Below are 72,089 nucleotides of genomic sequence, written 5' to 3'. Positions count from 1 at the left end.
TCTCGAAAGGAATCGGTTTAACCTTGCAAAACCTCTTCTCCCACCAAAACCGTCGACTATACCATTTCGTTTCTAATCAAATTAGTCCTATGGGTCCAAGTAGGTGCAAAGATATTCTTTTTTTATGAATGAGAGAGATGAAGGTAAGGGATCCTTGGCCTAAACTTTTGAAAGAATTGAAAGAGGACGAGTGAGGTGAGCATTGGCCGAGAAGAGTGACTTGGCTTCTTCCATCTTCTTTCATCCATATCTCAATCTTTGTGACCAAGTAAGATGTGTGGGGGTCAAGTTAGAATTTGAACATCTTGGAACTCTACTCCTTTGCTTGGGGACAAAGCTTATGGTGTGTAAATAGGGCTTACTTTTTTTGGTTGAATGGTGTAAGTTCATGATGATACCTGGTTGATGTTTAGGTGCACTATTCCTCTTGTGAATGAGTAAGAAAGTGCAGCTCTTGTCCCTACATTAGGTCTGAATTTACAGATTTGATTCTTGAGTGGGGATTGTGTTTGTTGCAGAAGTTTCATGCAAGTTTGACTAGGACATCAATGGTATGCATTGAAGAGTATCCAATTGCACCAAATGAGGTGTTTGTGTTGAGTACTGCACGACTTTGACATGTCTCAATTGTGCATGACATGTGCTGGCCTTTTTTTTTTTTTTTTTTTTTTTTTTTTGTAGCCTAGTTTTGATTATGCTTGACCTAATACAAAAGAAAAGATGCTTGGTTTCAGAAACAATTTCTTGAGAGAAGTGAGATTGAGTCGATTAGCAAATACCTAGTCCATATGCCATCATGTTGTGTATTTGTCCTCTAGTGTTATACCATTTCATAATTTGTCTCATGAATAATGGTGGAAGGCAAGGGTTGGCATCCAAGGTCCTCTAAGACGCGGCATGGTCTGGCCATGGTCAAAAACTCAAGTCTAGATGTTGCATTCCTAGAGCCAAGAGTGTTGGGCAAGTTGCCAAGCTTGGTCTCCAAGTTTGGGCAACTTTGGCCCCAAGTTTGTATGTTGGGCTTGGCTTTGTTTTGGGCTTAGGGTTGGGCTTTGTTATTGGGCCCATTTTTGGAGTATTTTCCAAAGATCCTATCCTAGATAATGGAAGTAAATACTCAAAAAGACCTTTCCATATAGTCACTAGTGCCAAAATCTCAATGTCTTTTTGGTCCCTTTGCATGATTTGGTGGGGGTGTTACACTTGTGGCGCCGATGGAAGTGTTATCTTCTACCATGGCATGAGCTGTCCCTGCAATGGACTAAACAAAGGAAAAATCAAAGGAATCTTTAAATCAGAAATGGGTGGGTTTGTAGGTGGGGCTAGTTTCATGTCGGCAGCGACGGATTGAGAAAATGGTGAGGGGAGAGTAGAGAAAATAGAGGTGGGTTTGAAATGGAAACAGGGGAGCGGGAGCAGGAAAAGAAGGGAAAAGAAGAATGGCTCGTGAGTCAAAAGATTTTGAAAATTTTTGAAGTGTCAATCAAATATTTGCAACAAGATATTTTTGAAGTTGGCTTTGAACGGTATGGTCGTACCAACCTTGTCCTGACTAGAACTGTCAAGTTACCATCTTGTCTACTGTCTAGTTTATTCTAAACTTGGTACGGTGTTCAGTCCCAACGGAAATACCACAAAGAGTCTCGGACGTTGCTACTGAACATTATTAGAATGGATAGAACGTACAATGTCAAGTCTGGACCAATGCTTGGGTCTATCATAAAATGATTTGCAAGAAATGCAAAGTCATCGCAAATTACATAATTGCAAGGAAAATAATAAACCAGTTGGTAATAAAATCATTTACAATAAAATCATTTGCAAGGAAAGTCTGGATGTTGCTACAAAATATTATTATTTGCGTGGAATTGGGATTGATGCCACGTATGGTACTGAAGTTTGGACGTTGCTACTGAATAAAACATGAATATTACAAAAAGCAACGAAACTGTGTTGTTGCTAATTCCTTGGGAAATAACCTTTTGCAAGGAAATATCTTTACAATTCGCATACTATTGTTTGCAAGAATAAATGTAGTCGTCGCAAATAACTTTATGATATTTCTCACATAAAATTTTGTTGCAATTACAATGAGTTTATTTGCAACAAGAAGTTTATTTAGAAATAATCATATTTAGGTTCAATTATAAAATTATTTTCAATGAGTTATTTGCCAACTATACATTTTTGTTATTTGCCAACGAAAATTAACTCCTTGAAAATAATTTCATAGTTGCAACAAAAGACCAATTGCAAATAAATTCGTACGAAATGAAGTTTCTTTTGCAAGGAAGCCAGAGATTGTAGCAAAAATCCATTATTTACAACAAAAGTATGATCCTTGCAGAATTCTCCCTTGCAATAGCTCAGTCTCTTGAGTGATCTTTATGGACCCTTAAGTACAAGATTAATGATCTTGTCTTTGTGTATTGTATTTATAAAGTTCTAAGTGCAAGATTAATAAGTGTTATACATTGAGATGTTTTGGACTCTCTTGCACAGCTGAACTCTGCTACATAATGAGAAGTATACAAATACTCAAAGAGATGGAAACAAAAAGAAGTAAATTCTGATAAGTACATTATCAAAAGACCACTATATATGCACAACACTCTTCGACTCTTATACTGGATCAACATAAACTGCATCACCGACTTTGGGGTGGATTCATGCACCTCATTTGATCTATTAGGAGTATGAGTTTAAGTAAGAAAAGCCCACTTCGAATTAACAAGTATTTTTTTTTTTTATGTACCTCGAGCCCGAATTTTTTTTTAGGTTAAGTTGAGATCCAAAACTTAGTGAAAAAAAAAAAATCCATGCATTAACCCCATTCAAGATCCAAGACGTGGGCCAATTATTTTCAGGTTAAAGAGCCCTAGCCCGTGAAAATAATTTTAGAGTCCACGTTTTGCACGTTCGCGTCTGTTTAGTCACTGCATGCATGCCACCCTCTCATCTCTAGGGTTTTCTTTTGGTCATCCATTCCTCTATATATACACGTACGGTTAGCCCTCAGTCTCATGCACATAGTTTTCACCTTCAACTTTTAGACTAGAGTTGCCACCGCTTGTCTTCCTCATCAAGGAAGGCCAAACTGAGACCCCCACTCCACTGCCGCTAGCAAGGCCTGTCCGCGACGACTAGTGGAATGTCCATGGTGTTGTTGTGTTAGAAATCCAACCCCGTGCGTCCTAGCCGTTGTCCCCTGTTTTAACTCCTCGAAACAGAGCAACGACAGCCTTGTCCCGATCAACTCGTTTCGGTGCCACCAGCCACGGCAAGGAAATACAACGTTGTCGATCAGAAGAGCAACATAAAATGCGCCGGTACACCCCTTGTCTGTTGTTTTCCTCACGGTAAGCCCTCGTCGAACGTTTTCCACTGCCTCTTCGTCCCTGTTCCCTCACGTTTTGCTCCTTCTCACCGTGTTTCTCTATCTCTCATATATCAGAGGGTCTCTTTCTCATTGCTCTACCTCTCTGTACTCAGCCACCCAGCCACCAGCGCATCCTCCACATCCGCCCAACTCCATCGCAGCTCCACTTCTCTCGGTGAGCCTCTGCTTCGCAAATTGCTGTGTTCCGAATGGGTTTTCATGTATAACAAAGCTTCACGTCTTGCATAAGATATTTTGTGTTGAAATTACAATATTACCCTTTTAATTACAAGTCATGTTAGTCAGTTTTAATTTTTAATATGTAAAGGTGAGCATTATTTTTTATTTTATAATATTCTAAAAACTCCTAAATACGGAAATTTTTATAAGTGATTTAAATTGGTTCTTTCAAAGGTAAATAAGTGATAATGTTGTATTGTTTTTTTTTATTATTATGATCGAGGTTATTAAATTTTTGATGTATAATTTAATATTTTGTTATAATTATATTATTTAGTATTAAATTTTATAGTTTGATTTCAATAGTAAATAGGTTAGATTTTTTATACCATAGTCGGAGTTATTAAATGGACATTGATGATTTTAGAAAGTAATGAAATATTTTGAGGTTATGAGAATTTTAGGTTTTGAGGAATTAAATAGGTTATTTTAGAAGTTTAGGCTTAAATATCGAAACATGTGTTCGATTGGAAATTTACAGAAATTACGTGAATTTTTTTATAGGTGACGATTAATTATTGTTCAGTATTTTTAAGGAAAATTCTGAAAAAACTAAGAAGTCCAGGTAAGCGGAGTTCCTATGCTAGACTTTGCATAAAAATAAAATGGGCTGAGGTTGATTTTTGAAAAGTATGCATGTTTTGTTATGAAAAGAAATTTGAACTATCTCAGTTATTTGTTCTGCATTACTCATGAGATTCTATTTAAGAATAAAGTATTTTTTTGGCATGACTGGTGTAGATATGAGCTATTTGACATTTTGTTTCTGAACTATGAGAAAGAGAGCGAATATAAAATTTTGTGTATAAATTATGTTTTTGTGATTTGATTCTGTTCTGTTCTGAAGATGTTCTTTACTCTGATATGATATGATGTGATTTCTGAAAACCTCTGGCATAACATTCTGTTTCTATTTTTGTTCCATTTTGACCTTATCACGGTGTAAAACTGTGACCTCTATTCAGGTTGGTACCAACTTTTTTTGTTTCTGGTGCACCCACTTTGGAAACAAAGTGGTTTTTTGCGTGATCTTTCCTACGTACACACTCGGGGCTCCAAGAATGAATAAGGGGAAGATTCATATTCTGTTTCTACTCGGTTAGCTACCGGGATTTGCACAACCCTACCACGAGAGTTAAACATGGTCTCTGTTATGATATGATAAGATAAGATGAATATGTTCAGTTATGCTCTATCAAAGGAAATCTTGTATAAGAATGTTTTCTGAAAGTTTCACTCTTATATTTTTGGTAATATGTTATGATTTTGCATTCTGAAAACAAGTATTCTGATTCTGCATTTTGAAAGAAAATATTTTGTTTAGCATTCTGAATTCTGATAAATGCTCATGTTTACACACTAGTATATGTTTTCTGCTTACTGAGTTGTTGATAACTCACACCTTATCTCCAAATATTTTCAGATAATTTTGATAGTTTAGTTGGAGAACAAGAGTAGGAAGTTTTAGCAAGGTGTGATGATCGTAGTGGAATAAGTGCCTGAGGGTACAAGTGCTTATTTGAGAGTCGTAGTTAGTAAATTGATTTATTTTCGGTTATTTTGATTTGATGAGTTAAGGATATTTTCAAGTCTTTGGGGAGTTTTTAATTTATGTTATTGAGAATTTCTTTGTTATCCTTATGAAGGAACATAGATATTTGGGTTGAGTAAATGAATTAATATTTTATGGAGTTTTCTAAATTTTATAGTTGTGTTATTGAAGTTGATATTAAGTATTAAGAACTAACTCTTCGGACCTTTGGGATCGGGGCATTACAGGAATGACCATGAGTTTGTCCCTAAGTTCAAGAAACCGAGCAGAGATCAAACTCTTTTATGAAAATGTCTGCACACTAGTTTGTAGTAGCAATATAACGTGTAACAATATTGTTGTTTAGTACGTTCTCTCTAATAGATTGATAACTTACTTCAAAACATTATGTTCTAGCATGAAAAGTAGGATTAGATTCTAGTACAAGAACTCCCATAATTTCACACCAAAGTTGAGGAGTTGCTATAAGTGGTCATTGGAATTATTTAAATACTAAAAGACCTTGCAACAATTCGTTGTTTCTTATCTTGCCAAGAGATTAAGTAATTGCCTAGGAAGACCCCATATCCACTTGTAGAGTATCTATCTGTTGGATCACCAGCCCAATATAAATCCCAATAGGCATTCAACTGTAAGGGACCTAGTGTGAAAAGATCCTCTTTGGTGCTATCATATGGACTATGCAAGTAGGGCAATGTAGGAACTGGCACAATTGTTTTACTAAAAGGACTATCTTAGGGCATGCAAGTGAGCAATCTTACATGACACCCACTATATGTCTACATGCTGTTGGATCATTAGCAAGATCTCACTCGAGCATAATTTCTTCCCAAATACACAAGGTGTTGAGTAAAGTTTAGCCTCAAGCATGTGAACTTTGTCAAGTAAATCAAAAATATATTTTGCTTGGCTGAGATGCATACCCTCTTTGCCTTTGTCTACATGTACCTTAAGGAAGTATGATAAATTCCCTAGGTCTTTCATTTTGAACTCCTTTTACTGATTCTTAATCAACCAATCAATACTCAACTTATGTGCCCCAATCATAATATTGTCATCCACTTAGACAAGTACATATAGATTAATTGAATCCCTATAGAACATAAAGCAAGGGGTGTGAAGTAGATAACCTTTGAGGTTGAGACCTTGTAATTTCTATGTGAGTCTAGCATACCATTCCCAAGAGGCTTGCTTGAGGCCATAGATGACCTTGCGCAATTTGTATACATGATCAGGATAGTCTTTGTCCACAAACTGTGAGGGTCCTACCTAATGTGAAAGGAGATAGACCATACGTAGAGTTGAAGGAAAGACAAATATGAGAAGCATTCCAATGGTCTTAGGAACCAACAACAGGAGACACTGAGTGCAGCTAGTCCAACACCTGAGAAACTGGCTAACATATCCCAGAGCGAGATAGAGATGAAGAACTCGACCCCGGCAGATGAGCAAGGATAGTTGTCACCCTTAAGGGTAGAAAATATTACTTGCCAAAGCAGAACAAGGGACAACTATTGACATAACCAGTCATGGGAAATTTTCAAGATAACACGAAAGAGTTCAAAGAGGTGTCTGTAGTAAGGGCAGAAGCCCGCACTCCATCTGGAAGGTCACATCCAGAGTGACTGCAATTAAGGTGAAGGGTTGACAAGTCGTGTTGCCAGGACGCAGAACTATGGCTTGACACCATGTGGAGAACCCTTGTTCAAAGGATAACTGAGAAGTTAGCAGACCGCAAGGTGTGTGGACCATGCCCTGGTCACCAGTCTCTGTCATCCTACAATATGAAAAGGATGAAAGACTCCTATCTAAGCATATATTGGGTCAGTGATACGTCATAAAAAACATCTGACATTTTCACTCTATTTAAAGGACCTAGACGCGGGACATGATATCACTTTTGAGACCTTATTCACTACTTGAGGAGGTGTTTGTTGCACAAAGCAAAGAGCAGGGAGAGAACGAAAGGATTTTCGACATAGGAAGGTAGATTATCTTCTAAGATGGTATTGGGTAATGTGGGGTGAATGTGGTGTGTGAGAGACACTGCATCACTTTTGTAATCTTCTCCCCCTTTTTCTACAAGCATAAATAAATGTTGCCAGCACTATGTTTCTAGTTATATTTACTCGTTGATTTTTGGTTCTTTCTATGATGCCGCTAGATCCTGCTTGGGATCGAATGGACTCTGAAGTGTTGGGACATGTAACACAAGGTTACCTGTCCCTGCTCATGAAAATTAAAGATGCAATGTACCTATCATGCATGTAAACATAATGCAATATTTGCAGTGGATAATTTTTTTCTTTGAGGAATACTATATACCAGATACGATATAGCCCAAACATAAAACATATTTCATAAACTGAAGATAATAAGTGTTCAAGTTACATTGTAAGTCTAGAAGATCTGTAACCATAAGAGCATTGGAGACAGAGCTCTCTAAGTATATGCAAAAACTAAGGTAACTACTAGACTAATCCATTGAGTAGCTCACGCAACTCGGTCAATGACGCCATAATACTATTGATAAAACAGAGCATCAAAGTGATGACCTCCGCATCATGCCATCACTGTCTAGTCGACTGCCTCCAATTGATTGTCTACCGCATCTCCTGATCCTGACATATGGTCTATCATTCTGGGGGGAATGGTAGTTGGGACTACCACGATGAGATTTAATTACAAATCTCAGCAAGTTAACAAATAACTTAAACTAACAGTTTAAAGATGCATGCATGATAGTAAAAACAAGAATGCAAAATGTGAACATGAGTAACTTGATGTGACTTGACAAATAGCATGACATGTAATGACATGACTTGAACTCACATGAACTGAAGTAAACTGATGTGAACTTGAAATTGAACGTGACGTAACATGACTTGAATTGAACAGGAAATAACATGATTTGAACTGAAATTGAACGTGAACTTAACTGAAACTAAACCTGAACTGAACTAAAACTGAACGTGAACTGAACTAAAAATGAACATGAATTGAACTAAAACTGAACGTGAACTGAATTGGAATTGAACATGAACTTGGAATATTGTTCAATAATTAAATTGGTTAATTAAAAGTGAAATATGGGTGCTACACGGGTCCCCTTGAGCCATGTGTCCCTGCCGATAGTGCATCACATAATAGGTATCTGCACCAGGTATGAGTGCCTTAACATACGTATAAGTTCACAGACATCTTGTGAGATCCCAAAAAATTAGGGTGTTTTAATTTATTTATTAGTATTATTATTGTTTATTTTATTTTTCAAGATTAATCTCCACTGTTAGATTAATCTAAGGACCCTTAGATGGATTGTTGGGATTTAATCCCCAAGAGGAACCCTAATTCCCCCATTTCCCACTTTCCCTCTCTCTCCTCCCTCTACCTTCAACTACTGACGCCTCCCTCCTCCTTCACCGATTCTCTTCCTGTCTTCAGCCCAGCGGTGCTGTAGCAGTCTGGCCACCACCACCACACCAATAGCCTTCCCTCTCACTAGCAACCACCTCATCACCGAACCCACCCATGGTCCAACTCCCTTCCTTCCCCTTTCCCTCTCCTTCTCATTGCCTAGATCCGTCACTATCCCACTGTGCTCTGTCGTACCCCACCATAGTTTCTTTCTTTACCACCCACTAGCAACCCAGATCTGGTATCCTCTTCAAGAAAAACCCACTAAAAGTTCTCTGTCTCGCCCAAATCTGTAGCTGCCCCACCACTGCTCCACCACTTTTGGCGTCATCTTGGTGAGCCAAATCTGCCTTGCATTGCTTTTAGTTTCTGGTTTACATTTTTGAGATAATCTAATTGTTTTGCGTTCATTCGCATAGCGATGCACGCACTGGTCCAATCGCAGGACTCGTAGATTGACGCGCACTCGATCTTCCAGATTTTTTTTTTCCGTATCATAAGTAACTCTCCAACGCGACCCTCAAGATTATGACATAAATTTATTACTAACACAATTTGCAGTTTGGTTGGGTTGATTAGGGCCATGGGCCCTGTGAAGTGTTGGGATTGGAATCGTAGTAGTTGTTGGGAATTGGGCCATGGGCTGAATGGAGGATGGGATTACGCATGTAGCTTGGTTTGTGAAATAGTGAAATATTGTGACTGTTGTGATGTTGTATATTGTCTGATGTGTGTTATGCCATGTCATCCAATATACTGCCTATACTGCATTTGCATTTTTATCGTAATTGCTATTTGTATGATTATTTAACTATTATGCCATGTTGCATGAAATGAAAATTGGGTTTTCGTGTATTGGTGATATCATGTGGGTGCGTGTGCATCACAACTCCAGGTCGAGATGTGGCATTATCTAGGTGGAGCTACTCTGGTCACTCAAGAGCGTAATAAACTGAGTGATGTCCCCTAGGTTGTAGCCGAGCAAGAACGGGATCGGACGGGATGGTAATACTCTCATGCTGACTTAGTGGCCCCTCTGCTGGCAGGGGTTAGAGGATGACTGGTCACGTACGTGTCAGACGCGGAGCTAGGCATCATTCGTGGTGTGACGAAGGGAGGCAGTGTGTGCGCATGGTCCATATGGGAGACCATGGTGCATGCGTAATAAAAGGGTTGTGTTTTGGGCCAAAGGGTTTTTGGCGTGAGTGTTTGGTTTAAATGTGTTATTTTGGGGAAGGGTGGAAAAAATGATATTGTGGTATTTTGTTTGTATGGCTGTCTTACTTTGTTGGTTGTATAAATGCATGTTTTAAACTCTTGGTTGTTGGATGTTGATTATTTACTGATATTGCAAAATCTCACTGTGTTATTCCTACCTATGGTTCCGTTTTATGGACCTGTAGACTTTCATACAGAGGAGGAGTTTGAGCCGGAGGAGTGATTTGGCTAAAGATTCCTTTTATTTGTATTTGTTGTGGGACTTGTTACCGTTTTATGTATTTTCTCAGCTGGATGACTGTATCAACCTTTTGGAGGACTTTGTTTTGTAAGGTTTAAAATTTTCTGGTACTTAGCTTTGACTACCTTTTATTTTTCCGTTGCGTTATTGCTTGCTTGCACATGCTAGCACATGGCGATGGAGTGTATGATTCGTGTGGTCATCATTCCGGTTTCACAACTTCAGCCAAATCACACGCGGGGGTCGAGGGCGCCACACATTTGCACTTGCTATGAAAAACATAATGTACGTATCCCGTGACAAGTATCTACACCCTCACGAGTACATATCATATGAAATTGAAATGTGGGTGACACCATCGGCATTAGTGCCTGACTTCGCCCTGGTTACCAATTATTTAGGCCTCATTCGAAACCTGTTAATCTTTACCTTGTCAACTTATAGAATTTCATACAAGTTTAAACACTCCAGCATGAAAAAAGAAGTTCCATTAGGATATTACCTTATCCTAACATTTAGAGTCGTGAGAAATGTAAAAAGACTTGACTTATATGAAAATGTAGTTTTTGAGATATACTTTGTACTCAAGGCATGGCGTGACATGAAACAGAATAACTGATAACATGGCATAACTTAATTTGACATATACGTGAGATGAATAACATGACATAACGTGAAACAAATGAACATTTCGGGACATGGCATGATGTGTAACAGATAAAAATTTTGTGACATAAAATAATATGTAACAGATAAATATTTCATGACATAATATAATGTGTAATAGATATACATTTCATGGCATAATATAATGTGTAATAGATATACAAATAGTGATGTAATAAAGCGTAACATATATATATATATATATATATATATATAATATGTTATGATATGACATAGCATGACATGTATAAGAACATAAGAACATGAATGATTGTTCTCCTACTAACACACATACACAATATTTTGACAGTAAGTTAGAAGCTAACTTACAATAAGCATAGTGTGACGAATAAAATGAGCGAATAAACAAGAAATTGTAAGGGGAGATTGCTAAATGATAGAAAATCCTCACTAATAAACTTAGAAACATAAAAACACTAACTTAAAGTAAAATTACCATTTTACCCCTTTACACGTGAAGAAATACCATTTTACCTTAACTTAAGGATTTCATATCCTAACTCCAAAACTCACCAAAATTTACATTCTTCATGTAAATTTTGTCTTAAGTCCAAATATCTAATTAGAAAAATTTAAAACATAACACAACTAGGTCAAACAAGCATAGACCGAAACATGTATAGGTCAAAACTCTTGATTTTTATTGCAATTCTTTCAAGTCCTGTCGTTCAATCTAAAATAGAACTATGCAACATACAAAAATCACATCCTATGCTTAAATAACATGCTATAATTACCAGCAAAACATTTATCATAAAATCACAACTTTCTTCATAATAAAACTTCAAGTATTTTGACCTTAAGAACAACCCTTGATGTTCATGGTCTATCTCTTTTCAAAACAACTTCAAGAACTACAAAAGTTCAATAATATACTCTCAATACATTCATAAAACATTCCTAAGAACTATCATGCTTTGAATCATTAAGCTAAAACCACAACAAGTCACAAAAATCAAACTCAACACAATGGGTTTTTACCATTTTCTCCAGAACCAAGCACTATGAGATTTGGTTGTGATTAAACTATTAGATCCAAAGTTTTCATGAAGTAAATCATCAATAAATAACATCATATGATTCATATTCAATTCCTAAAACATATTTAAGCATTAAACCTAAGATCACATGGCAAATATTGCATAAAAACATATATCCATCTGGAAACCTGAAATACAAGACATATCCGAACCTTTGCATGCATAATAATTCATATCTTTAAGATCAACACCATAAATCCTCAAAATAACATCCTAATATGTAGAGCAAAGTCCGATGAGCATCATATGTGAATATCAAATCCATTGGAGCATGCTTTCACAACAAAAGACCTAAGATGATAAAAAACATAATTTGTTTTCCTTCTCCCAGCTTTCAGCATTTTAGATCTATGTAAAACTCTCATAAAAAACTTATAACGTGAAACTAATATTCATAAAATTCTTATATTATAATGTTAACTATAAAGTATAAAAATATCTAACCAAGATCTTGCCAATAACTTAGTCAAAAAAATCAAAGAATCACACACCATCTAGACTATCGCCCATAATCACCTCTTCATGCTTAAACAAACTTTTCACCCTTAAATGACCATGCAAATTTACACGAAACATACCAACAAAAACTAGACTTGAAGGGGAACATACCAACTTATGTGAAGGATAATTTGTGAGAAAACACTTACAACAATTTCAAAAAATTCGAGCATTCAAGGTCAAAAAAATTGTCCGAGCATTCCTCTAGTTTTTCCACCAATAAAAGGCTTCAAAAGTGATCAAAGGCAAGTGAAATGGAAAAGGAATACACTTATACATCTATACGGGTGATAGGAGATGTGTGAAAGACACTTTGGATGATGTGGTGTTAGCCAAAACTGTAGGCAATACCATGTGCTACAGTACAAGGTTTTTCAGCCAAGGAAGCTTCCATGTAAAGGGTGGTAGTGAGGTTGCTTTTAGCGTTCCCATTAACCACTATTTGAGGTTGACTTGGGCAGTGATAGAACATCCATGGCAGGGGGAAACCTCCTCCACCAGCCTTGCATTGGTGATGCAATTTCATGGGCCTTAATAGCCTTATCCGATTGGGCCTAGTTTGGAGTTTCAATAGGGTTTGGTTTGGGGTTTGAGTTTCTAACAAGCCCAAATGTAATATTTCTTGGCCCAATAAAATTAAAAATGTATAAAATAATAAATAAGGATGTAATTATATGAATTTGAGTGGTTAATAGCATGCGAAAGTGATTTAATAAAGTAATTAAACAATAAACTTCAATCGGTTTCAATTAGGGTTTGGAGGCAAACTTTCCCTGGGGGGGCGGGGGGGGGGGGGGGGGGAACCATTTTGGGTTTCAGTTTTCACCAAGATTTTGGGGTTTTAATTGGATTCCATGTGTTTAGGGTTTCTTTAGGTTTGAAATCCTCTTTGGTTTGGGACAAAATTGGATGGTTGGATGGAATAATGATTGGCTTAGGTGGCGTGATCACAAAGTTTGATTTTCTTCACATTTCCATCTCATGGTTCCTCTTGGTGCCAAGTGTCCAATACTATTCACCAAATATGGATAATATCTTGCTAAGTGTTCAAATAAAACTTTTCTAACCTAATTTTGACATTCCACAATGTGATCTTGAAAGCACTAGACTGACTGCCACATGACGCTTACACTAAGGTCACTATTCACTCCAAAAATTGTGAAAATAACTTTACACCATAAAATTCTAAATAATATGAAACTAGGAGCGGACTTTATTTCAAAAAATTCAAATCCTAAATGCCTTGAACAATTCAAAACGCGTTTTCGAATAGATATTGTCTAAAAATAAAAATCATTTTATTGCGCCATAAAATCCTAAATATTCATCTCAGACTAAGGGAACATACCATTTCTTTCTCAAACCCTTAAGTACCTCAAATAAATAAAATTACGTTTTTGGCACCATAGTGAGTATTAAAACTAACTATGTAGATAGACTAAAACCTACTCGATTGGTCGATTTGTGAAAATATCTAGGGTTTTCACAAAATTCCTAAAGCCTAAATAAATTCATCCATTGAATTTCTGGTGGGCTATTATAGTTTCAATGTTTTCGATACTTTTTGATTGTTTTCTCTTACTGATGATGATATCTTGTTCAGAACCCTAGATACTTGTGTGTGTAGTCAACGAGAGTATATCATCATGGTATGGGATCGAGAAATTCTCAGAACCATTCCGCAAAGCTTTACCACGTACATCACACGAGAAGAAAAATGTCTCTTGGGGAGTGTGGTGGAATAAAGTTGTACTTGGCCACGTAGAGTAGCATCCCTGGGGCAACAAGTCTAAGTGTGTGACTATGAGGAAGTGAATGATTGAATGCCTATGAGAAAATAATGATACTTGACCCAATACTGATTTTAATAGGTTTTCTTTTTCTATTATATGGAGATGGGTAGCTCTTCACCACATTAAGTACAATTGAGCTTTTATCTATTTTGCATAAAGAGAGGGTTATGTCCCAAGAGGGTGATTCCTCACCATAACTCTCTCTTTCTCTCTCTCTCTCTCTCTCTATATATATATATATATATATATATTTTCACTGCAAGGGTGATTGCTCATTAGGATTTTGAGGATGCATGAGGCTACAAGAGAAAGGGTGATACCTCCCCATGCACATGCGTGTCTTCTAGTATTTACATGAGATGTTTTCAATTTATCTCCGCTAGCATTATCTTTTATTAATTGGCTTGTCATAGCTGCCTAACCTATCTATGGCTTCATTCATAGGACCATAGAGTTTTATGTAGGTTTAGATCCCGGTACGACGCTTGAGGAATAGGAGTCAAACCTTCCTGAGTCTTAACTAAGGAGACTAGGACCCGTCTTAGCATTAGTATTCACACTAATTACTCTTTGCCTTTTGTAGGATGTTCGTAATTGAGCCGAGTGCTCTTTTGTAACTTTGTCAGTCATCTAAGGCGACTAACTTTTTGTATCCTGAATGATGTAATGTTTTGAGGTTATGAAAGGCAAGAAGCCCCTTTTGTGTGAAGTTTAGTTTTTGGTACATTTATGCTTACCTTATATCGAATCTTATACATGTGTACTTCCCTTTGAATTACTACACGCCTAACCATTCTTTTGGGTGTTGACCAATAGGCCAGCATCCTTGGCATCACGGTATCTCACCTAGGCTTTCATGAGGGATGGGGTGCCGCAACTTGGTATCAGAGCTATGCATTTATGCATGACTCTAGGCAACTCTTAGAAGTATAGGATTGTACTAGAAAATATGAGTGATATAGCATGATAGCACTAATCCTGATCTATGCTTAGAACGATGAGGTGGGATAGTACGTAAGAGGCTTGGGTTATGTGGCAATTTTTAACAATGGTGGGACCCAGAGCTCCACGGAGAGAGTGAATGTCGAGTGGTGATGAAGGAGGATCGTCTAACAGAGGAAAAGAAAAAGTGCTAGCTAAGCACTAAATCCGATTTCAGACATGCTGGAACAACAATATGAGATGTATTCCCATCATATTCAAGTCCACTCGGTAGGAAACCCAAGCAAAGAAGGAAGGGGAAGTACATACAAGCGATTTTTGGCTCATTGCAACCCGGGGTTCTTTGAAAATGAGGGATTGGTGTGACGACCGAGATTTTTCCAAAGCTTTCTATGCAATTTTATTAAATATTGTTAATTTGGCCTATGAGAGGTGGAGTAACCCAATTAGAAATTTGGTTTGGTACTAGGCATCTAAGGCCTTGAGAAAGCCCCAAGCCCATGAGTATTTTGGCCTCTATAATGGAATTAGGGTTTTGAAGCCCAATAGAATTAAGGCACACGCCCAACCCAATTTCTTGGACACCACATGTCATCCAATGGAGCTTATAGGTAGGGAGGTGAGAGAGTCTAGGGTTTGGCCTTGCATGCCTACCAAAAAGGGTCACCTACCTTCTTGCCATGTGTCATGCATGCAAGAAGACTTGCTTGTAAGAAGAGGCATTTTGACACTTGTCACTAATAGAGGGAGGTTTCTAGAAGGGAAATGATAAGGGTATGAAAAGTTGGAGCTTGAGGGAAGCCCAAAGGGCATGCACGTCAACCATAGAAAAAAAAAGGTGTTTTGCTTTTTTGCCACATATCATGCATGCAAAAGGGAAGGAGAGGAAGTCTTGTCTTGGAAAAGGGCGAAATCTACATGGGAAATGGAGAGCCACACGCCTATGGAGTTTCTAGAAGAATATTGTGAAGGGCACACTTGAGGTGGATGGCTAGGGCAAGGGGACTTGTGCATTGCCACCCACAATGACCAATAACACAATGCCCAAGACATTGGTAGAAGAAAGATCTTATTGGGAAGGAGATGAGCTTTTCGGCCACCACACTCACACACTCTTGACATGCCACATGGCACACATGCACTTGTAGAGAATTGAATAAGATATTAGCTTGAAGATGGACCATTTTGCCACAAGATACAATGAACCAAGATACAAAATGAAGGACAAAAAGGAAGTGGAGCTTCAGTTTTGAGAAGGCCACGCCACTTGTCCAAAAAGATGTATTTGGCTCCCAACACAATCCAATGATGGGAAAGGGGAAGAGGCTCAATGGGTGATGCACTACTTGGCATCCATTTATGTAACGCCCGTCCTTGTGGTGAGACTTTTTATAAAGTGATTTTAGAAAGGACGACAGGAATTACAGTTCGATTTAAAATCTTTTTTGCTTCTATAATTTAAAATCTTTTTTGCTTCCATACCAAGGGTGCAAGATTCTATGTTGTAAAATAAATGTGCTTTGAGAATAAAAGAGGTTTATAGCGGAAAACATCAATTTTAATGATAAAAGGCCTCTCATACATTTAACACTCATGCCTAGACTTCCATGCTCTTCCCCATGGGTCGTGTTTGTCCTGACGCGTACTTCTTGTTCAATTGCTGCCGGGGGGGGGGGGGGAGAAGGGACATACATAAAAACTAAAATGAGTCGATGACTTGTAAGCATTACTTCATACAGTTAAAATATAATAACATAGGTTTTCATTCATTCATGCATTCATCATTCATACATACTATATGTACATGCATACTTGCGTTCGTTTGAAAAAATCATTGGACGGGATTTTTCTTCAAAATGGGCTTTCTTTTCATAAAACGTTTCTCTTGTCAGTACCTTCATTTCTTAAAGAGTTTGTGCATTCATGCATTCATACATTCTTTCTTATCACTTTCATTGGCCGGTACACACTGTTACGCCCCATGTGTTGAGGTTAGCGGTCTTCCTTTGGACCCGGACTTCGCCCATGGCCACGAGTTGGGAATCCCTTTTCAGTTAGGGGGCAGCACTGGGTGCACTACCAGTACTACTTACCCGACATTGCAATCTGCCCATTCATTGGTACCCTTTCCATTCATTCATATGGCCGTTACGTATTTTTATACATTAAACGTTCAGTCCATTCATTTCCTTTTAGTCCTTTCTTACAGTTCTATCCTTTCAGTCATTTTTCAGTTCATTTCAGCTCTATCCTTTCAGTTCATGGAAAAAACGTCACTTAAAAGCATGGGCTTAAACATCATCTTTCGTGGCATCCGTAAAAGCATCAGTTAAAGCAACATTGTTTTTCTTAGAAAATACATACAATAAATACAACGTATAGCCATCTATTCACATGCGTACAATTAATACTTTGGGTGAGTAAAAAGGGGCTACCAAGGAGGGGCCGTACATACTTATACCTTTGAACACTTAAAATGCTTTTGTAAAAACATCGTTTCGTAAAGCATTGTAAAGCAAAAGCGTTTCGTTTCCGTTTCTTGTATTTTAGAAAACTCTAGAAGAGTATGGACGCAATACTTACCTGGACTCCATGCTACTTTCATATCATGCAGTCCATTCATGTGCGTGTCAGATGACAACCTACATGCATACACATAACCTTGACGTCATTTTTTATTTAATGCATAAGCAACCAAACTAGAAATAGAGCTACACTTCACTTGGAACACTTTCCTTCTATCCCGTGCTCTTACGTGTCCTTTACTATACTAAAACTTTCGGGGACCACTTACTGTCACTAAGGTGATTCACCTTAGGATTAGGACACTAAGACCTTCTTCTTACTCTCCTTACTAACCACATTCCGACGCATGATTCTGACCGACAGAATCACTCATCCCAATCCTAGACGATACACCCGTCACTACCTTCGTGCACATTAGCCCACACTAAATCCTTATTCCCATCCATACAAGCCAACGGCTCTAAGCCAACTCTGAGGCTTAAGCACCGTGTAACTATGTTTAGAACAGATTATCCATTACATATGGTGAATCCGTCCGACACGTGTGTCTAACCCCCTTATGGATGGGACCAACATATACGTCCGACACATGTGAATCCATCCGACACAAGTACCTTACCCCCTTATCACTTAAGACCAACATATAACATGTTGATCACCAGCTTGTGTAAACAAGCACCCTACTCCGACACCAACCTTCTTTTAACCCTTGCTAACATGACTCTTCATGCTACCCGTCCCTTTTGATAGTTCATCCCAACACTTAACACGGCAAGACTCCGTTCACAACCACGCCTTACGTCACGTCATATAGCTCGAGATTACTCCCAAGCTACACCATGACCGAGTCACTTCACCTGACATCCTACTACGCTATTTCTACGCCAACTCCTATCTCATCACGAGTACGGTTCCTCATGTACTCCTAACACATCGTGTCATCTCGTCACGATCCTGTTGCGCCATTCCTACGCTAACTCCTCACCTATCATAAGCATGACTGCTGGTAACCATGTCACTTCGTGACATTCCCCAGTCATGCTTTCGATGCGCACTCCTACACTTGTTCGATCACTTCACACATACTCCCAACCATAAGTCAATTACGGTGACACTTGTCACCTTCAGACTACAGGCCCCATCACAACTACTTCGGGACACTGTTCCACAGTTCCCGACACGACTCACCATGCTCTATGCCCATCAACCACACAACCATCCTTATCTCTGTGACACCCCTCACGTGTATTGCTGCATCTTATAGAATACACTCCACGTATACTCTTTCTCACATGCTACGCCACATCACCACTATGGCGTACACGCCATATGGTGCATCACTCCATCACATGGAGTACACTCTGTGTGTACTCTTCCCCATTCCACATTATGCTAGGAGGGTATATTTTACATATACTCTCCTTATCCCACACTACGCCATGAGAGTACACACTCTCTTCCCAATCCACATGACGCCACGCCACCATTACAACACATATTCCACAACCACACTATACAGCACAATCCACAACACTTCACAACACACTTTCCAACTACGCCCAACATTTCACTATACAGAATGCCCAACACTTCATTACACAGCACATCACCATACAGCGAACTGCACAATACTAACAGCACAGTCCACAACCTAATCAACTAATCAACATCTAACATAAATAACGAGGGATAGAGGGTTATACCATCGACAGGATAACCCGTGCGTTGTTCATTGACCATCACGGTTGATGATGTCGAAAGGGTCGTACGTGGCAGCTAACCCACGTACAGTGGCTATCTTGGCCATTGAAAGTGGCTAGAGGTGTCTAAGCATAGGAGGGTTGGGTCGTGGTCCTGGAGTGGTGATCTCGTGGTGGTGCTGAGGTGGCACACGTCGGAGACACGGCGGCTCGTGGAGGAGCTAAGGCTGTGGGTCTTGACATGGAAATTCGGAGGGAGGCTCGGCTGGTCATGGCTGGCCATGGAGGAGCTGGGGGAGGTGCGGTGGAACTTGTGGTGGCGCAAAGGTGGTCTATAGCGGTGGATCGAGCTTGGGAAGGAGGGAGAGTCCATGAGGGAGTGAGAGAGCTTGGGAGAGGGGAGGACTTGGCTAGCTTGGAGGAGCTCGGGGAGGAGTCATGGTGGCCAGGGAGGTGCCTGGTGGAGCTAAACTGGCGCACGGTGGCCCTAACGCCGTCGGTGGCCTTGAAGTTGTGCAAAACCCATTTATGGGTTTCGTACGTGCATGTGATGGAGGGGGAGAGGGAGGTCCGTGGTGGCTGGGTTTGAGAGAGGCGGTCACTGGTGTGAGGTGGTGGAGGTGCGGTGGCCTGGGTAGCTCCGCATGGCAGCACACGGTGGGTGGATGGGTAAGGAACCCGTGCGTTGAGGGAGAGAGCCCGTGAGGTGGAGGGAGGCTGTGGGCCTCGGGTCAAGTGGAGGAGGAAGGGGGAGGGAAGGGGAAGTTATGGCGGTGCTTGGTGGCCGTGGGTGGCCGCATACGGCGGCACAAGGAGGAGAAATGGGTAAATTTCGGCTGCTTACGGTGGAAAGGAGAGGGAGGGCTGCACGGTGGAGGCTAGCTTCGGTGGTGGAGGCTCACCGGCATGGGCGGTGAGGCCAGGCGGTGTTGGGCTGGGCTGAGGAAGATTCGGTGACAGGGGGAGAGGCGTACGTCATACGCGTGAGGGAGAGGGAAGAGAGAGAGAGGGGATGGAAAAGTGAGGGAGAAAGAGAGGGGGGCTCTGGGTTTTAATCCAGTCCCTTTATCTTGGGATCTACAAAACAATCTAACGATGGAGAATTAAAACACTGATTTGAAAATGCGTAAACATTAACTTAATTAAAAGCACTGAGATGAATAAATGTAGAATATTATTTAAACTAAACTTTAGTTTATAAAATAATATTCCTTCATCATTAATAAAATGATGAAGTCTTATTTAATATATTTAAAGAATAAACTCATTTAATTTAATTAGAGTTTTAAACATAATTTAAATTCCATAATATTTTAAATAACTGAAATCATTTTAATAAATGATATTAAAATGATTTCCGACAATTATAATATTTTTGGAGCTCTTCAAAAATATTATAATTGTCTTATTTAAAATCACGCTTAGTTTAATAACACTGAAAATACTCCATATAAATATTTCCAGTGCGTTTAAAACACTGGACGTACTTTGGAAATTACATAGTATCTTTGAAAACACACCATCGGGGTTTGGCATGCATAATGAGGCTTACAGTCGCTAGAGGGAAGGGTAGGCTGCTACATAATTTCCGCCCTCGAAATTTGCTAACGTCAGAAAGAAGAAACCTTATGTCGGAAAGAAAGAACGTACATCAGAATGAAGGAGCGAGATGTTACAATTTAAGGAAGTTTAGCTTGTTCAAGAAGTCTCTTATGCCTATATAAGGGAGAGGGGAAGAAAACCCTAAAGTTTTTTTTTAGTCACTTGGTGAAATTCTCTTGAAGCTTTCGGCCACAACACTCTCTAGTTTCCATCACTTTTCTCTCCATCCACATTACACTCACTTCTTCCAAACACTATTTTATGTGCAAGAAAAGCTAGAGGATACTTTCTAGGAAGGGAGTCATGCAAGTTAAGAAGCAAAAACACTTTTTTTCGTTACACTACACACACGGCCAAAGGACACAAGTTTCGGACTTGACTAAGTTCACCATGAACACTTGCTCACACACAGGTAACCATGACCAAGAAGAATATTGTTTTGGTTCGAGTAAAGTTTCTCACGTGAGCATACTCATGCACACACTCAACTAGATTAGGGTTTTGTTTTCTTCTAAAAGAATATAGACTCAACTTCATTACTTAAGCTCATAAGCATGATGTTTTGAGAATGAAGGCCACGATTTTAGTGTTTTTATGAACTAGGGTTTGTTTTTTATGCAAGCTTCGGACTTGAGGAAGGGAGGTTTGAACATTGGGGGATTATTTCTTGGAAATATGTTGAGAGCACAACACTCACTAATGCACGGTTTAGGGTTTAGAGAGAATGGGTTTTATGACCTTGTTACTATATTTTTCAGCTTGCTTATTTTTTTGGACGTTAGATATTTTGTAAGTAAATCTCTAACTTCTACTTGGATATTTTATATATATGTCATGTGAACTCGTTTGTTATTTGGTTGCATGTTGGTACTTGAAATAATTATACTTTTTCCATGTGATATAATCGCTTCCTTGTATGATTATCCAATATATGATTGAGATGGTTTATGGTTGTTAGTTCATATCATGAAAATGGAATGAGAGGCCACATTTAGGGTTCGGCTACAAATGCATGTTCATTGATAAAGTTTTATTAAACACATTAGAAGATTCTAAGTTCATGAAAAGTTGGTCTAATGTATATTTCAAGGTTGGTAGGTCTTGGTCATGACCATGGATGAAGTAATAACATTATGTGATTGAAGTTCTAATAACTTAAAACCAATTATAGGACGTGCTAGGGTTTATATGTTTCGGCCACTACATGTAAAATTTTGAATGTTTGTTTCTTGTTTGTTATTCGAATGCCTTAGAATTTATGCAAAAGAACATGGTCACATGTTCTAATATTTTCAAGTCATAACGCGAAATGTACAAGGATATGCATGATTGTTTGTTATATAGTCATGATTAAGTTTTGGCATTTCATGTGTCCCATGGAAGTTTTAAGTTCCATAGTTCATGTCACATGAATTGGGATTGTGAGAATATTTCGAAAGAAAAGGAGTATTTTAAAAGTTTTGTCACGACCCCAAAGGCTAGAATGGGGAAATGTTCTAATGGAACTCCCCTGTCTACTCATGATTGACTAAAATAGAGTGGTAACCCTTGGGTCAATGAAGTACATTTGACAGACCTCAAATGGTTCCTAAAAGAAAAGGATACCGGAGAGGGGTTGCACCTAAAGCTAGTGGGTGCCCTACGGTGAAGGCAAAAAGTGAACTACCGTAATATGAATGATTAAAAGTAAGACGTAGTCACCTGGATGAAAGTGGTCAATGGTTGATGCGGTAACTAGCGGGGAACACATGATGCATAGGAGAGTTGTGAGGTATCCATTTATAAGTTAAAAGTCAAGAAAGGCCTTGAGCTCAAAGTTATGCTATGATATATGAACAAGAACCCGAGCTCACAAGTATGAAAACGATGAAAAGATGTTTTATGAAAGAAAGGATTATGAAAGTCATGATGTACATGGTGTTTTCTTTCTGAGAAAGTCAATGTAGAAGAAAAGTCTCATGTCCATGCATTCATTTTTAAGTTTGCTTACATATGCTTACGATATTTATTACATATTATTTGTTTACTTATTGAGATTTCTCGAAATCTCATTCGTTGTAATTTTCACTACTATTCTCCTATTCGGAATGATAGAAGTTGTGACAGGAACCCAAGATGATAGTAATGGGGAAACGCAAGAGAGTAGCTCCCCAGATGCCTAAGGAGTCTCTGGAGAGACGTGAGGTCTCTCAAGAGTCGTCGCTTTTAGAAAGGTTGGAAATTGCCGACTGATTCATCACTGAGGTGTTGCAGCTTTTTGAGCAACTAAGGAGGATTTTGAATCAGGACAAGGCCGATCCTACAAGGCCATGTAGGATTGGCCTCACTAAAGGACTTGTGATATGGAACCTCTTTTGATGAATGATTTATTTTGAAAACATTTGATGTAATAGTCCCACATTTTGGGAGTCTTTTTTGGAATAATTAAGTCTTTTGATGACTTTTATGAAATTTCTATTTTGGGATTTATGTGCTTCAGTACCAGGTTATCTGTCTTATGTATTGACCTAAGTAGACTTTCCCCTACAATATACTGCATACTGCTAGTTTTCATTAGATGCACTGCATCTTAACTGTCATGTACGAGGGGTATGTAGCCTTGTGTTACATGTCCCGACGCTTCAGTTTCTGTCAAATTCCAAGCAGGGGCTAGGGGCGTCACAATTGATGAGAGTGGAAAGATGGATATCCAACATAGAAAGGATGTTTGAGGTGTGTGGGAGTGTTGAGGACTAGATGGTGCTATATGCAAGCTATTTACTCCCGAGAAAAGCAACTCTATGGTGGAACACCTAGAGGCAACTTTTTACTATGGAACTAGGAACCACGGGAAGGATCTAGTGGGAATGGTTTTAGAAAGAATTTGATGACCGTTATTTTCTAGAGATTATAAGAAAATAGAGATCCAAAGATTTTGCTAATTTGGTCCAAGGGAATATGATGGTGGAACAATTTGCTACCAGGTTTATGGACTTGGGAAGATTCACACCTCACATTTTTTCTACAGAAGCCATGAGGGCAGAACGATTCTAGGATGGGTTGCAATCCCATATTAGGATGCAAGTAGCTTGTCTGGAATTTATGGAATTTTAGAAACTTGTTCATAAGGTTTCCATAGTTGAGCAGAAGCAATGAAATTCATTGGTTGTATCCTCAACTCTAAAGAGACGAACGAGTGTAGGTGAATGGAGTAGTTCAAGAACCCTGCAGAATTTTGTATCTAGAGTCAATGGGCAACCACCAATCGTTCCATGATTGCGAACGAGTGGAAGGATGCTGGTATGTAGTGTTTGTCATAGATCTCGTGAAGGAGATTGTCATTAGGCTCAAAACATGTGCTATAGATGTGGTCAGATGGGACATTTCGCTCGGGATTGTCCCTAGGTACCCTCGATGCAATGAATGATACTGGGCAGAGGACGTGGAGATCCAAGGCAGCTTGTGCAAGCTAGAGTGTATGAACTTACCTTGTAAGAAGTTGACAAGGAAACGAAGGAAGTACAAGAAGCTGGTGTCATCATAGGTATGAGACTATTACTTGTTGTAGTTGACTTCCTTTGTAGGAAGTCTTTGCATATAGTAAGTAGTGGTGACTATCATAGGACGAGTTGGGGTGTCGCACGTCTATGCCAAAGATTTGTTTGACTCAAGAGCTTCACAGTCATTTGTATCTTCGACAGTGGTTAAACTGGCTAGCCTTCAAATGCGGCCAACAAGCCAAAGGATCACGGTGGCCCTGCCAAACGATGAAACATTATTCTATATTAAGGTAGCTAAGGGATGTCCGTTGGAAGTAGAAGGAGTAACTTTGGAGGCCGATCTAATTATGTTCAATACACTAAATTTTGATGTCATTTTGGAAATGGATTGATTATTTAAGCACTTTACGAGTATAGATTGTCTTTCAAGGATTGTAACTTTTGAAATGCTAGGAATGGAAGCTAGGGTCTTTAAGAGGAGTAAACTATGCACCCTACCTAAAGTTATCATCTCAATGTAGACTAAGAAGGCATTGGTAAAAGGAGTTGAGGTTTATCTAGTGTACTTGACCTTGAGAAAAGAAGTGTATAAGGAAGTGGAGGACATACTAGTAGTAAGAGAATTCCCTAGAGTCTTTGTGGAATTGCCAGGGATGCCCTCTGCTAGGAAAATAGAGCTTGCAATCGATTTGGAACTATGAACTGTTACAGTTTATAGGCCACCCTATAGAATGGCCCTAGCAGAGTTGAAGGAACTAAAGAGTCAACTGAAGGAGTTATTAGTAAAGGGATTCATTAGACCCAATACCTCACCTTGGGGAGCGTTGGTCCTGTTTGTGAAGAAGAAGGATAGAACCGTTAGAATGCATATCAATTGTCGAGAGTTGAATAAGGTGACCATTAAGAATAAGTACCGAATACCTAGAATAGATGACCTATTCAACCAACTGCAAGGAGCTGCAATCTTTTCCTAGATCGATCTCAGGTTGAGGTACCATCGATTGAGGATTTAGGAAGGTGATGTGTCTGAGACGACTTTTCACACCAGATACAATCACTACGAGTTTACTTTATTGCCTTTTGGATTGGAAAATGCCCCAACAATATTAATGGACCTTATGTTGAGGAGTATAATGTCCATTAATGTTGAGGACCATTCTTGGGTCTATTTGTGGTAGTATTCATAGATGATGTCCTGATATATTCCTGAAATGCTGAGGAGCATCGGAATCACTTGAGGATAGTGTTGAGGACCTTTCATGACCATCAAATGAATGCCAAGCTCAATAAGTGCGAATTCTAGTTAGAGTAAGATAGATTTTTAGGCCACGTGGAAATTGGGGAAGGAATCATGGTGAACCCCAGCAAGGTGGAGGCAATGATAAATTGGAAATGACCTACCACCGTATAGGAGATTAGAAGTTTCTTCAGGTTAGCTGGTTATTATTATAGATTCGTGGAGGGATTTTCTAAGTTATCAAGCTCTCTCATGACGTTGACTAGAAAGGACCTTAAGTTCATCTGCACTGAGTAGTGTGAGCAAAGCTTCAAGGAATTGAAGAGGCGATTAACCACAACCCCTGTTTTGGCACTACTAAAGCTGAATAAGCCATTCGTAGTATTTAGTGACGCGTCGAAGTATGGTTTATGATGCATTCTGATGCAGGAAGGTAAAGTGATTGCCTATGCATCTAGACAATTGAAGGGTCATCAAGAATTAGTCCACCCATGACATGGAATTAGTAGCAGTAATGTTTGCCTTCAAGATATGATGACACCACCTATATGGGGAATAGTGCGAAGTATACATGGATCACAAGAGCTTGAAGCATTTGTTTACCCAAAAGAAACTCAACATGAGACGACAAAGATGGTTGGAGACTATCAGCGATTACCAATGCGAGATTAAGTACCACTCGGATAAGGCTAACTTAGTCGTTTATGCTTTAAGTCGTAAGCCAAGTACCAAGGGCAAGTGAGAGACTTTAGAGGTGGACTCACTGTTAAAAGATATGAGGTTGTTATTAGTAAAAGAAAAGTCGTTGGAGGAAGTTCTCGCTACTCTACAACAACAATTGAGGATAAATGGGTTTGAAGAATTGCAATAGTAATAGGAGAAGAATAAGAAGTTATTGGAGATCCGATGAAAGATTAGTAGAGGCAAAGGACCCAACCAATTTAGCTGAAGTGAATATGGGAGCTTGTTATTCGAAGGACATAAGGCGATCCCCGATGACCCAGAGGTATTACGAGGAATTTTGGCAGGAGTCCATTTGATGCCTTACACCATGCATCTAGGTAGAACGAAGATGTATCGAGATCTCAAGGAAGGATACTGGTGGGAAAGAATGAAGAAAGACATTGCTTAGTTTATAGAGAGATGTAACACGTGTAGGAGGGTAAAGGCAGAGCATAGTGATCAGCAGAGAATCTACAACCTTTACCCATTCCTGAATATAAATGTGAAGATATCGCCATGGACTTCATGGTAGGATTATCCCAAACTCCTACGGGTCAGGATGTAATACAGATAGTGATCGATTGGTTAACCAAGAGTGCTCACTTCTTGCTGAGCACTACTATGTATACAATGAACTAGGTCACCCAACTGTATATAAGAGAAGTAGTAAGATTACATGGAGTCCCTATGACCATAGTATCAGATTGGGACCTTAAGTTTACATCTCATTTTTTGAAGGACAATGGGTACGAAACTAAAGTTCAACAGTGCCTATCACACACAAAAGGATGGATAATCGTAAAGAACTATCCAAACTTTGAAGGACATGCTAAGGGTTTGTATATTGAATTTCAATGGACCCTGAGAGCAGCATGTTCCTCTTATTGAGTTTGCATACAATAATAATTATCAGGTGACTATCTAGATTGCCCCTTATGAGGCACTTTATGGGCGAAATATAGATCACCTATTTGTTGGGATGAGGTAGGAGAGGCCCAGTTGCTCAGCCTTGAGATAGTCCAAAAGATGACAAAGCAAGTCAAGCTCATACGGGCAAAGATTACTACCGTCCAAAGTAGACAGAAGAATTACACTGACACTAGGAGAAGAGAACTAGCTTTTGAGGAAGGCAATTGGGTGTACCTCAAGGTATCCCCATTGAAATTGAGGTACAACCAATGAAAAGTGTTAAAGGCTTTTAGCTAAAAGGGAAGCTGAGCCCAAGATATTTTGGACCCTATTAGGTGATGGAAAGGGTTGACCCAGTAACGTATTGAGTTTGGTTGCCGATGGAATACGAATGTATTCACAACGTATCCAGGTCTCATCGCTTTGAGCACTCTTAGTGGCTTTTGTATTATACAAAAAATGTAAATTATTTGAAGAATTGCTCTAAAAATGAGTTCCATCCGATTATATAAAATGAATTGTAAAATACATTTAGCTACAATAACCCGCTACATGTAGCGGGTACTGTTCATCATGTAAATTGTTGTTTATTATTGATATTTCATTTACTCCCTCATTTTATTTTATTTTGATTTTTATCATGTAAGCAAATTCTTTTTATTGTTCATCATTTAAAACACATATATTTGATTTTCTTCTAAAAAATATCTTGGAAATATTTTTAAACCAAGTTTTTCATATTTTGATTTTATTTTTAATTGGCTTATATATTTTTGTTTTACATGTATAGGATTGAATTATTTTACATTGTATAAGAAAACAAATTGCAAATATAAAAAATATATCGATACTGTAAATTTATTGGTAGAAATGAAATATTTAAAAAGAATAAAAACAGAATATTTAAATGATATAGAGAAAAAATAGATAAGCTGATGGATGACATATTGTAAAAGTCAGTATGTAAAATGGAAAAAGTGAGTTTTGCTGATTTATTTTAAGGGATAGGATAAAGAATCCATTGTGAGTGCTCTTAGAGAAGTTTTGGAAACTAAAATGCTTGAGTAATTGACCCAAGTTAGAACCGAATCTTACATACGAAGGAAGACTCGTAAGAATAGTGGACAGAAAGGAGAAATGACTAAGGATAGAGGAGACATGAGGAGCCATCTCATATCTTGACCTTAAATGATGAAGGTTAGACTGCTGACGCAATTAAGGAAAAGACCCACCAATAGTTAGAAGCTATCGGAATCATTGATGGGTCTATTATTAGAACTCACCTCTCTTGAAAGGATCAGACAAGGGAGAACCCTCACTGAATTTCAAGGACAAGATTCTTTATAAAGAGGGAAGGATGTGAGGGCCCTACCTAACACAAAAGGGGATAGACAATTCATGGAGTTGAAGGAATGGCGAAGATGATGAGCACTTCAGTGGTCTTAGAAACTAGCAGCAAGAGACACTGAGTGCAACTAGTCCAACACCTGGACGAGCATGCACAAAATGGGACTTTAGCTGATATGTCTGAGTGTGACGCCCCTAGACCCTACTTGGGATTGGATGAAGACTGAAACGTCGGGACATGTAACTCAAGGCTACATATCCCAATTCATGACAGATAATATGCAATGCACCTAGCATGTTTCTAGTACTATACAATAATCGCAATGGAAAAGATTTGATTCTAAGTAAAAATTGGAGCAATTAATGCATGGTACCAATATAATATAACTAAGAAATCCCAAAAGTGTACTCGTTCAAAATCTTCCAAATAATAGAGAGGGGTTTAAACCATAACCCTCATAATATCAAGTTTGCAAAACATAATGACTTTCACATTGTCAATCTAAAGATCCTATTTGGCTTTTCCTTGCCGATAATCTTTGGTAATTCCTCAAAAAGCTTAAGTACTTCACAGATGAAGCATTTTGCAGCTTCTAGCCTCTCCTTTACAATTGGCTCTGCCAAGTGCTCAAGGCACGTTGGGGCCTCCTTAATTGTGACGCCCCTCAAGTCACCGCTTGGGATGTAACAGAGACTCGGAGCGTTGAGACATGCAACACATGGTTACATACTCCCGTTCATGATAGTTAATATGTAATGCATCCTAGTTTGAAACTAGCAATATGCAATAATCACAACGGAATGGGGTGACTTAAAAATTTTATGCTAGAATGAAGTAAACATCCCACATGATTAATTAACCATAAATAAATACTGCCTCACTTAAGAGGTCCACATAAGTTCAGACATAAAGTGGGAGATGGACTCAGCTTAATACAGATACTACATAGTCATATCAAATCTCTCATTCGCTCTATGGTGTATAGAGCCATCGCTATAAACATTAAGATCAAATCCACCTTCTTCTCAAGATAGAGCTCATCCTCAACCATCTGAAGCCAACGATTCATCCTACTCATTGTATGCCGGTCCTAACACAACTTCTACCATTTTGGGGGGAATGATAGTGGGACTACGACAATGAGATTCCTTAAAATCTCAATAAGTTAAATAACCAACTTGCAGAGAGATAAGATATGTATGATTAATGATAAACATGAGATGCATGTTAGATATGCAGAAAAATCCACATTTGTCTCCCATCGAGATTCCTCAACGTTTTAAAAAAAAAACTTTGATGCACATTTTCCTGCAGAGAATATTTTTCAATTCATCATTTGAGAAACATAACATTTCATCTTTATTAAAGCCATCATTAACAATAACATAATGTATGGTATCTCACAGCTCCCCTATATGCACTGTGAGTACCTACCGGTGACTATAGTACAACTCATGTTGAGCTACGTTTTTTGCAGACTCGTTACCCAATGCATTGGTACCATAACATTTCATCATAACATATCCTCATAACATATGCACCCACCAACATTAGGTACCATAAATGACTTCGCTTCGACATTCTTTAGGAATCCATTCGAAGCCATTGACTGTTTTTTGTCAACCCAGAGGTTACCACTACATTCTTACTCACTCCAGAGTGGACAAAAGAATTCCACTAGGATAATTCACCATCATAGCATTTGGGATCATGGCAAAATTAATTTTCATGCAATTTTTGAAAAATGTATTTTATGACATGTGCACATATTGTAAATTTTATGAAAAATGGCATTTATAGATGTAATATGTTGAAATGATGAGAATTTCACATGTCATGTAAGCAAGTAATCAAATGCTCAATGATATATCATATGATGTTTCTTGCTCAAAATGACATTTAATATGAATATGGCACTTATACAAGAATCATAAATAAATGATCTAAAAGTAAGTTAGAAGCTAACTTACTAACTTTCCGAGTACCTAGGAAATTGGTCTGGCTGCAATAAGAGTTATTCTAAGTTAGGAATTGCATAACTAAGGAAGATGTTCATAATCATAAGGGTCAAAAAAATGATATTTACAAAACTGCTCCTAAATTTCCCAAATTGCCACTAAGGTCTTAAACTTTCACTACTTGTATTTTGGCCCCAAATTTTACTAACTTCCAAAAACCTCATATTTTCCATGTTCTAAATCCATATATGACCATAGAATTGCAAGAATCAAACAACTACTATGAAATTTCAAGCCTATTGCTTCAATATATGCATGTGAGATCAAATCCATCAAGTCTAAATCTATAAATCTGATTTTTGAACATGTTTATAACTTAGATACATGTCACTAGATTTTATCCCAACACTTATGCATTGAATAACACCAAACCATTATAAAACCTTCAAACCGTGTGTATGCATGTTGTTTCTAGCTTCTCTTTGTCAATGCAAGTTTTAAAACCTAAATGAATCATGCATTACAATCCCTAACATGATGATAACTAGTTTCTAAAGATTCATAACACCATCTTTTGGAAAATCAATCATGATATGCCAAGATCATTGTAACAACCGGGTCCAGCAACAAGCCGTTTTATAAAAGTTTTGTTTTTGGATTTATAAGTATGAAGAGCCTAGTTAATTTTCTTCTTAAGTATTTTTTTTTGTTTTGACTAGGGGCCTAAAACATTTGGTTTGGCGGTTTATGATTTTTTGGGGCTTGATAATTAGGTTATTTTTCTAAAGGGCGAGTATTGAGCTAAGAATTTTCTAGGGCAAGTTGGTTTATTTTTAGAAATTGGGTCGAGACTCATCACTCAAGAAAAAAAATCCAAGACCGTGTTACCTTATTTTGGACTCCATGTACTATGCGGCTTCACGTCCCCCCCCCCCCCCCCCCCTCCCCCCCTTTTTTTTTTTTTCACTCACGCACATACACGTCTCCCTCATCCTAGAGCTCATCCCTCTAGGGTTTGTTTTTTATCTTTGTTTGCCTATATATACGTACCTAACCCTTGGTGCATGAAGAAAACCCAAGGATACAGTTGCCGTCTCCTTCCTTCATCCTCCATCGTACAAAACCTCAGCCACCCCAAACTACCTACGCAACCGAGCCCCACGAAGACCCACACCATAGCACCTATTGAGTCCACGTCCAGCAATCAACTGTAGCCCATCTTCACCATGGAAACTGCCGCCACACCACCTTCAAGTAGCCACTGCAACTCCACGCACAGAAACTCGCAAGTCATTGTAAAGCGAGAGGACCCTTGTCGCCCAACCACTGCCTCAAGCGAGAGCTCCCTACCAAGATCCTCCATGCAATCTCTTGCACCATAGCCCACTGCATAGCCACCACAACACTTCCCTCCACCACCAACCAACGCTACCGAGACTGCATGAAGACTTTGCTGCAACCTCTGTTTTCCTAGTAAAAAACAGAGCAACAACATGTGAGGGCCAAAGCTTGTTTCAACCACCCTATTCAGAGCCGCATCTCGCAAACGAGTCTGCCGAAGATCTGGAGAGCCACTGTAAGCCACCGGCTAGCCACGTCCTGTCCACCCAGTGCAACCTCACACGCCGAAGATCACCACAGAAGGTCCCTTGCACGTAAAGTGTTATGCCACCATCTCCTTCCCTCTCGGTAAAAATATTTTTCCTTTTGGCATCAAGCACTTCTCTGGTTTTATTCTTTCTCCATAAACGTACGTTGCTTTGTAAAAATTATCTGGGCTAGTTTTATCTTAAATCATGGGCTGTTTACGTATTGGTTTCCTTTTGGAATGGAGTTTTGTTCATGGGTTAGGTTTAATATCTTTTTCAAGTGGGTTCTAGTTTATTTGATAATCGTCTTGAAACTTTTATGTTTTATTTACGTTATTTATTTGAATGATTTTAAATTGTTATTAAGTAAAGATATTTTTTACAAACTTATTTTCAGAAGTAAGCGGTGATTGTGTAATTTTATTTTAAACACTTATATGATCTAGTTTATTTTCATTAAATAAATTTGTTGTTTAATTTAAATTATCCGGATATCATTATATTATCTAGTATTAAACGCTATAGTTTGTTTTCAATATTAAATAAGTTAGGATTTAATATTGTAGTCGGAGAAATTAAGTGATTATTTATGAAATTGGGAAGTGATGGTATTTTTAGGATTAAGAGAATTTTAGACATTTAAGAAAAATAGGTTATTTTAGTATTTCAGGTTTAGGAATCGAAATACTTGTTCTATTGAAATTTACGAAAATTACGTGATTATTTTATAGGTGGCGATTAATTATTGTTCAACATTTTGAGGAAAATTCCGAAAAAGCTAAGAAGTTCAAGTAAGCGGGGTTCCTATGCTAGACTTTGCATTAAAATAAAATGAGCTGTGGTTATTTTTGAATAATATACATATTTGGTTATGAAAAAAAAAATTGAATTACCTCAGTTATTTGTTCTGCATCACTCATGAGATTCTATTTAAGAAGAAAGTATTTTTGTCATTACTGGTGTAGACATGAGCTTATTTTTGACACTCTGTTTCTGAACTTTGAAAAAGAGAGCGAATATGAAATTTGTGCATAAATTATGTTGTGATATGATTTTATTCTGTGCTGAAGATTTTCTGTACTCAGATATGATCTGATGTGATTTTCTGTAAAACCTATGGCATAACATTCTGTTTCTATTTCTGTTTTGTTCTGACCTTATCACAGGTGTAAAACTGTGGCCTCTGTTCAGGTTGGTACCAACGTTTTTGTTTCCTGGTGCACCCACTTTGGAAACAATGTGGTTTTCTGCATGGTATTTCCTATGTGCACACTCGAGGCTCCGAGAATGAATAAGGGGAAGATTTACATTTTGTTTCTGCTCGGTTAGCTACCGGGGTTTGCACAACCCTACCACGGGGGTTAAACATGGTATTTTTTTATATGATTACATAAGATGTGATGTTTCAGTTTATGCTATGCCAAAGGAATTTTGATTATGAATATTTTTGAAACTTTCGCTCTGATATTTTTGATAACACGTTCTGATGCCGCATTTTGAGAACATTATTCTGATTAACATTCTGAAAGAAATATTTTGTTCTGTATTATGAACTCTGTAAATGCTCATGTTTACACACTAGTATATGTCATCTACTTACTGAGTTGTTGATAACTCACCCCTTATCTCCAATTATATTGTAGATAATTTTGATGGTTTAGCTGGAGAACAAGAGTAGGAAGTTTAGCAAGGTGGGATGATCGTAGTGGAATAAGTGCCTGAGAGTACAAGTGCTTATTTGAGAGTCGTAGTTAGTAAACTTATTTATTTTTCGGGTATTTTGATTTGATTAGTTGAGGATATTTTCGAGTTTTTAGAGAATTTCTAATTTATGTTATTGGGACTTTCTTTATTGTTCCCATATTGGAACTTAGATATTTGGATTGATTAAATGGATTAATATTTTATGAAATTTTTTGGATTTTATAGTTGTGTTATTTAAGTTGATATTAGGTATTAAGAGCTAACCCTCCGAACCTCCGGAATCAGGGTGTTACAATCATTCTCATACAAGTGGAAATCGAATGCTTAGATGATCAACACAAGATATTGGCTTAAAAAACTATCATGACATGCTGTTTTCCTCAAATCTAAACCTTCAATCAAATATTCAAGATGTTAACTATACAGATAACATATCAAGACATGTCATGGCTAAATTTTCATACCAAAACAATTTATACATGCAAAACTTCAAATCTGGCCCAAAATGCATCACTTCAAGTAAAACCTTAGCAGTCTTGGGAGCTTTCGATCTCGTGGAGAATGGTGTTTCTGAAAATATTCCTGTTTCAGCCATTGTTTTCGGGTGCCCGCAAGTAGGGAACAAAGCTTTCAACGAGAGGTTCAAGAAGTATCCAAATCTCAATGTTTTGCATGTAAAGAACACCATTGACGTGATCCCACATTATCCAGGGCAGATGTTGGGGTACAGGCACACGGGGGTTGATTTGGTTATAGATACAAGGAAGTCTCCAAGCTTGAAGGACTCGAAGAATCCGTCAGATTGGCATAATCTGGAGGCGATGTTGCATGTGGTGACTGGGTGGAATGGGGAGAAGGAGAAGTTTGAGTTGAAGGTGAATAGAAGCTTGGCTTTGGTGAATAAGTCGAGTGAATATCTCAAGGATGAATACTTGATTCCGGGATCGTGGTGGGTGGAGAGGAACAAAGGGTTGGTGCGTGATGAAAATGGAGAATGGGTTCTGGCTCATCCAGACGAAGATGACCTTCCGGTTCCCGAGTATTATTCATCAATTGAGTTGTAGGGACATGATTTGAATGGTTGGTGAATCGTGGCCCTACGTGTTTACATATAATTTCTACTTATTTATTCTTTGGTCTTCTTTTTGTGAGATGTATGTATCATGTATGGTTCCTCCCTTTTCATCAATTGGAACTACAATATTAGAGTGTGCTTCTGATCTGCTCAATGATTAATGTGTATAATTTTATGCTTTCATTTTCTATCGTGTAAGAATAGATACAGTCATTGATTTTGTAAGCGTCGCTCATTCTTTTTGAAAAAAAGCAAAGTTTACTATTAAAAAATTAATTTCTTCAGGTAGATTTTATATTTACTTACTTTTTTCAAAATAAATGCAAGACACTTATACATTCTAGACTGTAAATATTATTTCTCTTTCTAAAATTCTAATAAAAATTATTGTATTTAGGAGGAAAAAGGATGAACTGAGTCATGTGAACATAAACTCTAAATTTCCATTTTACTCACCAAAAGAATGGAATTTTTTCCCTAATTCTAAATATCTAATTAGAAAAATTTAAAACACAACCCAACTAGATCAAACATGCATAGGCTGCAAAACACGTATAAGTCAAAACTCTTGATTTTTGTTATAATTCTTTCAAACCCTATATTTCATGCTAAAACCGAAATATGCAACATACAAAAATCACATCCTATGCTTAAATAACATGCTAGAACAACCAACAAAACTTGTATCATAAAAATCACAACTTTCTTCATAATAAAATTTCAAGTATTTTCACCTTAAGAACAACCTTTGATGTTCAAGGTTTTATCTTTTTTCAAAACAACTCCAAAGACTCTGAAAGTTCAATAACATACTCTCAATATATTCATATCACATTCTTAATAACTATCATGCTTTGAATCATCGAGCCAAAACTACAAAAAGTCACAAAATCTAACTTAACACATTCAGTTTTCACCCTTTCACTAAAACAGAAAACTATGTGGTTTGTTTTTTTTATCAAATCATTAGATTCAAAACCTTTCATGAAATAAATCATAAATGATCAATATCATATGGTTAATAATCAAGTCCTAGAATCGACCTAAGCCTCAAACCTAAGATCATATGGTAAAATTTGTATCAAAACATAGATCTACCCAAAAACCTCAAATACAAGACCTATCCGAACCTTTACAAGCATAAAAATTCATATCTTTAAAACCGACACCATAAATCCTCAAACTAACATTTTAACATGTAAATCAAAGTCTCAGGGTCATCATATGTGAATATTAAAACCATTGGAGCATGATTTCACAACAAATGATTCAAGCTTATTCAAAACAGAATTGTTTTTCATACTCCTAGTTTTCAGCTTTTTAGATCTATGCAAAACTATTATAAAAAACTTATAACATGCAATGAATTTTTATCGAACTTGTATACTAGCATGTTAACTATAATTCATAAAAATATCAGATCAACATCTTGTCAAGAAGACCATAAAAAAATCAATGAATCACACACTGTCTAGTTTATCTCCCAAAATGATCTCTTCATGCTTAAAGGAACTTTTCACCAATCAAACAACCATAAAAATTTACACAAAATATACTGAAAGAAACTAGACTCGAAGAGAAACAACTTATGTGGAGGGTACTTTGTGAGAAAAATTGTCTGAGAGCTCCTTTGATTTCCTCCCCAAGAAAAGGTTTCAAAAGTGATCAAAGGCTAGTGAAATGGACAAGGACAATACTGATACATCTGGAGGGGTGATAGGAGATGTGTGAAAGATACTTTGGGTGACGTGGTGTCAACCAAAACTGTGAGTAAAAACTGTTGGCAATAGTGCATGGTTTTTAGCCAAGGAAGCTTCCATGTGAAGGGTGGTGGTGAGGTGGCTCTTTGAAAGTTGAATTGAAAAATGTTCTCTGTAAGAAATATGCATCAAAGTTTATTTGAAAAAGTTGAGGAATCTAGGTGGGAGACAAATACTAATTTTCTGCACAGCATGCATTTCATATTTTTCATTTTTCATGCATAATTTATGTTTGCGCACATTGGTTGTTTCACTTATTAAGATTTCAAGTAAATCTCATCCCTTGTGTACCGCTATTAGTCCACTCAGGATGATAGAAGTTGTATCAGGACCAGACGAGGATGGACAGGATGAACCAGTGAATTCGACTAATTGAAGAGGAGCTGAATCTTGATCAAAGGTTAGATCTTATTTTGATGTTCATAGTTTTAACCTTTGTACCTTTGAGCGTATACGCTCTAAGGAGTTGATCAAATCATGGAGACTTATTATTTGACGTATTTTGTATTGAGGGTATACTACCTTATCGTTTGAACTCATGAAGAATATTAATGCTATTGGGATGTTTTAATTCATTTTAGAATAAGTTATATTTAGTCACCCCTTATTCTGCTGCGATTATTCCATACTGCTAATTGCATTCTAGGATGCATTGCATGTTAACTATCACGAACTGGGGTATGTAACTTTGTGCTACATGTCCTGACACTCCAAGACTCTGTTACATCCCAAGCAGGGAGTTGGGGGCGTCACACATAGTATACACGTATAAGATATGAATCATAGTGTGTAACAAGTAGCAATTCTATAATCCAGTTTGAACAACCAAAAAAAAATGAAAATTTTACACATAAACATAAAACATTATCCAAGAATAAGTTAAAGGCTAACTTACAAATTTCTCAAAAGATTTTCCAATGGTCAAACAAGCTGAAAGCATATATTTTCAAACTATTAGACTTTGGGTAACAAATATCAATCCAAACATGTGTGTCACATATGAGGGTTTATGCTCCTAACCCTAAATTGACTATAATCTCTTATTGTGACTTTTATAACTCATATACACATGGTTTGAGGAACACAAGCGAGTGTGTGTGTGTGTAGGACAAGTGTGGTTTCAATCGACAAAACCCTAATGGCCAAAAGTGCATGGCACTCTAGATTAGGCTTCTTACAACAATGACTAAGTAGAACCTTATACGAAACCCTAGTGTAGGCCGAACATCTCTTGTCCCTACAAAGACCACTCATTTTTTCCATTTTCCCATCAAGATCTCAGATTCTTTAGGAGAGAAAACCCTAGACAAACCATACTCAATAAGGTTTATGCATGGCTGCCTTCTAGTGGTCAAACCAATTACTTCTTCATTCCCATGAAGCTTATAATAGGGTTACGACACAATCCTTCACTCCATCCCTCCGAAACCAACAACTCCCTTGCAAGTGTGTGTGCATGCATAAGAAAAGAATGAGGCGGTGGCTTGAAGGTTCTTACCATGCAATCATTTCTAGCAAAGTGTTCTCTTATCTCCAACCTTTGCTTGTACAAAATGGGTGTTTGGATGGAAAGAAAATGATGTTAGATTCTTCCTAAGGTTGGCGAGATAGAGAGAAAAGGAGAGAAGAAAAAAATCTAAAACCAAAATGACATTTGAGCTCCTTCTAGCAAGTGTATGGGCGTGGGTCATAAATGCCCATATTTATATTTTCCTTTGCTCACACTTACTCTCTCCCTTCTATCATTACTTTGTTGTAGAATCCAAAAAGTCTCTGATCTCTTACATGCATTAGGCGCCAAGTGGCATCCCTTTCTTGTTACGGACGAAAGTCCCTTCTTCTTCCCCTCATTATTCTTCTCTTGGGAACCTAAGGGCTTCTTATGCATGAAGTACAAGTGGAGCCTTCTATCCTAGCCAAACCCCTAAGTGTCTCTCAGAATCTCCTTTGTGGTCTAGGTATAATGAACCTATGGAAAGAGATATGCATGGTTGCCAAGTGGTAGTGTAGGTGACGTGTACTTCACATGACCGAAACCCTAAGGCCTTCTTCCTTCATCATTTGTCTTCTAGAAATTTCAAAACCTATCTTGCATGCTTGCCAAGTGGTGTGCTTCCTAGAAAACTGAAGCTCTCTTCATGACTGCATTTCTAGAAATTCTAAGGTGCCTATGCATGAATGCCATGTGGCAAAATAAGTGAAGGAAGCATGTGTGCCTTAGTATTTTTGAAACTCCCTTATTCTCCTTCCTTCTTCCCTTTTTGGTCAAGGCACAATGAATCTATAGAATGCAATTGCATGACTGCCAAGTGGAATTGTGAGTGATAGGGTTGGCGTGTGCTCTAGATGAGTTGAAACCCTATGGCTTTCTTCCTTCACATGACTTCTTCTAGAAGCTTGGAGCTTCATTGCAAGTGGTTGGTGTCTCTTAGAAAAACGAAACTCCTTTTCCCTAGGATCCTAATGATTATGGTTTAGGGAAACGCAAGGGTCTCTCATGGGGCGCCTCTCCCTTCCTTCCCAAACCCTAATTAGGTTTTCAAACTCTAACCCTCATCATGTAGCTGAAAATGACTAGGTATTGGACTTCTTCTTAGGCTTGGGCGCCTATTGCACCATCTCATAACAACACTCACTTTAACCTCATGCTCTTAACCTTCACAATCCAATGGGCTTAATTCTAATTAGATCAATACTAAAATTAGGGTTTAACCTCAAGGTCCTAGCTTGGGCTGGGATATCACATTTGTTTTACTATGAGCCAGTTCCTTGTAGTTTTCAAAGGCAATCATAACTTCTTGAACCCTACAGTTCATGACTATTTTCTTAATGAACTTTTACTTTTAGGCTTCTCGAAAAAGTGCTTGCCAAACAACTTTTTAGATGAAAGGATTTGTGTGGATGCCTTTCTATACATTTTTCGCATTTCTCTTTAAGAGAATCATCAATTAGATTGTGAGGCTCATGATCTTCATAAGAATGAGGAAGTAGGATAAGCAACTTCATCACAAGCAACAAAAGTTTTCCAACCATTGTTTTTCTCGTCTTTTGGTTAAGTAATATCTTTGGCCAAGTCCATAAGAATTTGAGGCAGTTTTAATATTCATCTGTGAATTAAGCCAATATGTTTTATATGAAGAGTAAGATCCATTCAAAGGTTGAGTATAGCTATAAGAGCACAATTAACTTCATGACCATCACCACCACGGTTAGCAAAGGTGATTACAAACATATTTGTGCCCACCTCTTGAAATTGAGCCTTCCTACTTATCCTCCACACTGTAGCCATCGTTGCTTCAATAATTCCCTAACTTATGTTTCTTTCCATCCATACATTTCCCACCAGACTACATTCTCCCTTATTTTTCAACTCCTTCGATATCTCATCATCCAGGTCTACCTACTGAGTTTCTTCCTCCGTCAGCTTCAAACATTCCCATTTTTTTGCAAGGTCATTCATCATTGCTAACCACCCCTTCCTTCTGTAAAAGGGAAAAAAAAGACCACCCCCTTCCTGATACCACTCTGTAGCATAAGGAATGAAAAAACAGACCCCAGGCTCTTCTACCACCTTTCTACCACCACAATTCTTCGGATTATTATGCAAGAGCAGATTTGAAAATGTCACCACCACCTCTCTGCCACCACACAGCTACGTAAACCAGACTAAACCAACCCTTCCACCACCTTACTGCCACCACTCAATGCCGTTGCGCACACACCCCGTACCCCTCTGCCACCTCCTAATTCTATTAAAATATTCGTGGACCCCACTTCACCTCACACCCCTCCGAGAGAGAAAAGACAGAGAGAAGAATTTCAGTACAACACTTCACACCAAATACTTGAATTAATGCTGCTGCTCCTCCGCTATCGCTGCATCATATTAGAAACTGTCCTTAATAAAATCCTTTACTATTCCAGAAGAAAAAACCCGTAGCATTAACTAAAGAAGAGGATCTTTTGGATGCTTTTTGAAGATCTGAAAGGTACGAAGGTTTGTTTCTCGAGATATTTGGTTTGGTTGGTTGGTTATGGTGGTGGGAGGTATCTTTGCTACCAATTCATCATACAATATAGAGAACACACGAGTCACATTATCCATTAGGCCTTTTGGTTTTCTCTTTCATTTTCTCTGTGTACAAAAAGGAAAAGTGGGGGGAGGGTGCTTTCTCCTTCCCTCGTCACTCTTCCTTTCTTTATACTGTCTTTCCCCAAAGCTTCCTCCTTTACCGAACTTGTCTCTCAAGTCTCCCCCCTTCCAATCTCAAACTATGATGCGTATGAGTATAGACTAGAGTGAAAAGTGGGACACAGAGGTGGTTGAAAATGGTTGGAATGTGATGTTAACAGTCATTGAAAAGGGCGTGGGTGGGAGTGGGATTTACAACAGAGTTAATATTTGTTGTCCACAAATGTGTTTTAATTTGAGAGAAATGGCGCTGGTTGTGGCTCAGTAGCATAGAGAGAGTAGTAGTGTGAGCATCGACAATGACGAATGGCGATGACACAAACGACGATGAAGTTTAGGGGGCAGGGGCTAGGGTTTATACAAAGGGAAGGTTGAGGATGATGGGGATGACGACGATGACGATAAGGATTACATACAAGGTAGAGGAGCGACTGAATTCGTCGAACGTGGAGTAAGCGAATGAGGATGGATCGAGTCATCTCGGTGCGTTTGTATGTGTGATTTACTATGACTTTTTCTTGTGCATTTCAATTTGCTACCCATTATTCTCCAATCGGGTTGCACATCTGAACCAACGTCCATCAGGTTGAAACCGATATTTGCCTTCACCTGGCATGATGCAGACAGATCGGGTTCAAGGTTTATTTGCATAGCCCTACCATGTTATACCACTTTTTCCAAATAAAGTTTTGATCTACTGATTAGACATGCAAAAGAAGGTAATCATATTGGAGTAGATGCTAGACAAGAAGAAAGTATCTAGGGACATAGATTATTGAAATGTAACATCTTGTGGTATTTTTATAACATTTAAAGAGCACTAATTAAATTAAAAATCATATAACAGATTGGAAAGGGTGTCGGAAAATGATATATTGTTAAAAAATGTGATCTAATAAATCATATTAGAATAGATCAAGTACAACTCATCAAATGCAGGATCCAATAAAAATTGCGATAGCGACACATGAAAGCAACAAACATAAAGATTGTACCTTTTTTTATTTTTCTTAGAACAAAGAATAAGAGGAAAAAGAGAGTGATCCTTCCCATTAGAAGCAGTTCATTAAACTAAAGAAAAGTGATACTTTCTATCCACTAACTTCAACCTAACTCTAATTTTGTAGTACTTTAAATTAAAAAAAGTTTCAATTTACCTGCTAAACTACCAACATGTTCTCAGTTCAAATCTAACCATTAATATTATTTAAATATAATCCAATTATTATGTAGCTAGGTTCATGGAGCTTGCTTGTTTCCCAACCTAGCTATCGAGTTCCCACTGACACAAAGCGAGTAGAGTAGAAAAGTCTTAATTAGGAGCAGTTGCACAATTACTCTGTTTCGGTGTAGGCAAACAGAGGATGTGGGCGTCGCATGGCTGTAACTACTCGGTGGTTATAAGGCTAGGTTACGTGGATGAGCAGCTTTTTCCATCCTGGGTTGGTTTTGGTTGCACTGGGTGTGACAGGGCTTTGAAGCTTGAAGCGTGCAGAGTTGTTATCATTATTTATCTAGCCTCATTCACTTATATGTTGTGTATTAAAAAACAATCAAAAATAGCAAAGATGTAGACTGCAAATTCTCTATCCCTCATTCTCTCTTCTCAATCTCCTTTTCTATTTTATTTTTATTTTCTAAATGTTATCAGAGCTCTTGGCTAACGTCAAGCTCAATTATGTGGACTTGTTCTTTTAAAGTTGTTCGTTAGCTTTATGTAACGCTCCGTTCCCGGAGGTCAGGAGAGTTAGCTCTTAATACCTAATACAACTATAAAATCTAGAAAAAAACTCCATAAAATCTTAATTCATTTACTCATCCCAAAAATTTATGTTCCTTCATAGGGACAACAAAGAAATTCTCAATAACATAAATTAAAAACTCTCCAAAAACTTGAAAATATCCTAAATTCATCAATCAAAATATCGAAAGTAAATCAATTTACTAACTACGACTCTCAAATATGCACTTGTACCCTCATGTACTTATTCTACTACGATCATAACATCTTGATAAAACTTCTTATTCTTATTCTCTAGCTGAACCATCAAAATTATCTGAAAAATATATGGAGATAAGGGGTGAGTTATCAACAATTCAGTAAGTAGAAAACATATATCAGTGTGTAAAGATGAACATTTACAGAGATCAGAATGCAGAACAAAACATTTTCATTTTCAGAGTGCGGAAGCAAAACATGTTATCAAAATATCAGAGTGAAGATTTAGAAATAATTTCATTCAAAAATATCCTTTGGCATAGTATAAATGATCATCATCATCATCAGAACATCATATCAGAACAGAAGACATGCATAACCTCCGTGGTAGGGTTGTGCATCTGTGGATAGCCAAGCAGAACATAAATTACTCTGTCACCAAGGTGTGCACTCTAAATAGAGACCACTACTATAACCCTTGGCAGGACCTTATCCACTATTGTAACCCGTGGTTGGGCCGTATCCACTATTATAACCCGTGGCAGGGCCGTAACTAAACAGAGCGGAAATAGAATTAAAGTCAGAATCAAAGAGTCATGCCAAAGGTTTTTAGAAATCACCTATTATCCAAATAGAGTACTGAACAAAATCATATCATCTTCGTAATCAAAGCAGATCCAAAGCATATTTACATAATTATGCACAAATTTTCATATTCGCTCTTTTTGCATAGATCAGAAATAGAATGTAAAAAATAAGCTCATGTCTATACTAGTCATGACAAAAATGCTTTCTCTTTCATTAGAATTCAATGAGTAATGACAAACAAATAACTGATGCTATTTTCACATTTCTTTTCAAAACATATAATGCACATTTTCATAAATCAACCTCAGTTCATTTTTGTTTTTATGCAAAGTCTAGCATAGAAATGTGAATTATATGTGCATTACTTGGACTTCTTAGTTTTTTAGAATTTTCCTCAGATCAATGTTGAGTCAATTATAAATCGTCACCTATAAAATAATCACGTAATTCTGTAAATTTCCAATCAATTACAAATTTGCACCATTTAAGCCTAAGCTTCTACTATATTTATTTTAATCCTTCAATACTTAAAAAAATTCTCATAACCCTAAAATATCCTCATTTTCTAAATTTCCTTGATATTAATCAACATTTTAGGTAAGTACTAGTAAAAATTTCATTAAATAATAAATAAAAAATAGCTTTAATCATAATTTAAATGTTCAAAATAAAATTACATACTTACTAAAAAATAATTTGCTACCAATAGTACAATTTAAAAATCCTATTTGCTTTCTATACAATTTCTTATACTTCCCACAAAAATCATGTAAAAACAAATTTAATATAAACAACATTCCAAATTGAAACCATCCAATAATAAGGGTAGTATTGTAATTCCACATCCAAAAAGTATGCAAGACTAAGTTTACGTAGACTGTAAAGAGTAAACGTTTCATGTGTTTTCTGTGCAACAGGAGGCGAGGACAGTGGCACGAGGTACTCATCGAGAGTAAATGGCAACAGCCGATCGGAGTGGCACTGGGATGAAGACGGCTTCCAATTGGCCGTGGTCTCCATTGCGTGGTGGTGGGGCTGTGAGGTGCGAGTGAGAGAAACTTAACGTGAGGGCAAAAGGGGTAGAGAGAAAAAAAAAGTGGGGGGAAGAAGGCTCATCGGGGCTTACCGAGAGGGACACGATGGACCTGGGTGCACGATCTGCATGTTTTGGAGGTTCCCAATTGAGACTGAGTAGTTGGGCGGCGGCGCTGCGGTTCACAATGGAGGGAAGTAGGTGCTCTGCTTTCGGTGGTGCAAAACAGAGTCTTGCATGAGGCGTTGCTACGGTGCACTGATGTTGCTGGGCGTTTCCTGGACGTGGATGCAGTGGCTGTTCCACGATGGTCCCGTGGTTGACACTAGGAAAACTGGTTGCTGGGCTTCACGCGGTGGTGAGGACGGCAATAAAGTTGGACGGTGGGAGGGGCATGCAATGCAACGATGTGGTTACTATCCCTATGGCAGTGCACGTACTTGTGGTTTAGGATAGCAGAGGTTGTTGTTCTGTCGTGGGGTTCACGGTTTGCCAATGGGCTGGGTGGTGGGGCTATCACACGGTGGTTTCCGTCGAGCAGGAGATGTGGTTCGTGCGTGAGATTGGTGCTGCCTGAAAGTGGAGGCGTGGGGGAGTTAATCGTGTGGCAGCCCTAGCTTGGGGAAAGAGACGACAACCCTATTCTGGGTTTTCTTCATGCACGAAGGATGTGCATTTATAGGTGATTGAAAGACCAAAATAAAACCCTAGAGATGAGAGAAAGTGGCGTGCATGCTTGGGCATAAAATGGACGTGAAACCGTGAAGAACATGGAGTCTAAAGTAAGGTAATACGGGCTTGGGCTTTCAGTGAATTAAAGGCCTCGACTCAATCTCTAAAAATAAAACAATTTGTCTTAGAAAAATATCTCGACCCTTAAAAGTTTTTTTTTTAAACCTAAATATCAAACCCACAAAAAAAAAAAAAATCATAATACATCAAAACAGAGATTTTAGGCCCGTAGTCTATTTGAAAAAAAAAAACTATTTGAAGACTCAAATGGGCTTTTAGCACATAAAATCCAAAATTTTTGGAAACAACTTCGCATTGGACCCGGGTGTTACACTTTAACTCTCACAAAAAGTTTTTTGGCATTACCGCCATTGATTTCCTTGTGTCTCTCGCAGCGTTTTTTTTTTTTTTTTGTTGTTGTTTATGATAAGTCTCATATTGAATGTGTTATTGGGTGCTCTTTATTGTTCACCACACGTTCTCCAGAGGCTTTCTACACACTTAATGGATCGTCGTTTGTAATAAGTCTCATATTCAACGTGTTATTTAATATTCTTTTTCATTCACCGCACGTTCTTCAAAGGTTTCCTACACACTTCAATGAGTTATTTTGTGTTATATTTCGTTCGCCATACATCCTTCAAAGGCTTCCTATGCACTAAACGGATCACTACCCTCCTATTCATCATCAATCTCGTACAAAAGTTTATTTCTGTCCACCATCCACTTACATCATGCACCATAGTGACACCTTTTGTTGAGTCATCAGTCAGATCCCCATGTCTCATCCACGTGGCCGGGAACATGATCTTATTTAAAAACTCAAGATAAAGCCTTCATCATCATCCTAAGTTTGAGCTAAGATGTTTGTAACTACCCGACCCAATATTATTAGGAATAAATTATGGATAATTTCATTGGGCCTAAAATTAGGTTAATAGGCCAATTATATTAGAAGCCTAATTGAGTGTTTGCGTATTTTTTAAAATAGACTACGGGCTTAGAATTTTTATTTTGGCAAATATCGATTTTGTTATAGGGCTTGCCATGTTATAATATTTTTAAGATGGGAATTTTGATGTACAGAGAAATTTTTGTGGAACATATTGGATTATTTTGGAGGTTGAGTCGAAAAACTCAAACAAAAATCCTATGTCACACACGTCTCCTACTTAGTGGATTATTTTAGAGTTCTATCTCCATTAAGACTCCTAAACCATACCAACAACTATAAGTCTATACCCACAGCTCCACTCCATGAGCATTCACATCTCTTTCAATCTAGGGTTGTCTTTGACCCTCTTGTGCCGCTAAGCTTCACGCCGCTGCCAAGCTTCTCCAAGCCAAACCAGTTGCAACAAACCACCGAAAAACAAAGAAACCGTAGCCCCACCGAGCCGCTCCTCCCTCTACCATGAACTACCACAGAAACCATCATTGCACAACACACACCCGGTAGTGCACCAAGAACCACTATCGTCGAACCCAACAACCCACACCTTCTCCCTACGATGCATTCTGATCCCTTCCATGCCAACCCAAACCGCAAGCCACTGCATTCGATCCCATGCCAAAACTTTTTCCATATCCACCATGAAAAACCATAAAATAGCCACCAGGAAACTCTAGCAACCACAGCTACACGATCGTAGAAAACCACTAAAGGGTAGCCGCTGCCCAGCTCCGCACAAAGACTGCAACCACTCAAAACCACCATGTGCACAAGCTCCACACATGGCAACCGCCTGCACAAAGAAGTAACAGAAGCAACTTTGTTTTGCCACTAAAAAATAGAGCAAGATTGGAGCACTTGGAGACCACGTAACCCAGGCTTTTCCACCGTCAGACTGCTACCATCAGTCGGAGACAACCCAGTTCCAACCATCTCCATCACCATCAGCGGCATTGTAAGTCACCAACGCACTTCGTAATACATCTCTGCTCCTCCCGACGTCAAGCTCCCTCCCTCGTGTTAATTCTTTTTCACTGTCTCTCTCCGTCTCTCTTTCTCTCTCTAAGAGAAAGTAATGAGAATACCTGAAAAGTGTTTAGAATGTTTGTGAATAGTAGTGAAAAAGTAATGAAAAAGTGATAATAGAATAATGAATAGTAGGTCAAAAGTAATGAATAGTAAAAACAGTAGGTGAAAAGTAATAACAAAGTAAAGAATATTAGTGAGAGTACTTGAGGTACTCTTGATACCCAAACGTAGCAGTTTCTCTGTGAGCCACAAAAATTTGGGTGATTTATTTTATTTGATTATTATTATTATTAATATTTATTTATTTGTAAGTGGATTCTAGGGTCAATTGGAGAGTGTGAGTAACGGGCCCAGCCTGTGTGAGTGAGGGAGCCTAGCCCCTTGTGGTAAAACGTCAGTTTTGGCAAGAAGCCCTAGGGCTTCATCTCTTTTTCCCTCTGCTGCACCGTACCCCCTTTCTTTCTTGTCTCTCTTTTTCATTTCTCTTGTTTTCAATCGCATATACATACATACATTTATCCCTCTTGCGTGAAGAAACTCTCAGAATAGGGTTGCCGTAGCTGCCTTATTGCACCTCCACACTGTAGCACCCACGACCACCATATAAGGAGACACGGGAATTGAGACGCCGGGATGATGACAACAGGGTCATACATCCCAACGTTAGTGTCAAGTGTGTGTATATGCAACAATGTACAAAAATAACGTAGCGGATAAAAAATACAGTTAAATACCAGAATTGTTAATACAATTTAAACAATCAGTAAAAATGCTTAAAAAGTTATACAGTCATCCAAAATAAATATTTTACAAGTCCCAAACAGAATGCGAGTGATCCAATCACTCCTCGGGCGGAGCCGACTCCTCAGGCTCACCCTCATCCTCCTCTGCATCAAAATCTGCATTACCATAGGACGGTACCGCAGGTAAGTATAACCCAAATAACCAAGAGATAAAAATACATTAATGCGACCAACATGCATGCATATGATGAAATATACATTAAATCCAAAAATACTATTTTTCTCGAAAATAGATATTTTCCAACACACACCAAAATCCCATTTTGGCCCAAAAAGAATACTCCGTCATTTTTCCATAAAATGACCCAAATCAATAAAACCTCATTTTCCCAGAAAATGAATCACATAAAAATCCTTTTAATAAACACACGCTATTTTCCCAGAAAACAGCTCATTATTCCATTAACCAATGCATCATGATCTCCCCTAGGGATCATCCACACGTCCTGGCTTTGTAGCGATGCTTAGTTCCTCGCGCAGCGCGTTCGTGGCCAAGCACCCACTACACAAAGAGTGATGTCCAGTTCCGCGCCCAGCGCGTACGTGGCCAAGCATCCTCTAGCCCCGCCAGTAGAGGGGCCACGGAGTCGGCACGAGACCATCTCGTCCGATCTCGTTGTCGCCCAATGACAACCCAGGGGACGTCACTCAGTATATTCCGCTCCCGAGTGACCAGAGGAGCTCCACCGAGATAATACTTTATCTCGGCTTGGGGTCGTGATACACACGCACCCAAAATTATTTAACACATGAAAACCCAATTTTCATAAAACACATGAACATGAATGCATGTACACGAAAACTCAATTTTCTTTACAAACATGATCATGCGTGCAATATGCCATGTACATAAACAACACCATACCAACAACCAACATTTCACAATACCAACCAAACACACAACTCCATCCACAATCAATCCGACCCCCAAACTCCTCGGACTCAGTCCGGCATGTCCAATGTGACGCCCCGACTCCCACGTACAAAAAACAAGGGAATCGTGACGTCAGGATGGTCCATAGGGGAGGCCATGGTGCATATGAAAATAATGCATGGTGCATTTGGAATTAATGCACTATTTTCTGAGAAAATAGTGCGAGTTGGTTTTTGGGTAAATCATTTTCTGGGAAAATGTTTTACGGATATTTTGGGCCAAAATGGGATTTTGGCGTGTGTTGGAAAATTATCATTTTCGGGGAAAATGATGTTTTGTGGAAAAATGCATATTTTTCATGTGCATGCATGTTAGTTGCATTTAATGTATTTTATATTACGTTGTTGTTTTGGGTTATACTTACCTGCGATACCATTTTGTGGTAACGCAGATTTTGATGCAGATGAGGAGGAGGAGGGCGAGCCTGAGGAGACGGCTCCGCCTGAGGAGTGATCTGGGATCACTCGTTTGTTTATCTGGAACTATTGTAAATTATTTTATGGATGACTGTATAACTATTATTTAAATCTTTACTGATGTTTGATTGTAAATAAATTCTGGTACTTAGTTGACTATCCGCTGCGTTATTTTATTTGTACACTGTTGCATGTACACACACTGGCACTTCGTTGGGATGTGTGACCGTGTTGTCACCATCCTTGTGTCTCAATCCCTGTGTATTTATATAAGGGGGATTGGGGGCGCCACATCCAACCAGTTCACAATAATATGAGTTAGTGTAAAAATATATTTAAATCACAATAGTTCTTTAGAAAAATACATACAGCGCTATAATATGATTTTCGAAGGATCACGGTGATGCAGGAAGTGGTGACTTAGCAACGTAACAGTGTAAAATACACTGTGGCCGTGGGTCTCAAAAACCCACTTTTCAATGAAGACAAACTAAGATCCGAAATTGATACGGTAGGGCCTAGAGAGGTTGGTGAAGCCAATGGTGGTGGTGGTTTGCCTTGGGTGGCGGCGCAAATGGTGGTTTTAGGCCAAAAATATCCAAATCGGAAATGGGGTAGGATGTGCTTCACTGGTGACGGATCGAAGTTGTGGTTGGGTCCATTGGGTTACTAGTAGGTCAAGGATGAAGTGGTGAAGAGATGATGGTCGGAGGTGGCGCGACGGCGGCGTTGGAGCTCAAGATGCGCTGCGGCTTAGAGTTGGGCATATGGGCTATTGGCGGCGAGATAGAGGCTGGGATTTACGGGGAAGGGTCGCCGGCTTGTAGGGGAGTGAATGGGATGGGCGGTGTCGCGCACGGCGGCGCGACGGCGGTGGGTTGGGTGAGGGAGATGCGGAAGCACTAGAAGAGAGGGAGAGAGGGTTGTGGCGCGGGGCGGGGGGGGGGAGAATGCAACGGAAAAGGAAAGAAAAAAGGAAAGAAAAAGAGAAAGAAAAGTAGGGAAAAGAAATGTGGTCTAATCCTCATCTCTTGGGTCACAAAAATGATCCAACGAAGATGATTTTAAAACAGTAAATCAATTAAAATAAATTAAACGTAATAATACAATGAAAATAAAATAATTAAATCCCACAATCAATTAATTTAAAAAGAAGAATAATTTAAATGTACAACAATAAATAAATATTAAGAAAACATAACAATTTAATTTTCACAATTTAAAGATCATAAAATAATCCATTTAAAATATCCGATATTATAAAATAAGAGAATAAATTTTTGAATTATTAAAAATAATCCTTCAGTGAAAATACACTAAAATACGGGGTGTTACATCCACCTCCCTTAAAAAAAATTTCGTCCTCGAAATTAGCAAAGTCAAACATTAAGGCTAAGACAGGAATAAGATTCAACTAGGAGCAAACTTAAAAACATGCCGCCAGAATCAATTGAACAGATACGGGTACTGCTCTCTCATGTCAGCTTCTCTCTCCCAAGAGAAATCCTGAGCCATCAGATCGCCCCATGACACCTTCACCAAAGGTATTGTCTTAGACCTTAACCTTTGCTCTTTCCAATCCATAATCTGAGTCGGGGCAACTTTATAAGAAAGATTAGGCCAAAGTTCAATGTGTTCAGAGTCGACAAAACGCGGCTCTAGCTATCCAAAACTCTTCTTCAAAGACGACATATGGAACACATCATGGACATCCCCAAAATAATCTGGCAGGGCAACTCTATAAGCAACTAGTCCAACTTTCTCTATAATCTAGAAAGGGCCAACATACCTCGGACTAAGCTTTCCCTTCTTGCCAAAGCGCTTAACCCCCTTCATCGGAGAGACTTTAAGGTAAACCCAATCACCTATCTCAAATGATAAGTCTGTTCTTCTTGTATCTGCATAACTCTTTTGGCACTTTGGGCTTCCGCCATTTTAGTCCTTATAAACTGAACTTGGTCCTTCATTTCTTGAATTATCTCAGGTCCAATCAATTTACTTTCGCCAACTTCATCCTAACACAACGGTGATATACACTTCCTCCCATACAAAGCTTCATATGGGGCCATCTGAATGGAGGAATGAAAACTGTTATTGTAAGCAAACTCAATTAGCGGCAGGTGATTCTCCCAACTCCCCTGAAATTCCATGACACAAGCACGTAACATATCCTCAATAGTCTTGATAGTACGCTCTGATTGACCGTCTATTTGTGGGTGATATGCAGTACTAAACTTCAACTTAGTGCCTAAGGCTGCCTGCAAACTCTTCCAAAAATGGGACGTGAACCGCAGGTCCCGATCTGACACAATACTCTTGGGCACTCTGTGCAAACGCACTATCTCCTTAACATACAACCGAGTCAACTTACCCAAAGAGTTAGTGTTATTGATAGGCAAGAAATGGGCACTCTTGGTTAACCAGTCAACAATCACCCAAACTGAGTTCTTTCAACTAGGAGTCCTCGGCAAAGCCACAACAAAATTCGTAGAAATATCATCCCACTTCCACTCAGGAATAGGGAGATGTTGAAGCCTACCAGCAGGTCTTTGATGTTCAGCTTTAACTTGAAGGCACGTGTCGCATTTCTCGATAAACATGGCAATACCCACCTTCATTCCTTCCCACCAGTAATTTCTCTTTAAATCTCGATACATTTTCGTGCTTCCTAGATGAACTGAATAAGGAGCCTCATGAGCCTTTGCCAAAATTCGCTCCTTAAATTCTGAATCTCGGGGAATCATCCTACGATCCCGAAATCGAAGGATACCATCCTTATCTAGACTATAGTGCAAGGGTCCTTTAGACTTCTTGACTCTCTTCCTAATGGCCAATAACTTTGGATCCCTTCTTTGAATAGTCTTCAATTCTTCAAAATCCACAACCCGGACATCTAAAACCGAAGATAATAATTCTTCCTGCTGCAAACTTTCAATAAGGAGTCTCCTCATCCCGCAAAGGAGAGAATCCACATTTGATGACTCTGCTTCTTCCACCTGTTGAGACTTCCTACTTAAAGCTTCTGCGACTAGATTCGCCTTTCCAGGATGATACTTGATCTCACATTGGTAGTCGCTAATCAGTTCTAACCACCGCCTCTGCCTCATATTGAGATTCTTCTGAGTAAACAGATACTTCAAACTCTTGTGGTCGGTATAGACTTTGCAGACTTCGCCATACAGATAATGCCGCCAAATCTGAAGAGCAAAAACTATAGCCGCCAATTCCAAATCATGGGTGGGATAATTCCTCTCATGAATTTTCAATTGGCGAGATGCATAAGCAACAACTCGTTCTTCTTGCATAAGAACACATCCCAACTCGAATTTAGATGCATCACTAAAAATCACAAATGGCTTGTGTGGCTCCGGGAGTGCCAAAACAGGTGCCGTTGTCAATCTTCTCTTCAATTCTAGGAAACTTCTCTCACATCTATCAGACTATACAAACTCAGCATTCTTTCTAGTCAAAGCAGTGAGAGGTCCAGATAGTTGAAGGGTGAGGCCATGACAAAACAGCTTCCACTTTGCTAGGATCTACGGTCACTCCCTCCTGGGAAATCACATGTCCAAGAAATTTAACTTCTTCCAACCAGAATTCACACTTACTTAGCTTAGCATATAACTGATGCTCCCTTAATTTTCCAAGTGCCAAACGAAGGTGACAAGCATGTTCTTCCACATCTCGTGAATAAATCAGAATATCGTCAAGGAACACCACCACAAAAGAATCCAAAAAAGGCCGAAACACCCTATTCATCAAATCCATAAAAGCGGCAGGGGCATTAGCTAACCCAAAAGACATCACCTTAAATTTATAATGCCTATACCTCGTCCTGAAAGCAGTCTTGGGCACGTCCTTATCTCTTATTCTCAACTGATAGTACCCTTATCTCAAATCAATCTTTGAAAAGACAGCTGCTCCCTGAAGCTGGTCAAACAAATCATCAATTCTAGGAAGAGGATACTTATTCTTGATAGTCACCTTGTTAAGTTCCCGATAGTCGATGCACATTCTGAGTGTACCATCCTTCTTCTTGACAAACAAAACAGGCGCTCCCCAAGGTGAAGTACTAGGCTGAATAAATCCTTTATCAACGAGTTCCTGCAATTGAGTTTTCAACTCTTTTAACTCAGACGGTGCCATATGGTAAGGAGCCTTATGCACAGGAGCCGCTCCAGGTTCCAAATCAATAACAAATTCCAAATCACGAATAGGAGGCAATTCGGGCAACTCGTCCACGAATACATCAGGGAATTCTTCCACAATTGGAATGTCCACTAAAGACTTCTTCTCGGATGACGTAGACACCACTTGAACGAAAAAAGCATTTGCTCCACATGCTATATCTCTCTTAGCTTGAATTGCAGATATAACTGCAAGTCTTGCTTTCAACTTGCTTCCCACGAATTCCAAATACTCTCCATCTGAAAGTTGTAAGCCAATTATCCGACTTCTACAATTGATATTTGCAGAATATCGATGCAACCAATCCATACCTAAAATTATGTCAAATCCAAGCAACTTGAATTCAATCAAATCTGCATCTAATGTCCTCCCACCAAAATCAAAAGGATAGCCTAAAGCAACTTTGGAGCACCACACCAGCTCACCATTTGGACGAGTCACTACTAAGGATTGTGATAACGGCTCGGTGACTAGATTGCACATCCGCGCAAAAGTAGCAGAAACAAAAGATTGAGACGCCCCAGAATCAAACAAGGTACATGCATAAAAATCATATAGACAAACTCTACCTGAAGCAAACACATGCACCAGATAAATCTAGAAAAAAAAACAACTCACATTAAACATCAAGTCCAACAATTAGATTAAAAGCATACCAGTAATCACCCCAGCATCGTGGGTCTCTGGAGCCCTATAATCCACATTACCAGGAGTCACAGCATATACTCGGGCTTGTACAAACTGTTTCTGGCTGCTCCTCCCGCCTCGACGACCTCCTCGTCCTCCTTGACTTCCTTGAGCTTGACTGGGACATTCACGAGCAAAGTGACCCGACTGGCCACATCTAAAGCACTGGATCCCTCTCTGGCCACAGTCACCCTCATGGGCTCTATTACACCTGCTACAAACTGGAGCTCAACCTCATGCACGAACTACAGAGGTTGCCTGCGAACGGACCCCAGTCCTCTATACAAACTTATGCGGTGACCCAGAACTACTATCCTCACTAGCAAAACTCCGCCTCTTCTGGCCTGGAGGGGAGCCTACTACAAAAGTATTTTCCCGCTCTGTAATAGTGGCCAAATCTACTAATTTCTAAAAATCCACAATCTCAAGACAGGCTACTTGTCTGCGTATATCATGGCGTAGACCCTCCTGGAAACGCTTAACTCGCAACTTCTCAGTGGCAATGAGGTGAGTAGCGAATCGCCTAAGCTCCATGAATTTTCTAGCATATTGCTCGACCGTCATGTCTCCTTGTACCAAATTATTGAATTCTTGAGCCTTTTGTCGTCTCACCGCAACAGGAAAGAAACGATCATCGAACTCCTTCTTGAATCGCTGCCAGGACATAGAAGCAAAAGATCCCAACTCCATTTCTAGGAGTTGCCGCTTGGTCTGCCACCAGTTTGCCGCTTCACCTTGCAGCATATAGCTTCCATACAATACCATTTGGGTCTCCGTGCACCCACAAACCTCAAATGTTCTCTCAAGATCTTCTATTCACCTCCTAGCTCGCAGTGGATCCTCCTCCCCAGTAAAGGCATGAGTCCTATGCGCTAGGAAGCGCTCATAGGTGCACCCAACTTGGACCGCTCTATTTAAATCTCCTTGCGGCGGTCGGAAATTCTGTTGGAGGAACTCTGTCATCCTATTCAACGCTCTCGCCATGGCATAATTTCCATCACCTCTTGGTAATTCATCTTCAGGCTCATTAGCTTGCCTTCTTGGTCTCACCATCTTCCTGTCATAGCAATCTTTAACTCTGTTTAAACACCCGAACAAAATCAAACACAAAACAAAAGTAACATTGAAATAACTAAGATAAAGTAAAATAAAATAAAATAACATAAACAAACAAATAACAAATCCATATTAAATGATACCTTAAAATAAATAATTTAACTTATATTTTTAAAATAATATTTCTGGTACTTCACCTAAGGGACATGTGGGTTTACCCAGAGCCGAACTCTCTGATACCACCTGTGGCGCCCATGATCCCCATGTAAGGAGACACGAGAATCGAGATGCCGGAATGATGACAACAGGGTCACACATCCCAACGTTAGTGTCAAGTATGTGTACATGCAATAGTGTACAAAAACAACGCAGCGGATAATTAATATAGCTAAGTACCAGAATTGTTACTACAATTTATACAATCAGTAAAAAGGTTTAAAAAGTTATACAGTCATCTAAAATAAATATTTTACAAGTGCCAAACCAGAATGTGAGTGATCCAATCACTCCTCGGTCGGAGCCGACTCCTCAGGCTCACCCTTATCCTCCTCTGCATCAAAATCTGCGTTATCATAAGACGGTACCACGGGTAAGTATAACCCAAATAACCACGAGATAAAAATACATTAATGCGACTAACATGCATGCATATGATGAAATATGCATTAAATCCAAAAATACTATTTTTCCCGAAAATAGATATTTTCCAACACATGCCAAAATTCCATTTTGGCTGAAAAAGAATACTCTGTCATTTTTCCAGAAAATGACCCAAATCAATAAAACTTCATTTTCCCAGAAAATGAATCTCATAAAAATTCTTTTAATCAACACACGCTATTTTTCCAGAAAACAGCTCATTATTCCATTAACCAATGCACCATGATCTCCCCTAGGGATCATCCACACGTCCTGGCTTCGTAGCGATGCTCAGTTCCGCGGTCAAGCACCCACTACGCAACGAGTGATGCCCAGTTCCGCGCCCAGCGCGTACGTGGCCAAGCATCCTCTAGCCCCCGCCAGTAGAGGGGCCACGAAGTTGGCACGAGACCATCTTGTCCAATCACGTTGTCGCCCAACGACAACCCAGGGGACGTCACTCAGTATATTCCGTTCCCGAGTGACCAGATGAGCTTCACCGAGATAATACCCCATCTCGACTTGGGGTCGTGATACACACGCACCCAAAATCATTTAACACATTAAAACTCAATTTTCATGAAACACATGAACATGAATGCATGTACATGAAAATCCAGTTTCCTTTACAAACATGATCATGCGTGCAATATGCCATGTATATAAACAACACCATACCAACAACCAACATTTCACAATACCAACCAAACACACAACTCCATCCACAATCCATCCGACCCCCGAACTCCTCGGACTCAGTCCGGCATGTCCAACTAGTTCACAATAATATGAGTTAGTGCAAAAATATATTTAATCACAATAGTTCTTTCGAAAAATACTTACAGCGCTATAATATGATTTTCAAAGGATCACGGTGATGCAGGAAGTGGTGACTCAGCAACGTAACAGTGTAAAATACACTGTGGCCGTGGGTCTCAAAAACCCACTTTTCAACGGAGACAAACTAAGACCCGAAATTGATAGGGTAGGGCCTAGAGAGGTCGGTGAAGCCAATGGTGGTGGTGGTTTGCCGTGGGTGGCAGCGCAAATGGTGGTTTTAGGCCAAAAATAGCCAAATAAGAAATGGGGTTGGATGTGCTTCACCGGTGACGGATCGGAGCTGGGGTTGGGTCCATTGGGTTGCTAGGAGGTCAAGGATGAAGTGGTGAAGAGATGGTGGCCGGAGGTGGCACGACGGCGGCGCTGGAGCCCAAGATGCTCCGCGGCTTGGAGTTGGGCGTGAGGGCTATCGGCGGCGAGATAGAGGCTGGGATTTACGGGGAAGGGTCGCCGGCCATAGGGGAGTGAATGGGATGGGCGGTGTCGCACACGGTGGCGCGACGGCGTGACGGCGGTGGGTTGGGTGAGGGAGACGCGGACGCACGGGAAGAGAGGGAGAGAAGGGCTGTCGCGCGGCCGGGGGGGGAATGCAGCGGAAAAGGAAAGAAAAAAGTAAAGAAAAAGAAAAGGAAAAGTAGGGAAAAGAAATGAGGTCCAATCCTCACCTCTTGGGTCACAAAAATGATCCAACGAATATGATTTTAAAACAGCAAATCAATTAAATTAACTTTAATGTAATGATACAATGAAAATAAAATAATTAAATTCCACAATCAATTAATTTAAAAAGAAGAATAATTTAAATGTACAACAATAAATAAATATTAAGAAAATATAACAATTTAATTTTCACAATTTAAAGATCATAAAATAATCCATTTAAAATATCCGATAATTATAAAATAAGAGAATAAATTTTTGAATTATTAAAAATAATCCTTCAGTGAAAATACACTAAAATACGGGGTGTTACATCCACCCCCCTTAAAAAAAATTTCGTCCTCAAAATTAACATGGTCAAACATTAAGGCTAAGACAGGAATAAGATTTAACTACAAGCAAACTTAAGAACATACCGCCAGAATCAATCGAACAAATATGGGTACTGCTCTCTCATGTCAGCTTCTCTCTCCCAAGAGAAATCCTGAGCCATCAGATCGCCCCATGACACCTTCACCAAAGGTATTGTCTTAGACCTTACCCTTTGCTCTTTCCAATCCACAATCTGAGTCGGGGCAACTTTATAAGAAAGATTAGGCCAAAGTTCAATGTGTTCAGAGTCGACAAAACGCGGCTCTGGCTGTCCAAAACTCTTCTTCAAAGACGACACATGGAACACATCATGGACATCTCCAAAATAATCCGGCAGGGCAACTCTATAAGCAACTAGTCCAACTTTCTCTATAATCTGGAAAGTGCCAACATACCTCGAACTAAGCTTTCCCTTCTTGCCAAAGCGCTTAACCCCTTTCATCAGAGAGACTTTAAGGTAAACCCAATCACCTATCTCAAATGATAAGTCTCTTCTCCTTGTATCTGCATAACTCTTTTGGCGACTTTGGGCTACCGCCATTTTAGTCCTTATAAACTGAACTTGGTCCTTCATTTCTTGAATTATCTCAGGCACAATCAATTTACTTCCCCAACTTCATCCAATCACAACGGTGATCTACACTTCCTCCCATACAAAACTTCATACGGGGCCATATGAATGGAGGAATGAAAACTGTTATTGTAAGCAAACTCAATTAGCGGCAGGTGATTCTCCCAACTCCCCTGAAATTCCATGACACAAGCACGCAACATATCCTCAAGAGTCTGGATAGTATGCTCTGATTGACCGTCTGTTTGTGGGTGATATGTAGTACTAAACTTCAACTTAGTGCCTAAGGCTACCTGCAAACTCTTCCAAAATAGGACGTAAACCGCGGGTCCCGATCTGACACGATACTCTTGGGCACTCCGTGCAAACGCACTATCTTCTTAACATACAACTGAGTCAACTTTCCATTTCAACTATCTAGGCGTGCCTATTATCTTGGGTTGTCTCAAACAGGTGTATTTGGAAGATATGGTCTCTAAAGTCCAAAAGAAAATATCAGGTTGGAAAATGAAAATTCTTTCGGCTGGTCGTAGACTTATTTTATTGAAGCATGTTCTTTCTAGTATGGCTCTCCATTTATTTGTAGTTCTACAGGTTTTGCAAGCCACTATCAAAATTCTCCATCGTATGATGAGCACTTTTCTCTAGGGGGAGGTAAATAGTAAGAGTAAGAAAAAATGGGTGGCTTGGAATTCTATCTGTCGTCCCTTGGAAGAAGGTGGCTTGGCATTAAGAAATCTTGATGATATGCAACTAGCCCTTCACACTCGTTTTGCCTAGAATCTCATTCAAGGTAATTCTTTATGGGCCAATTTTTTTAAGGGTAAGTATGAGGGTACCAAGCCTTGGGCTCTTGTTGACCCATCTAAGGGTACTAGGTTTTGGAAAATGATTGTTAAAACTCTTCCTTTGGTTTTGGATAACTCTTCCCTTGGTTCTGGTATGATAACTGGCGGGAGAGAGATCCTTTAGCTAATGAGATGCCTATTGTGGGAAATTCTCTTCTTAAAGTTAAAGATTGCAAATTATCTAATAATTGGGACGTGGATTTTATTCTCCAGTCAGTGGGCCCGGATAATCTGGATGGTATTTTAGAGGACATTGGTAAATCTAAACCAGGATTGGACGTGTTGATATGGACAAAAAATGATAATTGACTGTTTTCTACTAAGTCGGCTTGAGACTGTGTTTGTATTAGAGGTGGTACGCTTGAAGGGCTTTCTTGGATATGGCATAAAAATCTTCCTCTGAAGATGTCCATCAATATGTGGAAAGCTTGGTAGATGGCCCTGAGCGTGGATCATCATCTTCGCAGCATTGGCATTCCTATTACTTCTCGTTGTGACTGTTGTGCTAACGGTCATTATGAAGACTAGAATCATGTTTTGTTTGCAGGTGAAATTGCTAGCACTGTTTGGCGTCATTTTGGGGCTAATCTTGGCATTCTGAACTGCCGAAATTGGAAAGATACGATGCAGACTTGGTTTCGCCATGCGAAATTATCATCTCAAATTGGCATTATTGTGGGTTTTCTTCCAGTGATTATTACTTGGTGACTCTAGCAGAGGCATTGTTTGGCGCGTATGGAGGGACGCTTTGAAACTGCCTCTGACATCATTCATTCTATTCGTTGGTGGATTAGTCTTATTTGTCGTGATATGCATGCTAGTTCTCACCTCTCTGGTTTTGATTTGCAGGTACTTGAGAGTTTGCAGGTCCAGCCTAGTTTCCCTCCCGTTCAGCGTTGCAAAGCTATTAAATGGCTAAGGCCTCCGGCGGGTTGGGTTAAATTGAATACAGATGGTAGTAGTTTGGGTAATCCGGGAGTCTCTGGCGTAGGCGGGATTATTAGAAATGATCATGGTAAGTTAATTCATGCTTTTTCTGCGTTCATTGGTACAGGTTCTAATAATCTGGCAGAGCTTTTTGCTCTCCTTCATGGACTCCAGGTTTGTAGTTTTTTATCCCTCAATTATGTAGAAATTGAACTTGATTATATGACTGTCATTTCTTGGTGAAGAAGTAAAAGATGTGGGGTTTGGTATTTGGAGGATTTATGGGAAGACGTTATTGATATTATGAGTTCCATGACTTGTTCAATTCACCATGTTTTTTCGAGAGGGAAATCAAGTTGCAGATTGGTTAGCCAAGCATGGGGCTTCTGGTAGTGATTCAGTTTTTTCCCACTTGATGGAGACTCCCCGAGTTTTGCGTGGCCTTATTCGCATGGACTACTCTGGGATGCCTTCGCTTCATATTATTTAGTCTCGTTTGTCTTTTGCTTATGGTTTTGTCTTTTTTTTTGTTTTTTACTTTATCTGGCTTGGTTTCTTTTGGCAAGATGGGCTTAGTTTGTTCCCCAGATGCTTGTTTTGTAACCACAGTTTTCCTCCGCCACAAGTGAGGGTTATTAATAAAATTGAGAAGGGGTCCCTATTGGACAGGTGACCCTAACTCTTTAAAAAAAAAAAAAAAAAGCTTATGATGCCACCTAAGCCAAACACTATTCCATCCAACATCTATTTTTGTGCCAAACCAAAAAGGGTTTCAACTCTAGTGAAACTACAAATACTTGGAACCAATTGAAACCCCAAATGCCTTGTGGAAGCCGAAACCTTAAATGGTTTCCCAAACCCCAAATGGTTACCTCAAACCTTAGGAGACGTTTGGAAACAATTTCCATCTCATCTTATCTCATCCCATGTCATTTTCTTTCCCAAACATCATTCAAACACAAATACTTTCAAATTAATAATTAAAACTTTCCTAAATTTTCAAACAAAAAATAAAAAACTATTCAACTTTTTCAAATCCTAAAAAAAATATATTTTAACTTTATAATATTTTTTATTCAACTTTTTCTCTTTCTTTTCCCAAATTCCCATAAATACTTAACTCAAACTATCTCACTACTATTCAGATAACATCTTACTACTATTCATAAACTATCTTACTAGTATTCACAAAATTCTCATATCATCTCATTCTCCAAGTTTCCCCAGTTGGCCGGTTGTAGCTTAGTATTTAATCACTTGATTAAATTACTTTCACATGCTATTAACCACTCAAATTTATGTCATTACACTATCATTCATTCTTTCATACCATAGTATTTTAATTGGGTCAAGAAAAATTAGATTTAGGCATGTTAGAAACCCAAAGCCCAAACTAAACCATTGAAACCCCAAATGGGGCTGATTCGGTTAAGGCCTATTAAGGCCCATGAAATTGCACCACTAAGGCAAGGCTTGTAGAGGGAGCTTCCACCTGCCATGAGTGTACTTTCACTGCCCAAGTTATCCCCAAATAGTTGTTGATGGGAAGGCCAAGAGTTACCTCACCACCTCCTTCTCACACGACAGCAGCAGGTTGAAAGACAATGGGTTCTAACACCTAGTTTTGCTTCTAGTTTTGATGACACCACATCACCCAAAAGTCACTTCCACATCTCCTCTCAACCACTCATACAGTATAAGTCTCGTCCAGGGCCATTTCATTAGTCTTTTGTGACTTTAGAAATACTTTCTTCCAGAGAAATTCAGAGGAACTCTTGGAGAGCTTTTATGGCCTTTCTTGCTCAAATTTTTTGTAGCTTTTGTAAGTAGATTCTCATGAAACTCTCTTCACATAAGTTGTTTCTCCTTGAGTTTTGTTTCTATTGGTATATTTTGTGTAAATTTTCATGGAATTTTGATGGGTAAAAAGCTTATTTAAGCATGTAGACGTCATTCTGAGTGATAAATTGAACAGTGTGATTCTTTGGTTTTTTTGATGATTTTCTTGACAAGATCTTGGTCCGATCTTTGCATAGATGCATGTTATAAGTTTTTGATAATATCTTTGCATATATCTAAAAAGTTGAAAACTGGGAGTATGAAAATAGTTTTTGTTTTGGGAAAGTTTAGGTCTTTTGTTATGAAAGCATGCTCCAATGACTTTTATTTTCAAATATGTTTCTGTTAGGACTTTGACCTATGTGTTAGAATGTTATTTTGAAGATTTATGGTGTTGATCATGAAGATATTAATTTTTATGCATGTAAAGGTCCGGTTAGGTCTTGTATGTGAGGCTCGTGGATGGATCGATGTTTTTGTGCAATGTTTGCCATGTGATCTTAGGCTTGATCTGTAGATCTATTTTAGGACTTGAATATTAAGAATATGATATTATTTCTTGATGATTTAGTTCATGGAATAGGTGCATACCGATTGTGTTGAGTATGATTTTGTAACTTTTGTGGTTTTGGTTTAATTACTCAAAGCATGATAGTCTGTAGCAATGTTTTATGAACATCTTGAGAGTATGCTATTGAAATTTTGGAGTTCTTGGAGTTGTTTGAAAAGGGATAGACCATAAACATCAAGGGTTGTTCTTTGAGTCAAAATACTTGAAGTTTTGTTATGAAGGAAGTTGTTATTTTTATGATTCAAGTTTTTTGTGTTTGTTCTAGCATGTTATAAAGCATAGGATGTGATTTTGTATGTTGCATATTTCGATTTTAACATGAAAGATAGGGTTTGAAAGAATTGTAACAAAAATCAAGAGTTTAGCATGTTTCATATTTCATCCTATGCTTGGTTCACCTAGCTATGTTGTGTTTTAAATTTTTCTAATTATATATTTGGATTTAGGAGTTTTGGAGTTAGGATGTGAAATCTTTAAGTTAAGGGTAAAATGGTCATTTCTTATGTGTGTGTTGGTAATAGAATAATTATTCTTGTTCTTATACTCTTATACATCTCACATTATGCTACGTCACAAAATGTTTATCTGTAACACATTATGCTACGTCACAAAATGTTTATTTGTTACATATTATGCCACATTACGAAATGTTTATCTGTTATATATTATGCTATATCACGAAATGTTGATCTGTTACACATTATACTATGTCATGAAAAGCTTATTTGTTACAAAATATGCCATGTCACTAAATGTTTATATGTTTCATGTTATACTATGTCATACATCACACGTACATGTCACGTTACATTATGTCATGTCATCTATCATTTCTTTTCACGTCACATCATGTCATAAATTTAGAGTTCTTCATGAAAAATAGTATTTTCAAGTTAGTTGAGTCTTTTATGTTGATCATGACCCCAAGTACTAGGATGAGATAATATCCTAGTGAAATTCCATTGTTCACGCTAGAGTGTCTAAACTGATGTGAAATTTTCTAAGTTGACAAAGTACCATTAGCATGCTTTGAATGAGGCCTAAGTAACTGGTAACAGGAGCGAAATTAGGCACCAAATCCGATGGCCTTTTTAGGCCCATAAACATGTTCTGAGCCTAGTGGGCTGTGGGCCTATTTGGGTAGGCTTGAGAGAGAGGGGGGGGGGGGGGGAAGGGGCAACTGATAAGGTATTAGCCCCTACCCCATGTGTGGTTGGAGGCAGGTTTCAGGGGGCAAAACCCCACTAGCCGATGTGAGGGCGGGATGCTGGATGGGGTTCCCCCTACCTCGGAGGGTGCAGGTAGCACCCCTAGAGATTAACTTGACTGAATTGAACATGAATTGAAATTGACATGAAAATGTATCCTTATCTCATGGGGTTACCATGATGTCCTTGTCTCATGGAGTTGCCACAATGTTCTTATCTCATGGGTTTTCCATGATACTCTTGTCTCATGGAGTTACCATGATATCATAGTCTTGTCTCATTGATTACCATTATGGCTTGAATGTGACTTGACTATATGTGGACATAACATGTCTAGACTTAACAAATAAACATGTATAGTAAAAATGATATGTCATTTATGGCATGCAATAGGTAAACATGTAACGTATAATGTGACATTCATGACATGTGACAAATGAACTCGTAATAGATGACATGACATATCATGCCATGTAACAGCTAAGCATCAACTGTAATAAAAGAAGTGGTGTGGCATGTTATAAAAATTTATAATAATCACGAGTGACATTAATATGACGTTTATGGGCTTACCACTGTACATACATAAATATTCTGAGAGCAAATTAGAGGCTAACTTACAGATTGTTGGCACAGCGGGAAAAAATGTTAACTGAAATGAGATAATTCTTAAGGTTAGAATATCTCACTAAACTCATACAAACATAAAGAAGCACTAACTGAGGGCTAAATTGCAAAGTTATCCCTCTACATGTGAGAAATTATAATTTTGTCCCCAAAATAAGGATTTTGCATACTAACTCCAAATCCTACCAAAACCTCATTTAAATTTTGTCTTAAATCCAAATATCAAATCTAAAAAATTTAAAACAAATCAAAATTAGGAGAACTTCACTATGGTTGAACCACTCTAGGAAAAAAATCAACACTTTGTTGCATACCATTCCTTCAAACACACTTTCAAGCTTAAACCAATTTCACCAACTTCCAAAAGTCACATCCTTGGTTCTAAAATCATATTAATACTTCAACAAGCACATTCCATAAAAAATCAAACACTCCTCATGCACTGCTAAGTTTTGGTTATTTAAGCACTTGATCTAACACTTTCCAAATCAACTCCAAGGACTCTAAAAGTCCAAAAATAGATTGCTAACAAGATTATAAATGAAACCTAAGTGATAACATGCTAGATCAAACAACCAAAATCACAAAACTCATCACTAAACAACCGGCTTGTTCACTAAGTTTAAAACGGAGTACCTTATGTTTTGAGTTTTGATTAAAATCACTACATCCAAAATTTGCATGAATAAACCATCAATTAATAAAATCATATGCCTTATATTATAGCTCTGAAATTTATCTAAAAATTTAATTTAGGATCAAATGAAAAGAATTCCATAAAAACACAACGCAAACCTGTGAGCCTCATATTTGAGTCTTAATTGAACTTTTGCATGCATAAAAATTATTCCATCAAGATCAAAATCAATATTCTCCAAACATAATTTCCAAATACATAGATCAAGTCCTTAAGAACATCATATGTAAATATGAAGACCATTGGATCATGTTTCTAGAACAAACGATTTCAAGTTCACAGAAACAGAAACAGAAACTGTTTTGACACTTATAAAAGCTATTAACAAGCAATAAATCCAAACCTAACTTGCATATTAATATGTTAAATCATCACCATAGAAAGATATACCCAAGATCTCACCAAAATTCACGTCAAAATAACAAAGTTTCACACAACAACGAAACTATTGCCCAAAATATCCTTTGCACGCTCACACACAATTTTAACGAATCTATACTCCACAAAAAATTACACCAAATATATCAGCACTAATTAGATTCAAAGAGAAACAAAGCATATGAAGGAAGTTTCTTGAGAATCGACTTACAAAGTCTTTGCGAAAATCGAGCAAGAACAACTAGAAAAGATGCAAGAAACTTCTACTTGAGTTCTCTTCAAGTAAGTGAAAGAATTGACCAAAGGGTGAATGGTTTTCAAGGGGTGCCCTTTATAGGAGGAGAGGGCTGAGGGGGGATGGATGAAAGACTATTAGATGGGTTTTTTTTTTTTTTTTTTTTTTTTTTTTTTTTTTTTTTTTTTCAGCCAAAATAGTGGGCAAAACCATGTTCAACTCAACCCATGGTATTCGGTTGTGGTTGCCACGAAGGGTGGTGGTTTTGGGTGGCTGTTTTGTTTCCCATCCATCCACTATTTGGTGGGGGAAACTTCCTAAAGAAACTTTGCATTGGTAGTGCGTTTGGATGTGCCTAAATGGGCTGGAACTGAATGGGCCTCACTTTAGGGTTCGAAGAGGGTATGGTTTAAGATTTTGATTTCTATCAAGCCCAATTCTAATTTTTTCTTGACCCAATAAAATTACCAAGAAATAAAAGAATAAGGGTGTAATAGCATGGATTTGAGTGGTTAATAGCATGTGCAAGTGATTTAATCAAGTGATTAATCACTTAAGCAAAATTGAGCAGTTTAGGATTTGGGAAACTATTAAGGGTTTTGGTTTCCTCCAAGGGTCTTGGGATTTCAATTGAATCTCAATGGTTTGGAGTTTTATTAGGATTGACACCCTCTTTTCGTTGGTCACATAGTGCTTGGTTGGATGTAATAGTGTTTGGCTTAAGTGGCATGATCACAATGCTTGATTTTGTCTTCCATTCCTCTTACTGCCAAGTGTCCTATACTATTCACCAAGCGTGGCTAAGATCTTGCCAAATGTCCACTAGAAACTCTCCAAGGCTATTTGGGACAATCTCCCATAGTGATTTGACAATCGTCTAAATTGGATGCCACATGGTGCTATCCCGAGTGTTACTATTCACCCAAAAAATGATCAAAAAAAAAAAAAACATTGCACCATCAAATCATAAATAATCATAAGAGTCTAGGGGTGCAATTTGTTTCACAATGTCTGACTCCTGTAAGGCTTGATTAATCAGGCATTTTTGAGCACTTTTCATCTGAAAAGCGAGAAACATATTATTGCACCGAAAAATCCTAAATAATCATCCGAGACTAACGGTGCAATTTGTTTATACAACTCTTGCTCCTAAAACCTAAGTTGTCGCTCGATTCGTGAAGCCTTTTCGAGTTTTCACAATGTTCTTAAGATCTAAGAAATTCATCCACTGAATTTCTGGCGGGTTGTTACAGAGAGTTTGCATAGTTGGAATTACATTTAAAAATCTCTAAGTTTATATTTGGATTTAAGATGAAATTTACATAAATAATGTAAAGTTGGGTAAGTTCTGAAGTCCATTTGCAAATTCCTTCTTTTTAGGGGTAAATTTGTAATTTCTCATAAGTTGAGGTAACTTTGCAAATTTGGCGCTAAGTTAGTAAGTTTTGTAAATAGGAAGATTAAGTGAGATATTTTAACCCTAGAATGTTTCTCATTTCAGTTTACACTCCATTACGCTTCGCTTACGTTAAGCTACATTTCTGTAAGTTAGCTTCTACTTACTTGGTATTTTACATATGTGTGGTGTCAAGAACTTTATATTCATGTTTATTATAATTGTTTATAATATGCCACGACATGTCACTTATTATTGTACATGATTATCTGTCACGTGTCATGAATGCCATGTCATCATATCTATTACATATTATTCTATTACATGCCATGAATGCCATGTCATAAGCATTGAGTATGTCACAAAATATTTTCAAGCCATGCATGAGTCTTTTATCTTATCATGACCCAAGTGATAGGATGGTGAGTTATTCTAGTGGAACTCCCCTGTCTAGTTTAGAGTATCTAAATTGGATGTGGAATTCTCTAGGTTGATGAATTATAGTCAATAAGTTTTGAATGGGTCTAAAGTAATTGATTTTCGAAGTGAAGACGGGCAACCGACGTCGGTGGTGTGAAATTACATGTTTACAAATTCAGTTATCATGACGTACTTATAATGCACATCCTTATGGTGAGACTTTTTATAAAAATGCTTTTAGAAAGGACGACAGGAATTACCGTTTGATTTAAAACTTTTTATTTCCATACCCAGAGTGCAAGACTCTACGTTATAAAATAAAACGTGCTTTTAGAATAAAAGAGGTTTACAGCGAAAAACATCAATTTTAAAATAACAGGACCTCTCATATAGTTAAAACTCTCATACCTAGACTTCCGTGCTCTTCTCCATGGGCCGTGTCCCTCCTGATGCGTGCTGCTCATTCAATTCCTCTGAGGGGAGGGGCAAGCATTAAAACTAAAATGAGTCGAATACTCAGTAAGCATTACTTCATACAGTTAAAATATATTAAAATAGATTTTCAGTCATGCATTCATCATTCCATACATACTATATGTACATGCATACGTCCATTCGTTTGAAAACGTCACTAGATGGAGTTTTTCTTTAAAAATTTCCTTTTCGTAAAACGTATCTCTAGTCAGTGCCTTCGCTTCTTCAAGAGTTCAATGCATTCATGCATTCACACATTCTTTCTTATCATTTTCATTGGCCAGTACACACTGTTACATCCCGTGTGTTGGGTTAGCGGTCTTTTGGACTTGGACTCTGTCCGTGGCCACGGGTTGGAAATCCCTTTTCCGTCAGGGGCAATACTAGGTGCACTACCAGTACTACTTACCCGACATTGCAATCTGCCCAGTCCATTGGTATCATTTTCATTCATTGATATGACCGTTATGTATTTTCATGCATTTCATTTCAATCCTTTCTTTCAGTTCAGTTCTTTCTGTTCTTTCAATCCTTTGCATTTAGCAGTTCGTTCATGGAGAAACATCATTTGAAAGCATGGGCTTAAACATCATTTTTCATGGCATCCATAAATCATCAGTTCATAGGGACCTTTTAAAACAACATACTTTCATCGCGTCGTTTAAAGCATCGGTTAAAGCATTAGGCATAAGCCTCAACATTTCCTTTCGTGGAGAACACATACAATAGATACTGCGTATAGTCATCCATTCACATGCATACAATTAATACTTGGGGTGCATGAAAATGGGCTGCCAAGAAGGGCCGTACGTATGTATACCTTTGAACACTTATACCTAGCATGTTTTCATAAAACATCTTTCGTGATGTTTCGCAAAGCATCGTAAGGGAAAAACATTTCATTTTCATTTCGTATCATTTTGGAAAACTCTAGAAGAGTATGAACGTAATACTTACCTAGACTCCATGCCATACTCATCTCATACAGTCCATTCATATGCGTGTCAGATGGCAACCTACACGCATATACATAACTTTGACGTCATTTTTTATCTAGTGCATAAGCAACTAAACTTAGAAGACATACACTTCACTTAAAACACTCTCCTTCTATCCCATGCTCTTACGTGCTCTTTACTATGTTAAAACTTTCGGGATCCACTTATGGTCACTACCTCTCCCAAACTCAAGGTCTTACCTCGAGTGTTCATCTACTAAAATGAGTCAATGATTCACCTTAGGATTAAGATACTAAGACCTTCGTCTTACTCTTCTTGTTGACAACATTCCGACGCATGATTTTGGTTGACGGAATCACGCATCCCAATCCTAGACAATACATCCGTTATTGCCTCCATGCATCTTAGCTCACACTAAATCCTCATTCCCATCCATACACGCCACACGACTCTAAGCCAACTCAGAGGCTTAAGCACCGTGTAACCATGCTTAGGATAGATTACCCATTACATATGGTGAATCTGTCTGGCACATGTGTCTCACCAGATTACACATGTACCTTACCCCTTTTATCACCTAAGACTAACATATAACACGTTGATCACATGCTCGTAGGGACAAACGCCATACTTCGATACCAACCTTCTCTTAACCTGGCTAGCATGACTCTTTCAACTACCCGTCCCTTTTGATAGTTCTTTCAACTACCCGTCCCTTTCAACTAATCGTGGCTGGCCATGGAAGGGCTGAGGGAGGTGCGGTGGAGCTTGTGGTGGAGTTGGGATGGCGCCACGGTGGCCTACAGTGGCAGTTCTAGGCCGAAGGGAGAGTCCATGAGAGAGAGTGGGGAGCTAGGTGGCTTGGCTGGACATGGGGGTGACTAGGGGAGGTCGCTAGTGGCTAGAGAAGGCTTTGGTGGTGGTGTGGTGGCCAGGAGGCGGCGGTGGAAAGGGGAGAAACCAATGGGTTTCATGCATGGCCTAGGGAGGAGCTATGACGGTTGGGTCGAGGGAAGGAGGAAGGGGGAGGCTCAGGGGGGCTCGTGGTGGTAGTTGGTGGCGGTCTTGGCTGACGATGGAAGTGCTAGGAGGAGATAAATGGGCGAAACCTATTTAGGTTGGGCTACCATACGAAGAGAGAGAGAGGGCTGTGTGGGGTTCACCGATGGTGGGAAGGTGCTTGCCGACGGTGGCGGTGAGGTTGGGCGGCTTGCTGCAGCGCTGGGCTAGAGGAGAAGAGAATCGGCTAAGGGAGAGGGGCATGCAGCACAAGCTGAAGGGAGAGGGAGGAGAGAGAGGAAAAGGGAAAAGTGAGGAAGAAAGAGAGGGGTCTGAGTTTTAATCCTAAACCTTTATCTTGGGAACTTCAAAACAATCAAACAGTGGGATTTGAATACTGATTTGAAAATGCGTAAACATTAACTTAACTAAAAGCACTGAGAGGAATTAATATAGAATATTATTTAAACTAAACTTTAGTTTATAAAATAATATTCCTACATCATTAATAAAATGATGAAGTCTTATTTAATATCATTAAGAGAATAAAACCATTTAATTAAATAGAGTTTTCAACATAACTTAAATCTCATAATATTTTAAATAGCTAAAATCATTTTAATAAATGATATTAAAATGATTTCCTACAATTATAATATTTTTTTAGCTCTTCAAAAATATTATAATTGTCTTATTTAAAATTAAGTTTTTAAGGGTAGTTTAAGGATTGTCTTAATTTGCAGCTAGGGTTTCTTTTGGGAAAACCTTGTATTTCGCTCAAGGGTATTTTGGGAAAATGATTTTATGTTAACCTAGGATTTTTGGAGGATTGATATATGTAAGTTATTGTGGCCGAGTATCGTAGCTGCAATACTATTCACTCAGGGGTATTTTGGAAGATGGAGATTTATTTTGGCTAGGGTTTTAATTAGATTTTGGTTTAAATACTCTTTATTTCCTCATTTTAGGATTTTTTTATTTATTTATGAAATTTGATGAATTTATTCATTGTAAGTTGAGTTTATCTTCTCTTGTTCTCGAATGAACTTTTAAACTTATCAAAGTCAAATCACAACTTTTATGGCGTTCTTCCTTATAATTTAGTTGAGATAGGTTCTTCAAAGGGTCTAGATTTTTATATAATCTAGGTTCTTGAAACGAGTTCCTCAATGGGTCTCAATTTTCCATTGGCTTGATTTTGGCTTTCTTAGATGAGTTTTCAAATTGATTTTGGGTTTAAGGGATTCCATTCCCATGATTCATATCAGACGGCCTGCCATTCAAGCCAATAACTTTGAGATAAAGCCAGCCATCTATTCTTCAAATGGTGGCCTGAACGGTGCAATTCAGTGGCATGCCACATGATGGTCCAAATGCTCACATAGCTAATTTTCTGGAATTATGTGATACTTTTAAACATAATGGAGTTTCTGATGATGCTATTAGATTAAGACTCTTTCCATTTTCCCTTAGAGACAAGGCAAATGCATGGTTAAACTCATTTCCACCATTAAGCATAACTACATGGGACGATTTGGCTAAAAAGTTTTTAGCAAAGTTCTTTCCCCCCAACCAAAACCGTGAAGATGTGAAATGATATCACCACTTTTGTCCAATTTGATTTGGAGTCGCTTTATGAAGCTTCGGAGAGGTATAAATAATTGCTTAGAAAGTGCCCACATCATGGACTTCCTGTTTTGATTCAAGTGCAAACCTTCTACAATGGTTTGCAGCCTACAACACGTACAATGATTGATGTGGCAGTCGGAGTGACTTTGATGACGAAATCACCGAAAGACGCGTATGAGTTGGTGGTGGAGATGGCAACCAACAATTACCAATGGCCAGTGGATCGAGTGACACCAAAAAGAACCCAGGGAGTTCATGAAATTGATTCTTTTTCTACTTTAGTTGCTCAAGTTGCAACTTTATCTAAGAAATTAGACAATATCAATGTGAGTTCCATTCAATCTACTAATGCAATTTGTGAATTTTGTGCAAAGAGTCATATGGGGGTAGATTGTCAAGTGGGAAATCCATTTGCCAACAATAATTCGGAGCAAGCAAACTTTTGTGTCGAATTACCAACGACAAAAGAATCCTTATTCCAACACTTACAATCCAGGATGTCGAAACCACCCAAATTTCTCATGGTGCAACTCCCAAAATGTTGTCAAGCCTCCACCGGGTTTTCAAAATCAGCAACAAGAGAAGAAGCCTAATATGGAGGAGGTAATAGCACAATTTATGGCCAAGGTGGATG

General features: G+C 38.6%; 1 protein-coding gene and 1 long non-coding RNA gene across 2 annotated transcripts; both read left to right on the top strand.

Annotated features, from left to right (window-relative positions):
• Positions 1–16,275: 16,275 nt before the first annotated feature.
• On the top strand, positions 16,276–32,784 carry LOC121251833. Its single transcript, XR_005938128.1, has 3 exons — positions 16,276–16,288; positions 19,885–19,890; positions 32,659–32,784. It is a non-coding gene; the product is annotated as an uncharacterized LOC121251833 (long non-coding RNA).
• Positions 32,785–34,261: 1,477 nt separating this feature from the next.
• On the top strand, positions 34,262–34,846 carry LOC121253442 (phospholipase A1-IIdelta-like). Its single transcript, XM_041153454.1, has one exon. The coding sequence runs from the start codon at positions 34,262–34,264 to the stop codon at positions 34,844–34,846; it is 585 nt and encodes a 194-aa protein (XP_041009388.1).
• The last annotated feature ends 37,243 nt before the right edge of the window (positions 34,847–72,089 follow it).

The sequence above is a fragment of the Juglans microcarpa x Juglans regia genome, chromosome 2S (assembly GCF_004785595.1).
Source record: "Juglans microcarpa x Juglans regia isolate MS1-56 chromosome 2S, Jm3101_v1.0, whole genome shotgun sequence".
In the NCBI taxonomy this organism is placed as follows: Eukaryota; Viridiplantae; Streptophyta; class Magnoliopsida; order Fagales; family Juglandaceae; genus Juglans; species Juglans microcarpa x Juglans regia.
The sequence above is the reverse complement of the archived record's forward strand: the minus strand, read 5'-3'. Positions and strand labels throughout refer to the sequence as shown.

Bases quoted from the DNA above. Each gene is read 5' to 3' on its own strand.
- LOC121253442 (XM_041153454.1), top strand. From the start codon at position 34,262: ATGCAAAACTTCAAATCTGGCCCAAAATGCATCACTTCAAGTAAAACC.